Source organism: Arachis hypogaea, chromosome 12 (assembly GCF_003086295.3).
Source record: "Arachis hypogaea cultivar Tifrunner chromosome 12, arahy.Tifrunner.gnm2.J5K5, whole genome shotgun sequence".
In the NCBI taxonomy this organism is placed as follows: Eukaryota; Viridiplantae; Streptophyta; class Magnoliopsida; order Fabales; family Fabaceae; genus Arachis; species Arachis hypogaea.
Genome location: NC_092047.1, coordinates 32925214 through 32997302, shown reverse-complemented (window position 1 = coordinate 32997302; position 72089 = coordinate 32925214). Strand labels below are relative to the sequence as shown.

Sequence of the window (72089 nt, the reverse complement as noted above, 5' to 3'; positions counted from 1 at the left end):
GTATGAAAACTGGAAGTCCTATCCTGGTTATCCTTATCAATTGTAATGAGAATTAGATTTTTCTCCCACTTTGTTAACCTCTAACTATGAAGGTAAGTTAAGTGGATGAATTAATTCTGATTCCTCAAGTCCTAGTCTTTCCTTGGGAAAAGTTAGAGTTAGTGGAACTCGAATGACTCAAGAGTTAGTGGAACTCCAATTTTCAATTAACAATGAGTTTGATAACTCAAGAGTCTCCAATGACTCAACCAAAGCCAAAAGAGAAAAATCCAAATTATTTATATAATAAATAAAAGAAAGCAATCATAATTCTGAAATACCTCAATTAGCACTAATAAAGATATCAAATGTAACATGGAAGAGTTCATAAATTAAATTAGGAAAATAAATAAAAAGAACATTGAACCTGTGATGAAAAAGAAACAATCATAAATCCTAAAACTAAATCCTAAGAGAGAGAGAGGTTTAAAAACTACATCTACTCCTAAAATTGTGAATATGAAACCTTGATTTTGAATGGATGTAATCCCTCTACTTTATAGCCTCTAATCTATATTTTCTGGGCCGAGAACTGGGTCAGAAACAGCCCAGAATTCGCTGGTTGCGAATTCAAACACGCTGAATTTCGTTACTGCGACGCGGTCGCATAGAACACGTGGTCGCGTTGCCTAGCGTCAAGGCAACTAGGGTATGTTATATATCAAATCGAAGCCCCGGACGTTAGCTTTCCAACGCAACTAAAACCACGTCGTTTGGACCTTTGTAGCTAAAGTTATAGCCGTTTGAGTGGGAAGAGGTCAAGCTGGACAGCTTAGCAATTTCTCCAACTTCTTGTATTCCTTCCACTTTTGCATGCTTCCTTTCCATCCTCTGAGCCATTCCTGCCCTATAATCTTTGAAATCACTTAACACACATATCAAGGCATCTAATGGTAATAAGAGAGGATTAAACATAGGGAACTTAATGCCAAAGAAGCATGTTTTTAATCAAAGCACATAATTAGGAAGGCAAATGTAAAACCATGCAAATAGTATGAATAAGTGGGTAAAGAGTAGATAAAAACCACTCAATTGAGTACAAGATAAACCATAAAATAGTGGTTTATCAATATGATAAAAAGATATGATTAGAAATTAAATTAAATGAAGAAAGATTTAAAAAAAATTGAAAAAGATTTGAAAAAGATTGTGGAGAGAGATGGTATTCATAAAGAAAAGATATGAAAGATAGGAGAAAGATTTGAAAGTGAATTGAATTTTGATTTTAAAAGATGAGATTGGGATTTGAGTTGTGGAAAAAGATATGGTTTAATTTAAAAAGATAGTGAATTGAAGAGAAGATTGTTGAAAAGATATGGTTTTGAAAAAGATATGGTTTGACCATGTCAACCCCTCCTTTCCTACCTTGGAATTCGAATGGATGGCTTGCACCCTTGCAGGCATTGAATGCCCAGGGAACCCCCTTGGTGGCGTTCAAGGCCAGCTCCTTGCACCTCATTGGGCGTTGAACACCCAGGGTACCCCCTTGGTGGCGTTCAATGCCAGGACTTTACTTCTCATTAGGCATTGAACGCCCAAGGTACTCCCTGGTGGCGTTCAACGCCAGGTCTTCACCCCTCATTGGGAGTTGAACGCCCAAGCAACCCCCTTGTGGCATTTAATGCCATCCCAACTATCCTTCATGGGCGTTGAACGCCCATTCTTCTCCTTGTCTGGCGTTCAATGCCAATAAGGAATCTTCTCTGGGGTGTTCTAAATTCAATTCTGAATGTTCCTGTTTTTAATCTCAGTGTTGCACATGATCACAAGTATTAAACAGCAAGGGAAGATGATTAAAGGTAATAAAGAAAGAACTGGAATTGAATAAAATTAAGACTTAAGTAAAAGAACTAAAAACAGTAATATGCTACGTATGGTTGGGTTGCTTCCCAACAAGCGCTTCTTTACCGTTATTAGCTTGACGTTCCTGCTGCTATGTTAGCATTAGAGTGGAGTTCTCTCGCTCTAAAGTATCCCCTAGATAATGCTTGACCCTCTGTCCATTTACTATGAATCTTTTTGCGGAGAGTCTGTGTTAGAGCTCTATATGACCGTAGGGTGAGACGTTAGTGACCAGAAAAGGTCTTGTCCACCTGAACTTAAGCTTCCCAAGGAAAAGCTTGAGTCTAGAGTTGAAGAGTTAGACCTTCTGTCCCGGCTCAAAGACTCTAGAAGAGATCTTTTGATCATGCCATATTTTAGCTCTTTCGTTGTAAATTTTTGCATTGTCAAATGCAGCTTGCTGGAATTCATCCAACTCATTTAATTGGAGCAGTCTTTTATCTCCTGCAGCCTTGGAATCAAAATTGAGGAATCTGGTTGCCCAGTAGGCTTTGTGTTCCAGTTCCACTGGTAAATGACATGCCTTCCCATAGACCAGTTGGTAGGGGGACATACCAATAGGGGTCTTGAAAGCTGTTCTATATGCCCACAGGGCATTATCCAGCTTTCGTACCCAATCCTTTCTGGAGGTGCTCACTGTTCTTTCCAGAATTCTTTTGACTTCTCTGTTGGAGACCTCGACTCGCCCATTTGTCTATGGATGGTATGGAGTTGCCACGTTGTGGCGAATATCATGCAGGATTGAGTCAAGTTGTCTGTTACAGAAATTAGTGCCTTCATCACTAATCAGTGTCTTTGAGACACCAAATCTACTGAAAATGTATTTTTGGAGGAATTTTATCACCACTTTGGTGTCATTGGTGGGTGAAGCAATTGCTTCAACCCATTTGGAGACATAGTCTACTGCCACAAGGATGTACATGTTCGAATATGAGGATGGAAAAGGACCCATAAAGTCTATTTCCCATACATTGAATAGCTCAATTTCTAAAATTCCTTGCTGAGGCATCTCAAATCTCATGGTTATAAGGGAGATTGCCAGCCTGTTGACAACTATCACAGTTGCAGACAAACTCTCTAGAGTCCTTGAAGAGTGTTGGCTAGTAAAAACCGCTCCGAAGGACCTTGGTGGCTGTGCACTCACCTCCAAAGTGGCCTCCATAGTCTGAGTCATGGCAGTGCCATAGGATTTGCTGCGTCTCTTCTTCAGAGACGCAACAACGGATTATGCCATCCGAGCACGTTTTAAAAAGGTATGGTTCATTCCACAAGTAATACTTAGCATCATGGATGAGCTTTTTAACTTGCTGTCTATTGTATCCCTCCGGGAAGAACCTTATTGCCTTGTAATTTACAATGTCAGCAAACCAAGGTGCTTTGCATATTGCAAAGAGTTGTCCATCAGGGAAGGTCTCAACTATCTCCGTAATGGGAGGAGACGTCCCTGCTACAGGTTCAATCCTGGACAGGTGGTCAGCCACCTAATTCTCGGACCCCTTTTTTATCCCTGATTTCTATGTCAAATTCTTACAAGAGAAAGACCCATCTTATCAATCTGGGTTTAGAGTCCTACTTGGTCAGAAGATACTTGAGAGCAGCATGGTCTGTATAGATGATGACCTTAGATTCTATCAAATAGGATCTGAACTTGTCAATGGCGTAAACTACTGCAAGTAGCTCATTCTCTGTGGTGGTGTAATTTTTTTGTGCGTCATTTAAAACACGACTGGCATAATAAATGGCGTGTAGGAGCTTATCATGTCTCTGCCTCAGAACAAAACCAATTGCATGATCACTGGCATCACACATCAATTCGAATGGAAGGTTCCAGTCTGGTGCAAATATGACAGGTGCAGAGATAAGCTTTGTTTTCAGAGTTTCGAAGGTATCCCTGCACTCTTTATTAAAAATAAAAAGGAGTGTCAGTGGATAAGATATTGCACAGGGGTTTTGCAATTTTGGAGAAATCTTTGATAAACCTCCTGTAAAATCTCGCATGTCTTAAGAAGCTTCTGATTGCCTTGACATTAATATGTAGTGGTAATCACTCAATTATTTCCACCTTGGCCTGATCGACCTCTATCCCTTTGTTGGAGATTCTGTGTCCAAGAACTATGCCTTCAGTCACCATGAAATGACATTTCTCCTAATTTAAAACTAGGTTAGTCTCTTGGCATCGTTTCTGAAATAAGGCCAGATGGTCAAGGTAGGAATTAAAAGAATCCCCAAAGACAGAGAAATTATCCATGAATACTTCAAGAAATTTCTCTACCATGTCTAAAAAGATGGAAAGCATACACCTTTGAAAGGTGGCAGGTACGTTACAGAGGCCAAATGGCATCCTCCTGTACGCAAACACCCCATATGGGCATGTAAAGGCTATCTTTTCTTGATCTTGGGGATCTATTGCAATTTGATTATAGCCTGAATATCCATCCAGGAAGCAGTAAAAAGCATGTCCAGCTAGTCTCTCTAGCATCTGGTCTATGAACGGTAAAGGGAAATGGTCCTTCCGTGTGGCGTTATTGAGTCTTCTATAATCAATGCACATGCGCCACCCTGTCACTGTCCTTGTGGGGATCAGTTTATTCTTTTCATTATGGATCACTGTCATCCCTCCCTTCTTGGGTACAGCCTAAATAGGGCTAACCCAAGGGCTATCTGAGATGGGATAGATAATCCCGGCCTCCCAGAGCTTAGTGAGTTCTTTCTGTACTACCTCCTTCATGGCGGAGTTTAGCCGCCTCTGTGGTTGTACCACAGGTCTGGCATCATCCTCGAGCCTTATCTTGTGCTGCAGTGAGTTGGGCTAATCCCCTTTAAGTCACTGATGGTCCAGCCTAAAGCTGTTTTGTGTGTTTTCAGCACCTGAATCAGTGCTTCTTCCTCTTGTGGCTTCAGGGAAGAACTTATGATTACAGGATAAGTGTCACCATCTCTTAGAAACATGTATTTTAAGGATGATGGCAGCAGCTTGAGCTTGAGTTCATTCTCTACTTTAGGGGCTTTTGAAGCCTTATCTTACTCCTTTGATGCTTCCTTGTCAAAACTAACATCCTCAAGGATGTCTTGAAGCTCCTCCTCCAGGCTCTCAACTAAATGTGTCTCATGCATTCCTCGGATACATCAGTGTAATGCATTACTTTGGTGGCATTCAGGACGAACTCATCCTCATTGACTCTCAAGTCACTTTCCCTTTTTCCACGTCAATGAGGGTCCTTCCCGTGGTCAGGAAAGGTCTCCCTAGGATGATGGACACGTTCTTGTGTTCCTCTATCTCCAAGACTACAAAGTCTGTAGGAAATATAAAGGGTCCAACCCTTACTATCATGTCCTCAATTACTCCTGATGGAATCTTAGCTGAGCCGTCAGCTAATTGAAGGCATATGCGGGTGGGCTTGATTTCTTGGTGTAGCCCGAGTTTCTTTATCAGTGAGGCATGTATTAAGTTGATACTTGCCCCCATATCACACAGAGCCCTTCTTGTGCTGGCATCTCCAAGGTTGCATGGTATCACAAGGCTTCCAGGGTCTTGTAGTTTTTCTGGAAGGTTCCTTTGGATGACTGTACTATACTCTTCGGTGAAGAGGACTATTTCTACTTCCCTCCAGTCCTTCTTATGACTTAGGATGTCTTTCATGAATTTTGCATAGGAAGGTATTTGTTCAAGGGATTCTACAAATGGGATCTTGATCTCCATAGTCCTGAGGTAATTTGAAAACTTAGCAAATTGCTTATCTTTCTCTACTTGACGGAGATTCTGAGGATATGGCATCCTGGTCTTATACTCAGATATGTTGAGAGGTGCAGAGAGGTTATCTATGTTACCAGAAGAGGGACCATCAGCTAGCTTAGGAGTGTTTTTTTCTTGGGTTTGCACCTGTTTGACCTCTCCCTTCTGGACGTTCAACGCCTAGGCTGGTCCCTTCCTGGCGTTGAATGCCATGCTTGCCCCCTTCTGGGCGTTGGACACCCCTCTCTGGTCCCTTTTGGGCATTGGACGCCCTCTCTACCTCTTTTTTGGGCGTTGAACACCCAACGGTATACTCTGGGTTGTTGTGTTTTTGCCTTTTGACACTTCCTCTCTTCTGTGCCTCTCTCTGTTATGAGAGTGGCTGTTTAGTGTCCTGCCACTCCTCAATTGGATATCTTGGCACTCTTCTCTTATCTATTTAGATAAGTGTTGTTCAGCCTGATTCAGTTGCGCCTCTATATTCTTGTCAGAGGCACGAGTTTCTTGCAACATCTCTTGCAGGCTTAACAATTATTGTGTGAGGAAGTGTAGCTACTGAGTTAGCAATTCACTCTGTTTGGGAGGGTCTGAGTCAGTGTACACTGCTCTGACCTCTCTGTGCATTGCAGTCTCACCAGATGAGTATAGGTGCTGGTTGATAGCGACTGTCTCAATAAGCTCTTGAGCTTCCTTAGTAGTCTTTCTCATGTGGATTGAACCACCTGCAAAATGATCTAAGGACATCTTAGCTATATCTGTGAGTTTGTAATAGAAGATGTCTAGCTTGACCCATTCGAAAAACATTTCTGAAGGAAACTTCCGTAGCATCGTTCTGTACCTTTCATAAGCATCATAAAGAGACTCATTCTCTTCTTGCTTGAAACCTTGGATGTCTAGTCTTAGCTGGGTTAACTTCTTTGGGGAAAATTATTGGCTTAGAAATTTATCCACCAGCTTATTCCAGGTGTTCAAGCTTGATATGGGTTGAGTATCCAACCACCTTCTAGCTTGACCCTGTATAGCAAACGGGAAGAGTAGCAACCGGTAGACATCCTGGTCCACTCCTTCAGAATGCACAGTATCAGAAATCCGTAGGAAGTCTACAAGGATTATGTAGGCTCCTCTAATGGGAGTCCCTAGAACTGGCAGTTCTGCTGCACTAAAGTGATGAGCTGTGGATTGAGCTCAAAGTTTGCTGCTCTAATAGGGGGTATACAGATGCTTCTTTCATAGAAGTAAGGAGTGGGGTTGTATATGACCCTAGAGTTTTTCTTGGTTATGCTCTCTCAAATGGATGCATAATTAAATTTTTCAGTGAGATACTCCACAGAATTGTGCAATAAATTAAAGTAGTAATAATAAGGATGGGAAATTTATTAAAATAGAAATACAAGAGTTGATCCAAGAAATTCGAGAAAAAAAAGGAAAACACTGATTGGACAGCAAACTTAAAATTTTTGAAATCAAATAATCTAATTTTCGAAAATTTTAGAAGACTAATACTAAAAGACACTAAACTTAAAGATTTGAAGATCAAACACAGAAAATAACACAAAAAAAATTTCGAATACAAAGGAAGAAAAAAACAAGAATAATTTTGGAACTCAAGAAAAGAAACGAAAACTAAAGGGACACCAAACTTAAGACTTGACACAAGACTCAAACAAAACAAGAAGATGACTAAAGATAAGTTTTTGAAAAAGAAATTTTCGAAGAGATACAAAGAAAATTTAAAAACTTTTAACAAGAAACACAAACAAAAGAAAAGCAGTAAAAAGTACTTGATCTAAGGAGCAACAAAACCGGTAGTTTGTCAATCATGAAATATCCCCGGCAACGGCGCCAAAAACTTGGTGCGCGAAATTTAAACTCGCACAACTAAACTGGCAAGTACACCGGGTCGTCTAAGTAATACCTCAGGTGAGTGAGGGTTGAATCCCATGAGGATTGCCGGATTGAACAATCTGTAGTTATCCTGCAGATCTTAGTCAAGAAAATAGAAAGATAGTAGTTGTTTGTTGTAGGTGCATAAGCAACAATAACAAAAATGGTAAATGGATACGGTAGGCTCAGTGATGAGACGGTAGTTAAGGCTTCAGAGGTGTTTCTTCTTTTGAATTAACACATCGTACTCTCTGCTTCAACAACAAATGATTTCTTCAATGCCAAGGATGTAAGTGATTAAGCCATGGGTCGTGGTCATTAATCTCCTCAGGTCCAGACCGAACATCCGAACGGACTAGATCAATCTGGGAGAGGGTGAAGTGCGCGCCAGTCAATCTCTCTACTAATCCTACTCAAAACGCCACAGACAAGGTCGGGTCTTCCGGATAAGAGATTGTTGCTCTTATGGTTCTAGCCCTTAGAGCCACAGGAACTTCAATTGCCATCGATTAACGGGGTTATATGTCACATACCTAATTAATCCAGATAATTCTGTTGGAACCCGTGATGCATCCTCAAGTTGTAGCTCAATACTAACCGGGTCAGGTCTCGTAAGAACTCATGTAGAATCGAGATTTATAAGGATGAAGAATGACAATGTATCATAGAATAGAATCACACATTGATTTAAATAGAAAAGTACTTGTATTAATTCATAGGAATCAATAGAGCTCCTAACCTTAACCTAGGAGGTTTAGTTGCTCATACTCTACAGAGAAATAGATGAAATATTCAAAAGTGGTAAAAGAGAGATCCTAAACAATGGTGATCTCCTTTCCTTTTATACTAACCTAAACCTAAAGAGACATTAATAGAAATTAGTGAAATTGGAATGAACTAAGCTGAAGGTGCGAAAATCCACTTCTGGGCCCACTTGGTGAGTATTTGAGTAGAGCTTGGTGTCCCACTTGAATAAGTGGGCATTGAACGCCCACTAGGGGGTAAGATTGCTGCTTCCTTGCTCCCTTTATGGCGTTGAACACCAGGTTTGGGCGTTCAACGCCAGCCTTGGTCCTCTTGGGGCATTGAATACCCCATAGGGGGTAGTTTGGGCGTTCAATGCCCATTTTGGGCTGTCCAATCTGAAGAAACGTATAAACTATTATATATTTCTGGAAAGCCCTAGAAGTTAGCTTTCCAACACCGTTGAGAACACATCATTTGGACCTTTGTAGCTCCATAAATACTTGTTTGAATACATGGAGGTCAGAATCTGACAGCATCTGCTCTACTTTCCCTACCTCTGAATCAGACTTTGCCAGAACTTCACCAAATTTACCCAAAATTCACCTAAAATCATAGAAATACATAAAAGCTCAAAATAATATCTAAAGAAGTAAATTTTACATTAAAACCTACTAAAACTCAACAAAATATACTGAAAACACTAAGAAATTGATGCTAAAAAGCATATAAAATATCCATTCATTAGTAAGACCCAGAAAAAATTTAACGAGTTAATTATACAATTAAGATTGAGTTAACAGTGTTTAAACTGCTCGGTCTATTTTAAAAATTTAAATTTCATAATTTAAAAATTTACAGAGAAAATTTGAACTCAGAAAATTATTTGGAGTGCGAAAATATAAGTATTTATGAAAAAATACATACCGACGTTATAATTAATTGTACATACTTAGGTCTTCCTGGTTCTACGTATGAGAAAAATAAAGTGTAAAAATGAGCATAAAAATATTTAGAATACAAACCGGAACACTTATCTTTAAAATTTTGGCCCTAGGTGAGTGACGATGACCAAAAGCATGGGTTTGGATTTTTGCACTAAAAATAGGATTGACGTTGCAAGTATAGTCCAAACCCAACCATTGATCATCAATCAAATTATAATCCTAAAGATGTCACAATTCAAAGCAAATATAAATCGAGAGTATTTAAACTTCCGGGTCGTTCTTCCTAGGAACTAGTGCCAAAGAGTGCACACAATTTTGGTTGTGGGAAACAAGGGGTGTTTTCAATGGTTGAAAGCAAACAAAATAAAGAGATAAAAAAACAGTTCAAAATTGCAATTAATAAACTAATAAAGGCATAAAAGAACTATGTATGTAATATAAACAAGTAATGCTATAAAGTGATAGAAAAGTAGTTCAAAACATAAATGAAACCTTGACTTGGAATGAGTTATGGAATCCCTTCCTTGTCGTAACCACAACTATGATAATTATCATGAGTTATCTCGCCTAGTTAACCCCAATCATCGAGGAGTAAGTCAAGCAAGAATAATTGACCTTAATCCATAAGTTCTAACCAACTTATCAAACTAGTTGATAAAAGGCTAACTTTAATGGAAACAAGAATCAACTAACTTCCCAAGAATTATCACTAAATGTTGGACATTATGGTTCTAGTAATCCATAGACTCATTTTTCCCAAGCCAAGGGGTGGAAATTTACCCCATAGCTAGGGTTGACATTTCATCAAACACCTAGTATGCATATTCACAAAACATGGCAAAATTGGTAAATTAATGAAAGCTGTGAACCATAAATGATCAAAATTAATAAAGACAACTTGAGCAAACATATAAAAGCCATCAACATCAATTTAAACAACTAGAACATCAAAATTGTAAAACCAAGCATATATTGATAAAGGGAAGTAAAAATAGAAATAAGTGTAGAACAAATATGGTAATTGAAAGAGACAATTAAAGAAATACTTACAAAGTAAATGGCAAGAATCCAAAATCCAACTTGAAGTATAAAATACTAGCTACAAACCCTAATTAAACCTAAGAGAGAATTTCCTAATCTACACTACTCCTACTCCTACTATATGTTTCTACTATTCTAAGATGGCTCCCTTCATATGTCTTGCATTGCCCTTAATATAGCCTCTCAAACCAGCCTTCATCACTTCAGAAATGGGCCTAGAGACCCCCAAAACCACGCAGCACGTGACTTTTTAATGGAGGCATGCGCTGGGACCTGTGCAGACGCACAGATGTGTGCGTCCGCACACTTCGCGAAAATCCCTTCCTGTGCATACGCACAAGCAGCTGTGCGCACGCACACCAGGCGATGCTTGTCTGGACGCACGACGCTGCTCATGCGTACGCGTGGCTCTAATTCGATGGCTGTGCGTACGCACGCATGTCTGTGTGCACGCACGCATGTCTGTGTTCTTCTCCTTTGTTTTCTTCATGCTTTCTCTCTTTTTACATGCTTTCTTCCACTTCTACCAAACCATTCTTACCTCTAGGACCTGAAATCACTCAACAAACATGTCACGGCATCGAATGGAATAAAATTGGGATTAAATTTCTCAATTTAAGCACAAAAAAACATGTTTTCACATTTAGATTCAATTTAGGGATTAAACACAAAAGTATGCTATTTGAGTGCTTAAGTGTGAGTTCATGTGCTAGAATCCATCCAATTTGAGTCAAAATATATCATCAAATATGGATTCATCAGTGAGCCAATGAACAAAAGGACAAAAATGCCCTTCGCTTAAGGGAGTCTAAACGTGACCCCTCATTCCATTTTGATTCATTTTTTCCCTAAAAGAGAGAGAAGGGCACGAGAGTGAGAGAGAAGAAAAGAGAAGAAACACTATTCACTTTCACTTTCACTTTAAATTTACTTTTCTCACAAACCGGAACTCCGATCGACGACCCATTTGCGGCTATGCATCACTCTCAACTTCCTCTACATTTGTATACCACTTTTGTGGTGAGTAATTGCAAGAACTCTATCCTATTCTTTATTTTTTTTACTGATTTCGCATTTTGGGTGGTGTGGTTGTTGAAGTTAGTGATTTTGATGCTTAGGGAAAGCTCAAGCTCAATTTCTAGTAGGATTTTGACCCATGTTCACATGGAATAAAGTAAGAAAACTATTTCCTTCTATTTCTCCCTAATTTGTGTAAAAATTCTAGTATGAACAATGTGAAATTTGAATGAAATTAGATTGAATAGAGTTGGTTGAAGCTTGGATTGGTGAGGAATTGATTGAGGCTTGGAGTAGGCGGAGAAAAAGGTTCAAAAGGTCAGAACTGCCGTCGACTAAGGTACAAATTTTAGTTTCGAATAATCACTATATAATATTATGTGAAAACCTAGGCTAGTTGACCTTAAGATATTGTTGAATTGTTGTTGTTGATGATGATGGTTTAGTATTAATGCATGAGTTTGTATGATATTGGATGTTGAATAAAATAGCCAGAGGTCTTGAATGATTGAATTCCTCTTGTTTGGTATGTGTTGGTGTTATGTTCAATTTATTGAAAATTGGAGTGCTTTATGATGAGTATATGAAATTGAATTTGGGAAGATTGATTGTTGTTTGTTTGGAGAATTGTATGAAGATAGGAGTTAAAAGTGAGATGAAGTTGGGTGTTTGATGTGTTGTGGTATAATTGTTGGAATTGGAGTTTTATGAGGAATATATATATGATTGAATTTGGGGTGAATATTTTTGTTTGTTTGGAAAATTTTCGTGAGGAATAAGATTAACAGGTGAGTGAGATTAAGATTTTAAAACCCAAAAAATATTACGAGTTAATTATATAATTAAGATTGAGTTAAGAGGGTTTAAACCGTCTGCTCTAGGTTAAAACTTTAAATTTCATAATTTAGAAATTTACAGATAAAATTTGAACTCAGAAAATTATTTGGAGTGTGAAATATAATTATTTATGAAAAATACATACCGACATTATAATTAATTATACACGCTTAGGTCTGTCCGGTATTGCATATGACAAAAATAAAAATGTAGAAATAACCATAAAAATATTTAGAATACAAATCGGAATACTTATCTTTAAAATTTTGGCCCTACTGGGTGAAGGACAAAAATGCCCTTCGCTTATAAGAGTCACCAACGTGACTCACATTTCCATTTTTACCCATTTGCCCTAAAGGAGAGATAGAGAGCTCGAGAAAAGAGAGTTGAGAAGAGAAGAGAGTTGTCATTATTTACCTCTTTCTTCAAATCCACTTTTCTCACAAATTAGAGCTCCGATCGATGACCCATTTGCAGCCACGCGTTCCTCTCAACTCCCTCGTTTCTATACCACTTTTGCGGTGAGTAATTCACGAGAACTCTACCCCATTCCTCCATTATTTACTAATTTCACATTTTGGGTAATGTGGTTGTTAAAATTGGTGATTTTGATACCTTAGGAGAAGCTCAAACTCATTTTCTAGCGGGATTTTGACCCATGTTCATATGAAATAAGGTAAGGGAACTCTTTTCCTCTATTTTTTTCTAATTTGTGTGAAAACCCTTGTATGAACAATGTGAATTTGAATGAAATTAGATTGAATAAAGTTGGTTGAAGTTTGGATTGGTGAGGAATTGATTAAGGCTTGGAGTGGTCGGAGAAAAAGGTTCAAGAGCTTGAGACCACTGTCAACTAAGGTACGAATTTTAGTTTCGGATAATCACTATATAATGCTATGTGAAAACTAGGCTATTTGACCTTAAAATATTGTTGAATCGATGTTGTTGATGGTAATGGTTTAATATGAATGCATGATTTTGTATGATATTGGATGTTGGATGAAAATGGCCGGAGGCCTTGAATGATTGAGTTCCTCTTGTTTGATATGTATTGATGTATTGTGGTGTATTTGTTGAGGTTAAAATCCTTGTAGATAGTATGTGAAATTGGATTTGGGATGATTAATTGTTGATTTTGGGAAAATTATGTAAGTTTGGTTAATGAAAGGTTAAATGATAATTTAGATGAAAATTCAATGTTGGTGAGTTATTGAAGGGTGAAACATGGATTGGTTAGGCTTGGACAATCAATTGGCCGGAGGCCTTGATTGAGTGAGTTTCTAATGCTTGATATATATATTGATGAGTTGTAGTATGATTGTTGGAATTGGAGGTTTTTATGAGGAATACATACAATTGAATTTGGGGTGGATATTATTGTTTGTTAGGAAATTTTTTATGAGAAATATGATTAAGGGTGAGTGAGATTAAGAATTCGAAAGTGTCAAATTGGGTGATTTTAAGTGGATGAAAGTTGTATGATGGTTAAGGTGAGAATTGGGTATTGGTTGCAAAAGAAAAGGGTTTTGAGAAGGATTGTTTTGGATGTTGCAAAAAAAATGTGTAATTTGATAATTTTGGTCAACTTTAGATGGTCATAACTTGGCGCTCGAAACTTGAAAATTGATGAAATTTGATTTGAATTAAAATTGAGATTATCTATTTTAAGACCATTAAATAATGGAGGAAAAACAATTTTTGGAAAAAAAGTTATGGGCATTTGAAAATTGGTAGTTAATCCCGCGTACGCACGATTGTGCTTATTTTCCAAACATGATGTTTTTGAACTATTAAGCCTTTTTGACGAGTTTGTAATCCCTTGCAACCTTCGTATGAATTCTGAAAACTATATTATAATCTTTGAATATGCTGGGGTTGGATATAATGGATTGAATGGAGTAATTCCTTGATAAAAACTTGTAAAATGAAATGTTTTAAATGTTGTGGGATGGTGGTTTGTCCCGCTCATGAATTGATGAGGTTGGTTACTTTAATGAATGAGGTTAATATGAATTAAACCTTACAAGATTGGTTAAGATTATGATTATGATAATGATTGCATTGATTTTGATTAGAGGCTTATGTCAAAAAGTGAGAATTTATATGAGACTTATGATGAAAACTATTATTGAGATATATGCTAGCAATTATAGTTAATCATGAGTTTGATTATGATAATAGGTTTGGTTGATAGTGATTATTGATTGGCAAGGATGTGGGTTTTGTCCCGCTTGCATGATTATGAGATGTGATTATTGATTGGTAAGGAAGTGGATTTCGTCCCGCTTGCATTATTGATGAGGCACCTGCAGCGGACAAGGATGGTGGTTTTTCCTACTTGCTCATAGTTGTGGTGTGATATGGGGATGGTGATTTTGTCCCGCTAGTGCGGAATTCAAATTCCACAAACAAATCAGCGAGTGCACCGAGTCGTACCAAGTAATACCTTAGATGAGTGAGGGTCGATCCCACGAGGATTGATGGACCAAGCAACAATGGTTGAATGATTCACTTAGTCAAACAAGTAGAAAATAGTATTTGAGGGTTGTAAATCGCATTAAACAGTAAATTCAGGAAAACTAAGAAAGCAAGCAGTAAACAGATTGTGAAGATTACATGAGAGAACAGTTAAGGTTTCAGAGTTATTTACTTTCCGGATTTCTATTTCTTACCAACCATTTTAAGCATGCAAGATTCAATTCATGGTAAACTGTAATTGACTAAACCCTAATTCCTTAGTAATTTAGTCTCCTCTAACCTAGTTAACTGCCAATTCCTTGGTAACTTAATTTCGATTAGAGGTTCAAGTCCAATATTAGTTTATTAACCACAAAACCCTAATTACTCAAATATAAGAGGATTATATGTCACGTATCCCGTTAAGTCCAAGCAATTAGTGTTTAGGAGGAATTACTTTCAAGCTTTTGTCCAAGTAAATTACTTTTCCAAGATTTAACAAGAACTCAAGTAGAACAAAGGTTATCTTCCAATATACCCAAATTCCTAAGATGAAGAACGAAAGCAAATCCTTGAAATTAAAATCAATACATTAATTAAAATGAAATGGCAATAGTATTAATCCATAGAATAAATAGAGCTCCTAACCTTAACCAAAGAGGTTTAGTTGCTCATGACTCAGAGAAAAACTAGGGTTCCCCAAAATCTGTGAAAACTAGAATGAGGTCCAGAAAGAAGGTCTAGTTTGAAGGGCTAAATCTTTTTTCCTTTTATATCTAACCTAATTTGATTTGAAAATAAAATAGAATAATAAATTCTAAACCTAAAAGATTGTGTTTTGAAATAATAATAATGATAAGAAAGTAAAATAAAATAATTATTAACTAAATCTTCAGCCATGAAGCCCTTCTTTATGATCTAGATCTGCGCTACTGGCGCTAAACGCCAGTTTCAGCATTTAGTGCCCCTGAGGCAGGGAAGTTTCTATCTTCCTGGTGCTAAACGCCAGGCTTGGCATTTAGCGCTGACAGCTTCTGATTCTGGGCATGCATTACGACGTCTCCCACGCTAAATGCCAATAGAGAGCTTGCACGCGGTATGAGGCATCTGGTGCTAAATGCCCAGTAATGGCGTTTAGCGCCAGCTTGGTAGCAACAAAATTCTTCCTTTTTCTTCTGCACGAACTTTGCCAAACTTGTCCGGATTTTTTCTGAAATAAATAAAACCACAATGCGCCTCAAAGTAGCATCCAAATAGACTTCAAACACTAAAAGCTCAACAAAACTCAACAAATTCATAGCTAAAATAACAAGAAAATAAAGAAAAGATGCTCACACATCACCTGTCCACAGTAAGGACAGTGGCTTTTTTCCGCTCACGGATAGATAAGTTAGAGTTGAGGATTCCCTCTCTTTTGTTACAGTGGACAAGTAGAGTTAAGGATTCCCTCTTTTGTTACATCGGGGGGTTGGATAGAAGGTTGAGGATTCCCTTCAATTTAGTTTCTGGTTGTGGTTTGAATGAGTTAGGTTAAGGATTTTCTATTGTTGCACCACAGTCTCTCTCTGATTATGAAGTGTGGCGGACATTATATTCCAAGAGTGTGGCAAACACTGTATCCCAGATAGCACAGCCTCTAGTGAGAAGGTAATAAGGTACTTTTCCTTTGAGACAAGCTTATAATAAGCTTGGGATGTTCCTCTTTAGGATACACAACAGAGAGAGGATATCCGAGTTAGCTACAGGATGTGTCAAGTCTGGCAGTTTAACCAACACGTGAGCTCATAGCCAGTAGAATAGGCATGCATCATATGCATTTATTTGTAATTGCTTGGGTGTGTATAATTGTTTTGGTTTGCCTGTTTGATAATCCTGCTTAACTGCTAATTGTATTACTTGTCCTAAATATTCTTATTTGTGATTGTTTGGTATGATTGCTTGTGTGTGTTTACATTCTATTAAAAGAATAGAGATTGAAATTAATGATGATGAGGACCAATGGGAATGGATGAGTTATTGAAATTAATGATGATGTTTGTTGGGAATGGATGAGATTGGTGGCGGTTTAAATACTCTTGTCTTAGCAACTTTACCCTGTATGTATTAGTTAAGATCTTAGGCTTGGATTCCTACAAAGTTGGAGATGAGGATTTCTTAGAGTGTTCATATTTCCTTATGTAGTCTTTATTCGAAACTATTATTCTATTGGGAATCTTTGGGTTCTCACCCGTTATTGTTATTCTGTTTTTCAGATATAGGATGCAACGCACCTCGCTGAGAGTGCGAAAGTTTCAGGTGACGAAGCGAAGACGATTCTTTTGAGATATTTTGTTTTGACACTAGAGTTTTCTTCACTTTTGAAACTTTTTTGTATATAACTGTATATTCTTCTTAGAGGCTTTTATTTTTAATAATAGGCTTTCTATTTTGTATATTCCCTAGTGTTATAATATTCTAGCCAATCTTTCTTCACGAGTCGAGACTAGTAACTTTCATGTATACATCTTATTATGTATCATATTTTCAAAACTTATGATATTTCCCGCTTTTGGATGCGACATTTAAATTATGGTAAAGCATTCGTGTATATTTCAACGGTTTTTCGATGTTTGAATTTTCTTCACGGGCTCTGTTCATACCCTAGGTCGAACTGTCCGACCCGGGATGTTTAAACGACAAGTCGACCGACCTCTTCAGGTCAGGACTATCCGATCTCTTCTCAAAGAGCTCGGTCAAATCACCAGGAAAGCCCAATAAGGGTCCAAACAGAGGAACACGACCCAAATCCAAAGGCAGCCCAAGCCTATAGAGATAAGGGCGGTTCCCTTGAAGATAAGATGACTTCACTCAAAGATAAGATAAGACAATTATCTTATCTCCAAAGAAGTCATTCCTCACCATTATAAATACACTGGAATACCCAGGTATAACTCATACTCTGATTCTACTAAAAAAAAACTTCTTAATACCCTTGCTAACTTAAGCATCGGAGTCCCTTGCAGGTACCACCACCCTCTGGTGACAAAGGATCAGCAGCATCGCCGGTTCAACAAGTCGGCCATGACCGCTCCAGCCACCACCCACAAGCCGGACACGTCGTCTCCGACCATCACAGAAAATCTCATCCGAGATCAACCTACAGTTTCAGGTAACCCACGGAACATTGGCGCCATTGCCGAGGAACCTGGAAGTCATCCCATCACCATGGTGGACAACCTTGACAACGATCACAATTCTGATTTGAAGAACAAAACACCACATAAGAACGCAGAGGTCACAATAGACGATACTTCTCAACCTAACAAAGACAAGAATTCACCAAACACGGGAGCCATTGAGGCACTTCAAGATCGCCTAAAACAACTCAAAAAAGAGGTTGAGTATCAACGGGAAGCCGAAAGAGACCTACGAAGGGAAGCTAGGCGACACCGCGAATTAGAGGACAAACTTCTAAAGCTCGAAGCCGATTTCAAAGCTAAAACTACTCGATCCAGCCACAAAAATAGCTCCCGCAAGGACCAAGACCCATTCACCAAAGAGATCATCAAGGCCAAAATCCCAAAAGACTTCAAACCCCCCGACATGACTCTGTACGATGGCACATCAGATCCCAGCCATCATCTCAGTAATTTCAGAAGTAGAATGTATCTCACCGATGCCCCAGATGCAGTCTGCTGCGAAGCCTTTCCGACTACCTTAACAAAGACAGTAATTAAATGGTTCGACAATCTGCCCCCTAGGTCCATCTCAAGCTTTGACGACTTAGCTAAGAAGTTTTTGGCCAGATTCTCCATCCAGAAAGACAAAACTAAACACGCCCCAAGTCTATTAGGGATCAAGCAAGAAGATCGAGAAAGTCTCTGCAGCTACATGGAAAGATTCAACAAAGCATGTCTGGACATACAAAGTCTGCCAATAGAAGCAGCCATTATAGGTCTCATCAATGGCTTACGAGAAAGACCTTTTAGTCACTCAATATCGAAAAAACATCCCATATCCCTAAATAAAGTACAAGAACGAGCAGAGAAATACATCAACATGGAGGAAAACTCTCGACTGGGAGAGACCTCAAAATCTGGATTCTCATATCCCTCCCGGTATAAGGACAAAAAGTCCAAGAAAAAGAAGATCAGCATGGAGAAAAGATCAAGAAATACCACAATTACACCCCTCTTTGGGTGTCTCTTGTAGATGTCTATCGAGAAGTATGCCATACTGAAAAGATACCCCCAGCTCGCCCACTCAAAAGCAAGAAAGGAGGAGGAAATCAGACTTAATACTGTGAATATCATCGAATCTATGGACATTCTACCAATGAATGCTTCGACTTGAAAAATGTCATAGAAAAACTGGTGAGAGATGGAAAACTAGATCGGTACTTAGCCAGCAGAACTGACGAACCAAGAAAAAGAAGAAGAGATGAAGATGTCGGACGAACTGAACGACCACCTCGTACACCGGAGAGACATGTCCACATGATACACAGAGGATTTGCGGGAGGAGGAATCTCCAAATCATCTCGCAAAAGACATCTTAAAGAAGTATATCATGTTGAGAGAGGAGAAGGAGCACCCGACATCCCCACTATCACTTTTACTAAAGAGGACACAGCTGGCATCATCTCGGGACATGACGATCTCATGGTCATCACTATCATATTGGCCAACGCTAATCTCCACAGCACACTGGTAGACCAGGGAAGCTCGGCCAACATCTTATTCAAAACCGCCTTTGAAAAACTCGACCTGGAAGAAAAAGAACTCAGAGCATATCTGAACAGCCTATTCGAACTGGGAGACACTCCAATCCAACCACTTGGATACATCTCACTACACACAACCTTTGGAAAAGGAAACCGGTCAAGGACACTCAACATAGATTACATCGTGGTCAATGTGAGTTCAGCCTACAATGCCCTAATAGGTCGGACAACATTAAATCAGCTCGGCGCAGTAGTCTCGACTCCATATCTGTGCATGAAGTTTTCAACCACAGAAGGAATAGCTACGATAAAAGCAGACCAGAAGACGGTGCGCTGCTGTTACAACGAAAGTCTAAACCTTAGAGGCAGAAGAGAAGAATTCCACACCATCGAACTCGGGGGAGTTCGAAGGCGGGAAGAACTTCGTCCACAACCCGAAGGTGAAATAGAAAAAATCCAGATCGAAGATGTCCCAGACAAAACAACAAATATCGGCACAATCCTAAAAGGAGACATAAAGGACTCACTCATACAGTTCTTAAGAAATAATATCGACCTCTTTGCATGGAAGGCTGCAGACATGCCGGGCATAGACCCCAAGTTAATGTGCCACAAGTTGGCAGTTTACCCAGGATCTCGGCCAGTACAGCAGAGACGTAGAAAGCTCGGACTAGAACGATCCCAAGCTGTAGAAGAGCAGGTACAAGCTCTACTGGAGGTAGGATTCATAAGAGAAGTCAAGTACCCACTATGGCTAGCTAACGTCGTCTTGGTGAAAAAATCAAACGGGAAGTGGCGGATGTGCACCGACTACACTGATCTCAACAAAGCCTGCCCAAAAGATCCTTATCCACTCCCAAATATTGACGCTCTGGTGGATGCCTCCTCCGGATACAAATACCTCTCGTTTATGGATGCCTATTCAGGATACAATCAAATCCCGATGTACCCACCTGATCAAGAAAAAACCTCATTCTTAACCCCGAAAGCAAACTACTGCTACATCGTCATGCCGTTCGGACTCAAAAACGCAGGAGCCACTTATCAAAGATTAATGAATAGGGTCTTCACAGACCACATCGGGAAAGTCATGGAAGTTTACGTGGACGACATGTTAATAAAGACACAAAGTGAAGAGTCGTTACTGTCCGACCTCACCTAAGTATTCGACACTATAAGAAGGCATGGCATGCGACTTAACCCTGCAAAATGCACCTTCGCAGTAGAAGCTGGAAAATTCTTGGGTTTTATGCTCAAACAAAAAGGAATTGAAGCAAATCCGGATAAATGCCAGGCTATACTCGACATGAAGAGTCTGACCAGCGTTAAAGAGGTACAACAACTCAATGGAAGATTGGCAGCCTTGTCCAGATTTCTAGCTGGATCAGCAATAAAATCTCTCTCCTTCTACGCCACTCTAAGGAAGGGAAAGAGGTTTGAATGGACAACAGAGTGCGAGCAGGCCTTCCAGGATTTCAAAAGGTTCCTGGGACGACCACCTATTCTAACTCGGCCTCGAGAAGGAGAACCACTTGTATTGTACCTCGCAGTGGAAAATTGGGCAATAGCCTCAGCACTGGTCCGAGAAGACGACAGTGGACAACAACCTATATACTTCATCAGCAAAGCATTACAAGGGTCCTAACTGAACTATCAAAAGATAGAAAAATTTGCTTATGCTCTCATACTAACATCTCGACGACTTCGCCTATATTTCCAAGCCCATATCATCAGGGTTCGGACCAACCACCCCATAAAAGGCATTTTACAGAAAACAGATTTAGCAGGAAGAATCTTGCAATGGGCAGTTGAGTTGTCCGAATTTGACCTTCAATATGAAGCTCGGACAGCCATCAAATCATAGTATTTAGCCGACTTCATTACAGAGTTTACGGACACCCCAGAAATCCCTACAGAGTGAAATCTCTACGTAGACGGTTCCTCAAACAAAAGTGGATGTGGCGTAGATGTGATAATCGAAAGTGATAAGGGAACCCAAATCGAACTTTTCCTCAAATTCAGGTTCCCTGCTTCAAATAACCAGGCCGAGTATGAGGCACTACTAGCTGGTTTGAAGCTGGCTAAGGAGGTTGGAGCTCAAAAGCTTATCATCTTCAGCGACTCACAAGTAGTCACCTCACAAATAGCAGGGAGCTACCAAGCCAAGGATCCCACCATGAAAAAGTACTTGGACAAAACCATGGAACAGCTCGGACAGCTCAGGGAATATGAGGTCCGTCACATACCTCAGGAACAGAATGCTCGAGCTGATGCACTCTAAAAACTAGCCAGCACCAAACTAGGGGGCAACAATAGAAGCCTCATCCAAGAGATACTACAGAACCCGTCAATCTCGGAAGAAGAAAAGGTCCTAGCCATAACAGGTCTGGATCAAGGATGGATGACTCCCATAATTAACTACCTCAAAATAGAAACACTCCCTACAGATAAGAAGGAGGCAAAGAGGTTAAAACGGGAAGCACAATACTACACCATCATAAACAACACTCTATACAAGAGAGGGATTTCAACACCACTGTTAAAATGCGTGCCAACTTCCAACACAAAGGAAGTTTTAGAAGAAGTACACAGTGGCATCTGTGGCAACCATCTCGGAGCACAAGCCCTCACCAAAAAAGTACTCCGGGTCGGATTCTATTGGCCAACTTTGCAAAAAGAAGCAATAGAATTCGTAAAGACATGTCCACCATGTCAGAAGCATGCTAATTTTCACATCGCCCCACCAGAGGAGCTCATCAGCGTAACCTCGCCCTGGCCATTTGCAAAATGGGGACTCAACCTCCTTGGGCTATTCCCTCAAGGATCAAGACATGTTAAGTTCCTCATTGTCGGGGTAGACTATTTTACAAAATAGATTGAGGCAGAACCCCTAGCCAACGCCACTGCTCAAAGAAGTCAAAAATTCCTATATAGAAATATTGTCACAAGGTTTAGGGTCCCATACTCCATCACCACAGATAATGGCACTCAATTCACAGACGCAGGCTTCAGAAAATTAGTGGCCGACTTGAAAATAAAGCACCAATTCACATCCGTAGAACATCCCCAGGTCAATGGACAGGCAGAAGTGCCAATAAAGTTATATTAGCCAGGCTAAAACGAAGATTACAGGATGCAAAGGGAGCCTGGGCCGAAGAGCTCCCACAAGTCCTATGGGCATATCGGACAAATCCACACTCCACCACAAAGGAATCACCTTTCCGATTAGCTTACAGAATGAAGGCAATGATCCCAGTGGAGGTCGAAGAAGGATTGCCCAGAGTGATCCACTACAGCAAACTGGCCAACTTCCAACTTCAAAAGGAAGAACTCAACCTACTTCTAGAAATCCGAGAAAGAGCTCGGATCAAGGAAGAGGCGTTAAAACGTCGAATGGCCTCAAGATACTACCGAAAAGTAGTACATCGAGGTTTTGTCGAGAACGACCTCGTCTTAATCCGAAATGATATCGGAACAAGTCGACCTGAAGAAGGAAAGCTGGCAGCAAACTGGAAAGGATCCTACTAAGTCGTAGAAGTACTCAAAAAGGGCTACTACAAGCTGACCGAACTCGAAGGGCGAGAGCTTCCAAGGTCATGGCACGCCTGCAACTTAAGAAGGTACTACAGTTAGGAGGTAATAAAGATCTTAGGATGAGGTGCACTCTTTTTCCTGAAAAAGGTTTTTTAACGACGCACCAAGCCAAGATCCATGAACTTCCTGACTTAGAGGGATGAAACGCCCACATGTATATATTTGCATTTTCTTTATTTTGAATAAAGTTTTTTATATTTTCTACAAATCCTCTTATCAAGACGCATTAATCTGAAACGCAAAAAATTCATCGCCCGATTATAAAGCTACAGATCGGCAGAAAGTGAAAATCAAATTCACTGCTCGATCACGATAAAGACCAACAAAGATGAAAACCAAATTCATCAAAAGGTTGACCAAATGGGGATCAAACTCAATTTCTACAAAATCAGCAAAGATGAAAAGGTGACAAAAATAGAATAATGCAAGAAGTTATCGAAAGTGATCCATAGAAAAGGACCTAACGAGGTCTTAATAAAAATGGGTTGCTAAAAATAACTTAAAAATGGACCGACATAAAAAAGTCGGACCAGTCGACCACAATAACCCAAGTTATAAAAAGTAAATCCCTAGAAAGAGGCCTGACCAGCCCTAAAAAAGAGGATTACTAGAAATAACTTAGAAGGGACCGACATGATAAAGTCGGCCCAACAAAATCACAAAGTTATAAACGTAATCCATAAAAGAGACCTGACAAAAGTCCAAATGAAATGGATTACTAGAAATAACTTAGAAGGGACCGACATGATGAAGTCGTCCCAACAAAATCACAAAGTTATAAAAGTAATCCATAAAAGAGACCTGACAAAGGTCCAAATGAAATGGATTACTAAAAATAACTTAGAAGGAACCGACATGATGAAGTCGGCCCAAAAAAATCATAAAATTAATCCATAAAAGAGACCTAACAAAGGTCCAAATGAAATGAATTACTAGAAATAACTTCAGACAAACTAAGATGAAGAAGTCGGACCAAAATTGCAGAATTATAAAAAAGTAAATGATTCACAAAGACATCTATTGACAGAAGGTATGCGTCATAAGGGACCCCAAATCGGACCCAGAAAACCATAACCTCAATCTACAAGTATTAAAGTACAAAAGAATCAGAAGAAGTTGGAAGACAAGATTCCAACACCTCGAAGATTCCTGGAAAGTGCTAAGGCAAGCAACCGACAAGCATATCGCGAGGAAACAAGGTTCTTATAATAAACAGACTCAAGAGGCCACCTGAAGTCGACCCCAAGAGGCTTGAAAAACTACCTTTAGTTTTTCAAAATAAGGTTGCTAAAAAAGCAACTAAAGTATCCAGAAGTCAAAACCATAAACTACAAAATAAAAGAGTTCAAAGCCCACAGGCCGGGCTATACACAATACATCAGAAATAATCATAGAGAATCCAAAGACTTCCCAGTAGCAGCATCCCGAGGTGAAGGAGGACGAGTCTGAAGGGGTACCTGAAAGAACTGGAAATTGATGGTTTAGAAGTTATGGTAAATACTCGTTGCAAGTATAGTTACTAAACCAAGCAATCAACCTTTCTTACAAATGTTTGGTTGTCACAAATAAATTGATAACCGTAGTATTCAAACCTCGGGTCATCTTCTCAAGGAACTGTAGGGAAGTATGTTCTTACTATTGGTTATGGAGATTGTAAATTGGGGTTTTGAGAATGAGGGGCGAATGGTTTAATTAGCAAATAAAGTAAATGAAGAACAAGCAATTTAAATGGCAAGTAAAATAAATAAATGACTATAAATAAACTTTTGGTAAGGTATGAGAAATTGGAGGTCCTATCCTAGTTATCCTTATCAATGATGATGAGAATTGAATCTTAATTCCACTTTGTTAACCTTTACTAAGGTAAAGGAAGGTCAAGGGATTAATTGGGTTGATCTTCGAGTCCTATTTATTTCCTAAGAAAAGATTGGGATTATTGAAGTTCAATTTAATTAACAAAGATAACAATTATCAATCATGTTTGAGTTTGATAACTCCTGAGTTACTAATTTCTTAACCAAGACCAAAAGGAGAAAAGTAAATCTAATGGAACAAAAATGTCTTCAGATGGGAACAACAATAATGTAAATGAAAGAAAGCAATATTAAACTGAAATACCTCAAATAACATTAATTCAAAAGAGTAATATGTAACATGGAAGAATTCATAAATTAAATTGCAAAAGTGAATAAAAAGGAATATTGAACCTGATAAAGAGATAATCCTGAAAGTGAATAAAATCCTAATTCTAAATCCTAATCCTAAAGAGAGAAGAGAGAGGAGAGAACCTCTCTCTAAACTAAATCTAAATCATGAAAACTAACTAAAGTGGAGCCTCCTCTCGAATGGATGCATTCCCCCAACCTCTGGTCTATGTCTTCTGGACTTGGATTTGGGCCAAAAAGGGCTTCAGAATTCACTATGAGCATTTTCTGCAATTTCTGGTGCGTGGCCTCTGTCACGCGTCCGCGTGGGTCACGCGGTCGCGTCAGTCATGCGACCGCGTCATATGTGTTTCGCTCGAGGCACGCGATGGCGTCAGTCACGCGTTCGCGTCGCGCTCTCTTCGCACTGGCATGCGGCTGCGTCGTCCATGCGATCGCGTGGCTGCCAGTTTCTTCACAAACTCCGTTTTATGCCTTCCTTCCATTTTTGTATGTTTCCTTTCCATCCTTTGAGTCATTCCTGCCTTAGAAGATCTGAAACTACTCAACACACTAATCACGGCATCGAATGGAAATAAAGGTAATTAAAATAATTAATTTTAAAGCATAGGAAACATGTTTTTCACATACATCACATAATAAGAAAGAGAAAGTAAAACCATGCAATTAATATGAATAAGTGGGTGAAGAATTGAATAAATCACTCAGATTAAGCACAAAATATATCATAAAATATGGGTTTATCAGTACCGCATCTACCGTCCCATCATCCCGGTTCAGGATCCGGACGTCAGGATCAGACTCAGGCTGACCGACTTCAGCTGCCAGAGTTGAGGAAGGCGGGGCAACAGAGACTTTGCTAGAAGATACAGGAGGAGGGTCGACATCATCATCATCATCAGGGTCATCAGGGACAATCTTACCATCTTTTACAACTTTGTACAAGCTAAACAGAGTGAGGTCAAGCTCGCACGCAAGAACTCAAACTTGATCCTTCAAATTCTCATAAGCAGCATTTACACTGCCTACAAGATAACCCTGAAGCTCGGCATAGTTATCTTGGGCAGACTCCAAACTATCCCTAAGACCCATCATCTCCCTATAAGTTGTGACATAGCTCTCCTTATGCCTCAACGCCATATCCTCAGACAACTTTGCGGAAGCCGCCAAGGCAATAGCCCAAGTCTTCTCACCCTCCAACTCTTTTTCCAAGTTGGCCACTTTCACCTCGAGCTCCTCCTTCAAACCCTTGATCTGGTTGAACTTCGACTTGGCTTCCTTCATAAAAGCCTTTGTTGCATGAATAGGAAGATCCTGGGCAGTTCGGTATAGAGCCACCCCCATATGTGCCATCTTGATACTGCTCCGAGTAATAAACTCCAAATGGCGAAGAAGAGAAACATTGTCAGTAGCAATGACACCATAGGGACCGATTTGCTGATCAACAAACCCGACAGCATCGAAGTTGGGGGCATCCAGGTTGAAGGTCTCAGCTATCCTCTGTCTTTTTGGAGGAGGAGCAACAGTAGGAGAAGAGGTAGCAGCAGAAGTCTGGGGAGGATCGATCACATGAAACCGAGGGGTAGGAATCATCCTCCTCGGTCCAGGAGAGCTCGGTACTGGTTGTTTCAGCAGAACATGAGAGGATCCTTCCCCAGCCGCCTTGGCCGAGATATTCTGGGCAGCTATAGCCTTCCTCGCCTTTTTAAAAGCTTTCATGGAATCATTATTCTTAGCCATCTTTGAAAAAACAAAATCAACTAAAGAAGCAAGTTACGAACTGGAAAGAAAGGAAGCAAAGTAAAATAGAGCAAAATTAAGTCGGTCAATACCCAACACAGTTCGGACTAAGGAGGGGTCCCCAAAAATCTCTTGGTATCAAGATGGGAAGGTTCCCCCCCAAATATCTTCCAAAACATTTACAAAAGCCTGGTCGACCTCGTCAAGCATCTCCCACGAGTATCGAGATACCACAACATTCTTTTGCCAACACAAGGGGAAGGCAGGTTCATTATTCGATTCCAAGAAAAATGGTCGAGCTCCATCAACAGCTCGGACCTTAAAGAAGTAATTCTTAAAGTCCCTAAAGGACTCGTCATACATAGCAAACACTTTATGTCCCTGGGCAGATCGAAAGGAAATCCAAGAGGCTTTCTTTTTTGAGGAAATCCCAGGCTTAGTCAAAACAAAAAGATAAAGAAAGAGAGTCTGAGAATGTGTGACGTCCAACTCTTGGCAAAGCAACTGAAAGATCTTGCTAAAACCCCAGGAGTTCGGATGGAGCTGGGATGGAGCTACGTTACACGACCACAACAAGTTGGTTTCAAAAGAAGTGAAAGGAAAAGTAATGTTCAGCTGGCTTAAAAAATAGTCATAAGCATAAAAGAAGGGATGTTCCCCCCGGGTCAGAGCAGGAAAGCAAACCCGTTCATCAGAATCAGGCGCTACCAATTCATAGTTCTTTTCCTGATATCTATTTTTACAGATTCGGTGATGTTTTCTAAGCTCCGCACAGAACTCAGCATTTACCACGGAGACACACATCAACACAAGGGAGCCAATCAGTCGGACATCCCCTCAGGAAACTTAGAAGACGTCTCAACAATATTTTTGCGAGAAGACATGGCCAACAAATCTTACAGCAAGAAAAAGAAAATGGATTACTGATGAGCGGATAATTTATACGCTTTTTGGCATTGTTTTTACATAGTTTTTAGTATGATTTAGTTAGTTTTTAGTATATTTTTATTAGTTTTTAAATAAAAATCATATTTTTGGACTTTACTATGAGTTTGTGTGTTTTTCTATGATTTCAAGTATTTTCTGGCTGAAATTGAGGGACTTCAGCAAAAATCTGATTCAGAGGCTGAAGAAGGACTGCAGATGCTGTTGGAAAGTAGACATCCAGGGCTTTCCAGCAATATATAATAGTCCATACTTTGCCCGAGTTTTGACGACACAAACTGGCGTTCAAACGCCAACTTCCTGCACTATTCTGGAGTTAAACGCCAGAAACAGGTTGGAAACTAGAGTTAAACGCCACAAACAGGCTACAACCTGGCGTTTAACTCCAAAAAGAGTCTCTACACATGAAAACTCAATGCTCAGCCCAAGCACATACCAAGTGGGCCCGGAAGTGGATTTCTACATCATTTACTTATCTTATGTAACCCTAGCTACTAGTTTAGTATAAAAACTACTTTTAGTGATTTATTTTATATCTCTGGTTAGTCTTTGAATAAATTTATGTTGAGAGATCACGTTTAGGGGGCTGGCCATTCGGCCATGCCTGGACCTCCATCACTTATGTATTTTCAACGGTAGAGTTTCTACACACTATAGATTAAGGTGTGGAGCTCTGCTGTTCCTCATGAATTAATGCAAAGTACTATTGTTTTCTTATTCAATTCAAGCTTATTCCTATTCTAAGATATTCACTTGCACTTCAACCATGATGAATATGATGATCCGTGACACTCATCACTATTCTCAACCTATGAACGCGTGCTTGACAACCACTTCCGTTCTACCTTGGATTGAGCGTTTATCTCTTAGCCTCCATTCCGAAAGATTGGAGTCTTCGTGGTATAAGCTAGAATTATTGGCGGCCATTCTTGAGATCCGGAAAGTCTAAACCTTGTCTGTGGTATTCCGAGTAGGATCTGGGAAGGGATGACTGTGACGAGCTTCAAACTCGCGAGTGTTGGGCATAGTGACAGACGCAAAAGGATCACTGGATCCTATTCCAACATGATCGAGAACCGACAGATGATTAGCCGTGCGGTCACAGCGCATTTGGACCATTTTCACTGAGAGGATGGGAAGTAGCCATTGACAACGGTGATGCCCAACATACAGCTTGCCATGGAAATGAGTATGAATGATTGGATGAAGGCAGTAGGAAAGCAGAGATTCAGAAGGAACAAAGCATCTCCATACGCTTATCTGAAATTCTTACTAATGAATTGCATAAGTATCTCTATCCTATTTTATATTTTATTTATATTTTAATTATTAAAATCTCCACAACCATTTGAATCCGCCTGACTAAGATTTACAAGATGACCATAGCTTGCTTCAAGCTGACAATCTCCGTGGGATCGACCCTTACTCACGTAAGGTTTATTACTTGGACGACCCAGTGCACTTGCTGGTTAGTTGTACGAAGTTGTGAAGAAGAATTGAGATTATGATAGTGCGTATCAAGTTTTTGGCGCCATTGAGATCACAATTTCGTGCACCAAGTTTTTGGCGCCGTTGCCGGGGATTGTTCGAGTTTGGACAACTGACGGTTCATCTTGTTGCTCAGATTAGGTAATTTTATTTTATTTCTAAGCTTTTTATTTCTTATTTTCGAAAAAAATACAAAAAAATTAATAAAATCATAAAAACCAAAAATATTTTGTGTTTCTTGTTTGAGTCTAGTGTCAAATTTTAAGTTTGGTGTCAATTGCATATTTTTAAGTTTTCTAAAAATTTTCGAAAACTCATGCATGGTGTTCTTCATGATCTTCAAGTTGTTCTCGATGATTGTCTTTATTTGGTCTTTGCATTTTCTTGTTTTGTGTCTTTTCTTGTTTTTCATATGCATTTTCAATTTGTTAGTGTCTAAACATTGAAAATTTCTAAGTTTGGTGTCTTTCATGTTCTTCTTTTCTTAAAAATTTTCAAAAATAAGTCTTGATGTTCATCTTGATCTTCAAAGTGTTCTTGGTGTTCATCTTGACATTCAAAGTGTTCTTGCATGCATTGTGTGTTTTGATTCATAACTTTCATGTTTTGAGTCTTTTTGTTGTTTTTCTCTTTCTTCATTAAAAATTTAAAAAATCAAAAAAATATCTTTCCCTTATTCTCTCATAAATTTTCGAAAATTTGAGTTGACTTTTTCAAAACTTTTTAAAATTTAGTTGTTTCTTATGAGTCAAGTCAAATTTTCAATTTAAAAATCCTATCTTTTCAAAATTTTTTTTTAAAAATCAAATCTTTTTCATTTTTCTTTTATGATTTTCGAAAATTTTAAAAATAATTTTCAAAATCTTTTTCTTAATTTCATTTCATAATTTAAAAATCTTTACTAACAATTAATGTGATTTATTCAAAAATTTTAAGTTTGTTACTTGCCTATTAAGAAAGGTTCAATCTTTAATTTTAGAATCATATCTTTTAGTTTCTTGTTAGTGAAGTAATCAACTTTAATTTTCAAAATCAAATCTTTTTAAATTTCTTTTTCAAATCTTCTTCAAAATAAATTTCAATCATATCTTTTTCAAAACTTAATTTCAAAATCTTTTCTAACTCCTTCTCTTTTCAAAATTTGATTTTCAAATCTTTTTCAATTAACTACTTGACTTTTTGTTTGATTTTAAAAGTTTTCTATTTCAATCATATCTTTTTCAAAACCACCTAACTACTTTTCTCTCTCCAATTTTTGAAAATCACTAACAACTTTTTCAAAAATCTCTTTTTATTTAATTAAGTCATTCAGTTTTCAAATTTTATTTTATCTCTTCTCTTAAATTTCGAATACTAACCAATAATTAAAATAAAAACAAAAATATTTTCCTTTTATTTTAAATAAAATTCGAATTTCTTCTCTCTCATCTCCTTCTAATTATTTATTTATCTACTAACACCCCTCCTCTACTAAAAAATTCGAACCCACTCTTCTCCTCTGTGTTCGAATTCTTATCTTCTCCTTCTTCTATTCTTCTCTTCTTATACTCACATAAGGATTCTCTATACTGTGACATAGAGGATTTCATATTTTCTTTTCTGTTCTCTTCTTTTTCATATGAGCAGGAACAAGGATAAGAACATTCTTGTTGAAGCTGACCCTGAATCCGAAAGGACTCTGAAGAGGAAGTTAAGGGAAGCCAAGGCACAACTCTCTGGAGAGGACCTGACAGAAATTTTCGAAAAAGAAGGAGACATGGCCGAACCTAATAACAATGGTGGAGATGCAAGGAAGATGCTTGGTGACTTTATTGCACCCTCTTCTAACTTCTATGGAAGAAGCATCTCAATTCCTGCAATTGGAGCAAACAACTTTGAGCTTAAGCCTCAATTAGTTTCTCTAATGCAGTAGAATTGCAAGTTTTATGGACTTCCAATGGAAGATCCTCATAAGTTTTTAGCTGAATTCTTGTAAATATGTGACACTGTCAAGACCAATGGAGTTGATCCCGAGGTCTACAGGCTTATGCTTTTTCCTTTTGCTGTAAGAGACAGAGCTAGAACATGGTTGGATTCACAACCTAAGGAAAGCCTGAACTCTTGGGATAAGCTGGTCAGTGCTTTCCTGGCCAAATTCTTTCCACCTCAAAAGATGAGCAAGCTTAGAGTGGAAATCCAAACCTTCAGACAGAAGGAAGGTGAGTCCCTCTATGAAGCTTGGAAAAGATATAAGCAACTGATCAAAAGGTGTCCTACTGACATGCTTCCAGAATGGAGCATCATAAGTATATTCTATGATGGTCTGTCTGAGTTGTCAAAAATATCATTGGACCATTCTGCAGGAGGATCTCTTCATCTGAAAACCCCTACAGAGGCTCAGGAACTCATTGAAATGGTTGCAAATAACCAGTTCATGTACACCTCTGAGAGGAATCCTATGAACAATGGGATGCCTCAGAAGAAAGGAGTTCTTGAAATTGATACTCTGAATGCCATATTGGCTTAGAACAAAATATTGACTCAGCAAGTCAATATGATTTCTCAGAGTTTGAATGGATTGCAAGCTGCATCCAACAGTACTAAGGAAGCATCTTCTGAAGAAGAAGCTTATGATCCTGAGAACCCTGCACTGGCAGAGGTGAATTACATGGGAGAACCCTATGGAAACACCTATAATCCTTCATGGAGAAATCATCCAAATTTCTCATGGAAGGACCAACAGAAGCCTCAACAAGGCTTCAATAATAATGGTGGAAGAAATAGGTTTAGCAATAGCAAGCCTTTTCCATCATCTTCTCAGCAACAGACAGAGAATTCTGAACAGAGCCATTCTGGCCTGGCAACCATAGTCTCTGATCTATCCAAAACTACACTAAGTTTCATGAATGAAACAAGGTCCTCTATTAGAAATTTAGAGGCACAGGTGGGTCAGCTGAGTAAGAAGATTACTGAAACTCCTCCCAATACTCTCCCAAGAAATATAGAAGAAAACCCCAAGAGAGAATGCAAGGCCATAACAATGACCAATATGGCCGAACCTGGAGAGAGTGAGGAGGACGTGAATCCCAGTGAGAAAAGCCTCATGGGACGTCCCCTGGACAGAAAGGAGTTCCCTTTTGATGAACCAAAGGAATCTGAGGCTCATACAGAGACCCTAGAGATTCCATTGAACCTCCTTCTACCATTCATGAGCTCTGATGACTATTCTTCCTCTGAAGAGGATGAAAATGTCACTGAAGAGCAAGTTGCTAAGTATCTAGGAGCAATCATGAAGTTGAATGCCAGTTTATTTGGTAATGAGACTTGGGAGGATGAACCCCCCTTGTTCACCAATGAACTGAGTGCATTAATGTGGCAGACATTACCTCAGAAGAAATCGGATCCTGGAAAATTCTTCATACCTTGTACCATAGGCACCATGACCTTTGAGAAGGCTCTGTGTGACTTGGGGTCAGGGATAAATCTCATGCCACTCTCTGTAATGGAGAAATTGGGAATCTTTGAGGTACAAGCTGCAAGAATCTCACTAGAGATGGCAGACAAATCAATGAAACATGCTTATGGACTAGTAGAGGACGTGCTAGTGAAGGTTGATGGCCTTTACATCCCTGCTGATTTCATAATCCTAGACACTGGAAAGGACAATGATGAATCCATCATCCTGGGCAGACCCTTCCTAGCCACAGCAAAAGTAGTGATTGATGTTGACAGAGGAGAGTTAGCCCTTCAGTTGAATGAGGACTACCTTGTATTCAGAACTCAAGGTTCTCCTTCTGTAACCATGGAGAGAAAGCATGAAAAGCTTCTCTCAATACAGAGTCAAACAAAACCCCCATATTCAAACTCTAAGTTTGGTGTTGGGAGGCCACAACCAAACTTTAAGTTTGGTGTTGAGAGGCCACAACCCTGCTCTGATTATCTGTGAGGCTCCATGAGAGCTCACTGTCAAGCTATTGACATTAAAGAAGCACTTATTGGGAGGCAACCCAATGTTATTTAATTATATCTATTTATTTTCCATTGCTATTTTATGTTTCTTTAGGTTGATGATCATGTGAAGTCACAAAAACAACTGAAAAATAAAAAAAACAGAATGAAAAACAGAATGAAAAATAGCTCACCCTGGAGGAAGAGTTTACTGGCATTTAAACGCCAGTAAGAAGCAGCAGACTGGTGTTTAACGCCAGAAAGAAGCATCAAGCTAGCGTTAAACGCCAGAAACAAGCACCAAACTGGCGTTTAACGCTAGAACAAAGCATCTACTTGGCGTTTAATGCCAGAAATGGTAGAAAAGCTGGCGTTAAATGCCAGAAACAAGCAGCAACCTGATGTTTAACGGCAGAAGTGCATTCCAAGGGTGTTTTGCACGCCTAAATAGAGCAGGGATGTTAAGTCCTTGACCCCTCAGGATCTGTGGACCCCACAGAATCCCCACCTACCCCACCTCTTCTTCTCTCCTCTTCACACCTTTCATAACACTCTTCTCCAAATACCCTTCACCAATCACTTCCATATCTCTTCCCCAAATACCCTTCACCACTCACATCCATCTACTCTTCCCCAAAAACCCCACCTACCTCTAAATTCAAAATTCATTTCCCTCCCAAATCCAACCCTAATACACGAAACCTAACCCTTCCCCCACCCCTATATAAACCCCTCAACACTACCTCATTTTCACACATTACAAACACTTCTTCCCCCCTTGGCCAAATACACTCTTCCCCTCCATCTCCTCTATTTTTTCTTCTTCTATTATTTTTTTTCCTCTTTTGCTCAAGGACGAGCAAACATTTTAAGTTTGGTGTGGTAAAAGCGTTGCTTTTTGTTTTTTCATAACCATTAATGGCACCTAAGGCCAGAGAAACCTCAAGAAAGAGGAAAGGAAAGGCAATTGCTTCCACCTCTGAGTCATGAGAGATGGAGAGATTCATCTCATTTGTCATCTGTGCAATTCAGCTGGAGTTGTCATAGAGGAAGACACCCTCATTGAAGAGGACAAGCCCATCACTAAGAAAATGATGGAGCAAACAAGAGAGCCCACTCATGGACCTCAACAAGAGCTATGAGGGAGGAGCAACAAAGGCAAGGAAGAGACATAGAGGAGCTCAAGAACACCATTGGTTCTTCAAGAGGAAGAAGACGCCACCCTCACTAAGGTAGACCCGTTCCTTAATCTCCTTGTTCTTATTTTTCTGTTTTTTGATTTTTGAGCCTTATGTTTTATTTATATTTGTGTCTTTATTACATGATCATTAGTGTTTAAGTGTCTATGTCTTAAAGCTATGAATGTCCTATGAATCCATCACCTTTCTTAAATGAAAAATATTCTAAAAACAAAAGAACAAGAAGTACATGATTTCGAATTCATCATTGAAATTAGTTTAATTATGTTGATGTGGTGACAATACTTTTTGTTTTCTAAATGAATGCTTGAACAGTGCATATTTTTGAATTTGTTGTTTATGAATGTTAAAATTGTTGGCTCTTGAAAGAATGATGAAAAAGGAGAAATGTTATTGATAATCTGAAAAATTATAAAATTGATTCTTGAAGCAAGAAAAAGCAGTGAATAGAAAAGCTTGCAGAAAAAAATTTGGCGAAAAAAAAAAGAAGAGAGAAAGAAAAAAGAAAAAGCAAGCAGAAAAAGCCAAGAGCTCTTTAAACCAAAAGACAAGAGCAAAAAGCCAATAACCCTTTAAACCAAAAGGTAAGGGTAAAATAAAAAGGATCCAAGGCTTTGAGCATCAGTAGATAGGAGGGCCTAAAGGTATCAAAATCATGGCCTAAGCGGCTAAACCAAGCTGTCCCTAACCATGTGCTTGTGGCGTGAAGGTGTCAAGTAAAAAGCTTGAGACTGAGCGGTTAAAGTCGTGATCCAAAGCAAAAAGAGTGTGCTTAAGAACTCTGGACACCTATAATTGGGGACTCTAGCAAAGCTGAGTCACAATCTGAAAAGATTTACCCAGTTATGTGTCTGTGGCATTTATGTATCTGGTGGTAATACTGGAAAACAAAGTGCTTAGGGCCACGGCCAAGACTCATAAAGTAGGTGTGTTCAAGAATCAACATACTGAACTAGGAGAATCAATAGCACTATCTGAATTCTAAGTTCCTACAGATGCCAATCATTCTGAACTTCAAAGGATAAAGTGAGATGCCAAAACTGTTCAGAGACAAAAAGCTACTAGTCCCGCTCATTTAATTGGAGCTAAGTTTCATGGATACTTTGGAATTTATAGTATATTCTCTTCTTTTTATCCTATTTGATTTTTAGTTGCATGGAGACAAGCAACAATTTAAGTTTGGTGTTGTGATGAGCAGATAATTTATACGCTTTTTGGCATTGTTTTTACATAGTTTTTAGTATGATTTAGTTAGTTTTTAGTATATTTTTATTAGTTTTTAAATAAAAATCATATTTCTGGACTTTACTATGAGTTTGTGTGTTTTTCTGTGACTTTAAGTATTTTCTGGCTGAAATTGAGGGACTTGAGCAAAAATCTGATTCAGAGGCTGAAGAAGGACTGCTGATGCTGTTGGATTCTGACCTCCCTGCACTCGAAATGGATTTTCTGGAGCTACAGAAACCCAATTGGTGCGCTCTCAATTGCGTTGGAAAGTAAACATCCAGGGCTTTCCAGCAATATATAATAGTCCATACTTTGCCCGAGTTTTGACGATGCAAACTGGCGTTCAAACACCAACTTCCTGCCCTATTCTGGAGTTAAACGCCAGAAACAGGTTGGAAACCAGAGTTAAATGCCAAAAACAGGCTACAACCTGGCGTTTAACTCCAAAAAGAGTCTCTACACATGAAAGCTCAATGCTCAGCCCAAGCACACACCAAGTGGGCCCGGAAGTGGATTTCTACATCATTTACTTATCTTATGTAACCCAAGCTACTAGTTTAGTATAAAAACTACTTTTAGTGATTTATTTTATATCTCTGGTTAGTCTTTGAATAAATTTATGTTGAGAGATCACGTTTAGGGGGCTGGCCATTCGGCCATGCCTGGACCTCCATCACTTATGTATTTTCAACGGTAGAGTTTCTACACACTATAGATTAAGGTGTGGAGCTCTGCTGTTCCTCATGAATTAATGCAAAGTACTATTATTTTCTTATTCAATTCAAGCTTATTCCTATTCTAAGATATTCGCTTGCACTTCAACCATGAAGAATATGATAATCCGTGACATTCATCACTATTCTCAACCTATGAACGCGTGCCTGACAACTACTTCCGTTCTACCTTGGATTGAGTGTTTATCTCTTAGCCTCCATTCCAAAAGATCGGAGTCTTCGTGGTATAAGCTAGAATTATTGGCGGCCATTCTTGAGATCCGGAAAGTCTAAACCTTGTCTGTGGTATTCTGAGTAGGATCTGAAAAGGGATGACTGTGACGAGCTTCAAACTCGCGAGTGTTGGGCATAGTGACAGACGCAAAAGGATCACTGGATCCTATTCCAACATGATCGAGAACCGACAGATGATTTGTCGTGCGGTGACGGCGCATTTGGATCATTTTTACTGAGAGGATGGGAAGTAGCCATTGACAACGGTGATGCCCAATATATAGCTTGCCATGGAAAGGAGTATGAATGATTGGATGAAGGCAGTAGGAAAGCAGAGATTCAGAAGGAACAAAGCATCTCCATACGCTTATCTAAAATTCTTACCAATGAATTGCATAAGTATCTCTATCCTATTTTATATTTTATTTATATTTTAATTATTAAAATCTCCACAACCATTTGAATCCACCTGACTGAGATTTACAAGATGACCATAGCTTGCTTCAAGCCGACAATCTCCGTGGGATCGACCCTTACTCACGTAAGGTTTATTACTTGGACGACCCAGTGCACTTGCTGGTTAGTTGTGAAAAGTTGTGAAGAAGAATTGAGATTATGATAGTGCGTACCAAGTTTTTGGCGCCATTGAGATCACAATTTCGTGCACCAAGTTTTTGGCGCCGTTACCGGGGATTGTTTGAGTTTGGACAACTGACGGTTCATCTTGTTGCTCAGATTAGGTAATTTTATTTTATTTCTAAGCTTTTTATTTCTTATTTTCGAAAAAAATACAAAAAAATTAATAAAATCATAAAAACCAAAAATATTTTGTGTTTCTTGTTTGAGTCTAGTGTCAAATTTTAAGTTTGGTGTCAATTGCATATTTTTAATTTTTCTAAAAATTTTGGAAAACTCATGCATGGTGTTCTTCATGATCTTCAAGTTGTTCTTGATGATTGTCTTTATTTGATCTTTGCATTTTCTTGTTTTGTGTCTTTTCTTATTTTTCATATGGATTTTCAATTTGTTAGTGTCTAAACATTGAAAATTTCTAAGTTTGGTGTCTTTCATGTTCTTTTCTTAAAAATTTTCAAAAATAAGTCTTGATGTTCATCTTGATCTTCAAAGTGTTCTTGGTGTTCATCTTGACATTCAAAGTGTTCTTGCATGCATTGTGTGTTTTGATTCATAATTTTCATGTTTTGAGTCTTTTTGTTGTTTTTCTCTTTCTTCATTAAAAATTCAAAAAATCAAAAAAATATCTTTCCCTTATTTTCTCATAAATTTTCGAAAATTTGAGTTGACTTTTTCAAAACTTTTTAAAATTTAGTTGTTTCTTATGAGTCAAGTCAAATTTTCAATTTAAAAATCCTATCTTTTCAAATTTTTTTTTTAAAAATCAAATCTTTTTCATTTTTCTTTTATGATTTACGAAAATTTTAAAAATAATTTTCAAAATCTCCGTGGGATCGACCCTTACTCACGTAAGGTTTATTACTTGGACGACCCAGTGCACTTGCTGGTTAGTTGTGCGAAGTTGTGAAGAAGAATTGAGATTATGATAGTGCGTACCAAGTTTTTGGCGCCATTGAGATCACAATTTCGTGCACGAATTACTAACCAAAGCAGCTTGGGTGAAATCAAAGAAAACAGCTCTGACAAACATGACTCAGAGCAATACAAGCAGTAAAAGGAAAACCCCAAGACACACACCAAGGTCCAGAGGCATCCTTTGGAGGCTGGGATAGAGTAAGGACTCAAAAAAGTGTCTACAAAAGCTACACCCCAATAAAACTCTCAGCAAAATAATCCCCTTCCAAACAAGCATCGACACGAATCAAAACAAGACAAACCAGAAAATCATCATCTTCTACAAGTTTATCAAAAAAGAAAACTACCAACATGGCGAAAGTCATCAAAGGAGTAATCTTTCTTAAAAAGCAAACAGTAGTTCATAAACCCTCAAAATCAAAAGTACGATCAGAAAGGCAGCGACAACATGCAAAGCCTTAAAAGTGTCAAACTACCAGGGAATCCACCCAAGAGCATACATAAGGTCAAAAGAAAACCAGAAAACATACATCATAGTGACAACCAAGCATGGTAATACGAGAAGGTTCAAGCTTTCCAACATAAATTCAAGCAAGATCAAAACTTCACCAAGAATAGAACAATGCAAGCACAAAAGAAGAACCAACCTGAAAGAGGAAGAAGCGCCGAAAAAGTTGAAGGCGAAGAGGCAAAAATCCGGAAATGCCTTTCGAAGCAAAGGAAGCTCCAGTAATCACCAATGACGCCACAAAGGGAAGCGTGAAAAAAAGGCTCAGGCAAAGAAAGAAGAACGAAGGAAAAAGGGTGAAGTTACAGTGAGCAAAAGAGAAGAAGAAACGGAAGCCAAATCTTTGAGAAAACTAAATTCAAAATGAAGAAAGGGGGAAAAACAGCAAAGAGAAGAATTAATGGGTTATTAAACCCTCGCACGTTCCCAAGCAGGGGCACTGTTCATACCCTGGGTCGAACTGTCCGACCCAGGATGTTTAAACGACAAGTCGACCGACCTCTTCAGGTCAGGACTATCCAACCTCTTCTCAAAGAGCTTGGCCAAATCACCAGAAAAGCCCAATAAGGGCCCAAACAGAGGAACACGACCCAAATTCAAAGGCAGCCCAAGCCTATAGAGATAAGGGCGGTTCCCTTGAAGATAAGATGACTTCACTCAAAGATAAGATAAGATAATTATCTTATCTCCAAAGAAGTCATTCCTCACCATTATAAATACACTGGAGCACCCAGGTATAACTCATACAACCTGCTTAATACCCTTGCTAACTTAAGCATCGGAGTCCCTTGCAGGTACCACCACCCTTCAGTGACAAAGGATCAGCAGCATCGCCGGTTCAACAAGTCGGCCACGACCGCTCCGGTCACCACCCACAAGCCGGACACGTCGTCTCTGACCATCACAGAAGATCTCGTCTGAGATCGACCTACAGTTTCAGGTAACCCACGGAACAGGCTCCTAGTTATAATATTAACCTTCTATACTACTATATATGTATTTTCTTTTCTAAGTGTCTAATACCTTGACACCGTTGATTTATGACTTAAGCGTAAAGCTTTGTGTGGTAGGGTGCTACATAGATTTTGGAAGTGTCAAATTGTGTGATTTTAGTGGATGAAAGTTGTATGATGGTTAAGGTGAGAATTGGATATTGGTTGCAAAAGAAAAAGGTTTTAAAAATGGTTCTTTTGGGTGTTGCAGAAAAATGTGCTTTTGGTAAATTTTGGTCAATTTTGGAGGGCCATAACTTGATGCTCGAAACTTGGAAATTGATGAACCTTGATTTGAATTAAAATTGGGAATGTCTATCTAAGACCGTCGAAGAACGGGAAAAAAACTATTTTTGGAGAAAAAGTTATGGGTGTTTGAAAATCGGTGGTTAAAATTGAATTATGCAGAATTCTGCAGAGCTAGTGGTTGAACCAGGTTCCCCACGCATCATTCCACTTTTGTGCATATACACGAAGTCCGCATACATACGATTGTGCTGATTTTTCAAAAATGCTGTTTTTGAATTGTTAAGCCTTTCCGGTGAGCTCGTAAACCTCTACAACCTCCGTATGAACTTTGAAAATCATATTTTTGACCTTGATTATATTAGGGATGGGATTAATGAATTTAAATTGGGTTATTTTCCTATAAAACTTGTAAAATGAAATGTTTTAAATGTTGTGGGGATGGTGGTTCATCATGCCCACGGTGAGGTCAGGCATAGTCCCACTCACAAATTCAAGAAGTTGATTACTTTAATAAAAGACCGGGTTTATGATGGGTTATATCCTCCGAAATTGGTTGAAATTGTGAATTTGCTGTAAATGTGATATTGATGATTACTTGCTTGGCAAAGATGGTAGTGTCGTCCCGCTTGTTCAGTGCATTATTATTATGTGGGGATGGTGGTTTGTTCCACCCACGGTAAGAACGGTGGCTTGTACTGCTCACGGATTGACGAGGTCAATTGCTTTAATAACAAATGGGGTTATGCAGAATTATAAATAATAAATGGGTTAAGATTATTATGATTGATTTGATTTGATTAGAGGGTTAGGTCAAAAAGTGAGGATTCATATGAGGCTTACGATGAAAACTATGATTGAGATATATACTAGTGACTATGATTAATGATAAATTTGATGATGATAATGAGTTTAGTTGATAATGATTATCAATTGGCAAGGACGTGGGTTTTGTCCCGTTTGCGTTATTGATGTTGTGGGGATGGTGGTTTGTCTCGCCTACAGTGAGGATGGTGGTTTGGTCCCACTCACGAATAGGCAAGTTGAGGATGAAAGATTCCCTCTTTTGCTGCAATAGACAAGTTGAGGATGAAGGATTCTCTCTCTTGTTACATCGGAAAATTGGATAGAAGGTTGAGAATTCTCTTCGATTCAATTTCTGATTGTAAAGTGCGGCAAACACTATATCCCAAAGGTGTGGTGGGCACTATATCCCAGATGGCGGTGGTGTGAATGAGTTAGGTTGAGGATTCCCTATTGTTGCACAAAAATTTCTCTCTGATTGTGAAGTGTGGCGGGCACTATATCCCAAGAGTGTGGCGGGCACTATATCCCAGATAGCGCTGCCTCCAGTGAGATGGTGGAAAGTTAAGGATTTCCTTCTTTATGTTCCTCCTAGGAAAGAAGGACAGAGAGACGATATCCAAGTTAGCTACTAGATGTGCCGAGCCTGGCAGTTTAACCGATACGTGAGCTCATGGCCAGTAGGACAGGCATGCATCATACTACATTTATTTGAAATTGATTCGGTCTACATAATTATTTTGGTTTACCTATTTGATATTCTGTTAACTGTTAATTGTGCTATATATTGTAATTGCTCTCTAACTGTGTTTGCTTTGTATTGATTATTGTTTGTATTTGATTTCATTAATGAGTCTTAGGACTGAGATTTAAGATGATGATTATTGGCAATGGATGGGATTTGTGGTGGTTCAGAGTATGTTTAACTTAGCAAGTTAACCCTATATAGATTAGTTAAGACCCTAGGCTTGGATTCTTATGAAGTTGGAGATCAAGATTTCCTAGTGGGTTCATATTTTCTTATGTAGTTTTTATTTGGAACTGTTACCCTACTGGGAACCTTTCGATTCTCATCCGTTGTAGATTTGTTATTTTTTATATACAAGATGCAAAGCACCTAATTGAGGATGCAGGATTCTATATGATGAAGCGAAGAAGATCCTTTGAAATTTATTTTGGCTCTAGAGTTTTCTCCCATTTTTAAAATATATTGTTGTATAACTTAAATTCCTCTTAGAGGATTTTGTTGGAGAGATAGGTTGTCTACTTTTGTATATTCTCGAATATTGTAATATTCTAGCTGGCCTTTCTTCGTATGTCGAGAGTAGTTATTATTATCTATCCTTATATATATATATATATTCCACTTTTGTATTCGACGTTATTCGCTTTAACATGCCCATTGAGGGTTTAACAGTTTTCGATGTTTATTTTTTTATGGGTTCCTAGTTATGATATTATTCTTCTATATTATGTATGTATATCTCTTCTAAGTATCGTAATGCCTCACCACCATTGATTTACGACTATAGCATAAAGCTCTGTATGGTAGTACGTTACATTTATGGTATCAGAGCAGTTCGTCCCTGTAGAGCCTAAAAGATGGACTGATTATGCTTTTGGGCATACTCTGAGTTGTATTTTTATGCTATTTAAGATATCTGCATGATAAATATAGCATAACTGTTCATGATCATACGTTTGAGAATTTGAAGTACTAGACTTGAGATATTGAGACTGATCACCTTAATATCAATTGTTTGGTGTGGACAAGACCCAAATGGCGTCTCGTGAACATAGACAAGGTCAAGGACGAGGACGGAGAGGTAATGAGGGAACCATTTTATTAGATAATTTGACTGATTTCATGGCTGCTGTCATTAATGCTACTACTGCTACTACCAACCGAACAGTGGATAGGATGGGACAACAAGCTGGGAACAGCAATGGACATGGTGGTGGAGATGATCATGAAAATGGAAGTATGATGACTTTGGCTACGTTCTTGAATGTGGATACGCCAACCTTCAAGGGTACAACCAAACCCATTAAAGCTGATAATTGGTTCCAGGCTATGGAAAGAGCATTGCAGGCTCAGCATGTGCCGGAAGATCAGTATATAGAGTTTGCTACCTATCGGTTGGAAGGAGAGGCTCAGTTTTGGTGGCAATGAGCATGCCGTTTGTTGTAGCAGGGTGATGCTACATTACTTGGAAAGTTTTCAAGACTGACTTCTATAAAAAATATTTTATGAGTTCGGTGAGGGTAGCAAAGGAATTGGACCTTGCGGAATGTGCTGTTGAAAATCTACTCATTTGAAAAAGGGATTTGTGATTCTCGAAAATGATAATTTTAAAGCGTTAACTTGGTACCTAAGTATAGTGAATATTTGACTAGATAGAAAGAAAATATCCATATTCCGTAGTTTTCATAATTCAAAAAGGATATCTAGAATGTTTTGTATAGAAAAAGAGGAATAGGATGAGAAAGGAAGGAGAAAAAGAGGAATAGGATGAGAAAGGAAGGACTCAAATAGCTCTTAGGTATGTACAGATTGTGTTAGGAGAATCTAACTCGCGTTTAGGTGAAATTTCCAATCTGAATCGTCACTTTGCAAGCCCTATAAAATTTTTTATGTTTGGAATTTGGAAATATCTAATTTAGATGTAAATTTATAGAGGATTAATTTATCTTTAAAACAGATCTTAAATGAAGTCAATCAGATAACCATAGCTTGAGATATTCCCAAAATATTGTTAGTATATCAGGCTGCCTAATAAGAATGCAATTTTCTACTGTAAACTTGTAACAGATTTATCTACCTAATTTAATTTGAATTTGATTTGGTACTGAACTTAAAGAGGAAAGCTAGTTTTCTTATCTTTTTATGTAACTAAGAATCATTCAAATCCAATAAGTATGAAATTAGTTGTGACTATATCTTAAAAGATGGTTTATTGTCGGTTAGAAATTCGCTATAACTAGTATTTTCATATATTTAAATTTTAAATTAGATATGTTAGTTTTTCAAGTGCATTATTTCTAATTCTTTATTTTGAATTCAAATCTTAAATTATTATAATTTTAATTAATTAATTAATAATTGAATAATAAACATGATTCAAAAAGTTAGGATGTTGCATCCTCATCCTCTTAAAAAATGAATTTTATCCTCAAAATTCGTGTCTTCTAGGGAGATACTAATTCAACCTCATCTTACCCTAGTAGGTTTTATCTACATTTTTCTTTCTATAAAGAAATATGATAGTCCTAACATAAGTACGTTTAATCAATCCATACATTCAAGCAAAATAAGTAAAGCTACAAAACAGTTCTATTCTCATCATGAGCTAAGTGCACTAAATGTGACTTAGACATTCAAGTCTAATATAATTATATAAGATAGATTCACATGACAGATAGTATCATTCATCTCTTTTGTCTTGAGTTATTAGTCTTCGTGTATTAGATATAAATCACACAACATAACATAATAATTCAAACAAGTAGTAAAACATAACAAGACACTTAAAAAAAATATCTTGTAGCCAGTCATATTAAAGCCTTTACTTCTCAATGCCCCACAGATATCAAATTCCAATATCAGCTTAATCTTATCCAAATATCTTTTTTTAGGTCTTGCCTTTTATGTCTAGGAACAACTTTTTAGTTCACATTCCAACCCAACTTTCTAAATCTGTCACTACACAATTTGGATATTCTGAATTCTATCTCTTAGTAACCTCAAATTTGTGCAAACTTTGTAACCAGATGGCTACTATCTCAAAATGAGATTTCTTATTATTTGTAAATCATAGTTTTTCTAAGTATATCTACTTCAAGAAATAAAGGAAAATCATAGATAAATCAAAGAGAATGATTCTTTGAATAAAATAAGGATCATAAACATAATCATAAATCAAACAGAAAGAATCTTTGAATAAAAGAAGGATCTTTGAATGAAATAATAAACATAATCATAAAATCAAACAAAAAGGATTAAAGAAGAAAAAGCATAATCACTCTTTTCATTGTACTTTTCGTTACTTTTTCTCGTAACTTTTATGGAAGGTATTGAGCTTAAACCGGTATAAAAAGTGAAAGTCCCCTTCCCTTACCAAAAGTTCTGATTCCAAACATTTTAGCGATCACCTTCCCTTATCGAAGGATCATCTCAATCGATCACCTTCCCTTACTAAAGGATCACATCGATATCTTGTCTTTGGGGGTCACCTTCCCTTACCGAAGGATCATTATCTCAATTCAATTTACAATCAAAGTTATTTAAACATACACAAGAAGGGAGTTATGTCAATAAAGAGATATTATTATATAAAATTGATGGGAGTACCCTTTCCTTACCGAAGGTTCTTATCCCAAAGTATGTCGATCACCTTCCCTTACCGAAGGATTATCTCGATTCAATCACCTTCCTTTACCAAAGGATCATTTCGATTATCTTGTCTTTGGGGGTCACCTTTTCTTACCGAAGGATCATACCCTCAGTTCTTTAATGCACATAAGATGGTTATTATAATGCATAATGTGTATGAAATAAAGAGACGTTATATCATGATATATAACACTAACATCTATATATATAAAAATAAAACATTTAAGATATCACATATAAAAGAGTAGTATAAAACCCCTACCTCGAGTAAAGTTTGTAGAAATCCTATATATACTCCAACGCAAATAGATATGATTCATTAGCGAAGAGAGACTTGATCCATGGCTAGACTTTGCATATGTTTTCATGTAGCTATGAATCTTTGACTGGATAGAAAGGAAATCTCCATATTTCGTAGTTTACATAATTCAAAAAGAATATCTAGAATGTTTTGTATAGAAAAAGGGGAATAGGATGAGAAAGGAAAGACTCAAATAGCTCTTAGGCATGTACAGATTGTGTTAGGAGAATCTAACTCGCGTTTAGGTGAAATCTCTAATCTGAATTGTCAATTTTGCAAACCCTATAAAGCTTTCTACATTTGGAATTTGGAAATATATATTAGATGCAAATTTATAGAGGATTGAGTATCTTTAAAATGAATCTCAAACAAAGTCAATTGGATAACCACAACTTGAGATATTCCTGAAATACTGTTAGTATATCAGGCTGGCTGATAAGAGCGCGATTTTCTATTATAAACTTGTAACAGATTTATCTACCTAATTTAATTTGAATTTGATTTTGTAGTGAACTTAAAGAATAAATCTAGTTTTCTTATCTTTTCATGTAACTAAGGATCATTCAAATCCAATAAGTGTGAAATTAGTTACGACTATATCTTGAAAGATGGTTTATTGTCGATTAGGAATTCACTATAGCTAGTGTTTTCATATATTTAAATTTTAAATTAGATATGCTAGTTTTTCAAATGCATTATTTTCTAATTCTTTATTTTGAATTTATATCTTAATTATTAAATAATGAACATGATTCAAAAAATTGGGATGTTACAATTAAGTTGATAGAAAAAAATTTATGAAAAAGATATATTTTTATAGTTTTTAGTATGTTTGATAAACTTCTAGTAATAAAAGTAATAGAAATAAAAAAATAAAAAATATCATTTTCGGAAAGATACAATTTACATCTTTTTTAAAAGATTTTTTTCTTAAAAAAGATATTTTTCATATAATAAATAAATAAATAATATTTTTATATTGTTATACCCAAACATGATTAATACAAAAAAATCTTTTCACATAAGATATCCAAACATAAAATTATTTTTACTTTTTTATAAAATCTTTTAAAAAAATAACTCAAAAAAATTTATTAGAAGTTCACCAAACAAATCCTTAGTTATATAAATGCTTGCTTAAATTAAATAATTAAAGGTTCTTAATTTGTGAGTATCATGAATGTGAAAAGATTTAACAAATTGAATAACTAATAAAATATTAAAAATAACAAATATCAACGATTTATTTAAACAAATAAATAGTACAAGTGATCAAATTGAAATCTTCACAACTTGATTTATTTTCACAACAAAATAAATAGAATCACCCCAAAGAATTATTAAATTCATAAAAAGGAACCTTCTTCTAGAACTAGGATTCCTATTCTCTTATTGTTTTTCTGATATACTTTAAATTAGCACACATTTTCTCTCTATGAGAAAAGTTTTCTTTGATGATTGGAAAATTCTTAAAATTATTAAACCATGAATGCAAACGAGGGAATTTCTCAACTTCTAGAACCTTCAATTCATTCAAATATTCTGTAGTTACAAGAAATTTGATCATTGATCCAAAAGCTATGTCCACCATATTAACAGTGTCATCACCACCAAAGAATAGTTTCTCATCAACCAATAATAAGCATTGATCTTCAACATCTCTTGGAAGTTTTTGGACCTTCTCTGCAGCCTTTTCCATCTCTTCATCATCAGCAATGTCGACGAAAATCAATTGTACAACTGTAGGAAACTTTATGCATTACCCCAAACATATATATTAATTCACACATCTAGTCCATGTACTATAAAGTTACTAAATGCTTGGACATATAATAAATTAGAAAAATATAATACACATTATTGTAAATTAATCATCTTAGTAGGTAATCTTGCAAGAAAATATATTAGTAGACTATTTTGTTTGATATTAAACATAAAAATATGGCTTAATTAATAAGCAAGATTTTGAAGACCATGATTACGAGAAAATTAGGTCGAACTGGTCAATTTGATACAGTTAATTAGAAATCGACTACTAGATCAGTCCAATTTAAGATAAAAATTGTCTGTTTGGTAATGAACTGATAAAAAATTATTATTAGTTGAATCAATATATTTTTTAGCGATTAACTAATTTAAAATATTAAATTACAAAAAATTAAACTATATAATTTATACATAAATATATTATTTTATTGAAAATGTTATTTGTACACTACTTTTCAGCCATCAATTCAGCCACTCTCACTAAAATACACTAAAAAATACGGTTACATATAAGAATCAGAGCTAATACACTACCTTCATCGTGTCAAAAATCTCGTCTCTGCACAATCGCAATTTCTTTTCCTCTCTGCCGAGAGGGTTCCATTGCTTGCACCTCACTTTTCTTCTCTTCGATCGCGCCAACCTCACTCCTCGCTTTCTTCTCTTCTCCACGCTTCCCTCTGCTTTGCTTCGATCCCGCAGTTCACAAAAGCTCTTCTCAGCGCCGTTTTTTGGTTCTTATTATCTTAGGGTTTTGATTATAACTTTTGATTCAATGGAATCCATAAGCTCGAATGATGAGGTTCGTGTTTAATTTACTTCATATGTTAATTTTTTATTCTTGATTTGATTTTAATTTTTTGATTATCCATGTTTTATTCCTGATTTGATTTTAATTTTGTTGATTATCTAGTTATGCAAATGCTACTAATTTGGCTTATACTTCTGATATGTGGCTTCATTATATCATTTAAGTCATTTTACATCATGTACGTTATGTGATTACATCTTGAAAAATTTATGTTATAAATTTGTGTAATGAGAAAAATGTTTAGCTTCTGGAGTGGAGTCAAATTGGTAGTTTACATGTTTAAAATTTCTACATTTGCTTAGATCAGATGATGATGCTGATTCTATGAATGTGTGAGGGTTTAGTTCTATATTTGACTATTGAGTTTGATTATCTTGTTTACTGAATTTGATTATATTCAGGTTCAGTACTATATTTGACTACTGAGTTTGATTCCATTAATCTCTAACTACTAATTTGTCTTGTAGAGTGTTTTTATACCTGATTTGATTTTAAATTTCTGATTATCTATGTTTTAGGTTGTTCCAAGCATAGGAATGACATTCCCCTCTGTGAAAGATTATGAAACTTTTTATACCAATTATGCAAAGAGGGTTGGTTTTTCATGGAATATAAGAACTACTAAGTGGAATCAAAATAGACAGATTACATATCAAATCTTAGTATGTTCTAAAGCTGGTTATCAAAGATCAAAAATTGATCCACTAAAGAAGACAAATCTAACTTCCGAGCAAAATTGTAAAGTTAGGATTATTGTGAAAAAGGACAAGAAGCTGGAATATGTGTTAACCTTTGTGAATAACCAGCACAATCATGTTATTAGTCCTAGCATGGCAAACACTCTGAGAAAGAATAGGGAACTAAGCTTGCATGCCAAATGGATAGCTGAGATCAATGATCAAGCTGGTGTTACAATGAGAAACAGATATCAGAGTTTAGCAACTACTGCTGGTGGCTATGATAAATTGACTTTTAATGAGAAAGATCTTCGGAATCATGTAGCAAAAAGTGTTAGAGTCATACAAGATGAGGGGGATGCGCAATCATTAATGCAGTATTTTCATAGGATGCAACAACAAAACCGCAACTTCTTTATGAAGTTAAATTGGACGAGCAACATCTCATAGAGCATGCTTTATGGGCTGATGCTAGAAGTCGTGCTGCTTATGAGCACTTTGGCGACGTTGTGAGCTTTGATATGACGTACCTAACAAATAGGTACTACACCACAATTATATATTTCAAGTTAATTATATGTACTCTGGTTTTTGTATTTGATGTATAGGGATAGGTAGAATAGAATGAATTTGCTGTTGTTGTGCATGATATATTGAGTTTGATTATGTACTCTTGTTTTTGCATATGTTTGATGTATAGGGATAGGTAGAATAGAATGAATTTGTTGCTGCTGCTGTGCATGATATACTAAGTTTGATTGTTTGATTATGTACTCTTATTTTTGCATATGTTTGATGTATAGAGATAGGTAGAATAGAATGAATTTGTTGCTGCTGCTGTGCATGATATACTAAGTTTGACTGTTTGATTTAGTCAGTTTGATTATGTACTCTTGATTTTATTATAGGTATGATATGCCTTTTGCCTCATTTGTTGGGGTTAACCACCATGGCCAATCATTGCTACTTGGCTGCGTTATTCTTTCATGCGAAGAAGAGAGTTCCTTTGTTTGGTTATTTGATTGTTGGATACGATGTATGGGTGGCAAGCCGCCTATTGGCATATTAACGGATCAATGCAAAGCTATGCAAAATGCCATTGAAAAATCATTGCCAATGACACAATATCGATGGTGTATTTGGCATATCTTGAAGAAAATTTCAGAAAAATTAGGAGCATGCAAGCAATTTAACGAGATTAGTGCTGATATGACACATATTGTGTGGGAGTATAGGTCTAAGGAAGCATTTGAGAGCTCTTGGACTGATTTTATCAATATATTCAGTTTACATAATAATTGGTTAGCAGGTATTTATGAGTTTGATTATCTTATATCTACTGTTTGATTATTCATCATTTATTAATCAAAATACCTTACAAGTTTGATTATGCCCATTTTATGGTTTCAGGTTTGTACGAAGAACGTGACAAGTGGGTCCTAATTTTTCTTAGTAATAGTTTTTGGGTAGGCATGAGTAGCACTCAAAGGAGTGAAAGCATGCATTCATTTATGAAGGGCTACCTAACCTCAAAGAGCAACTTGCAACAATTTGTAACACAACATGACAACTGTCTTGTAAATAAAGCTCAAAAAGAATATGAATTGGATGCTGCCAGCTTCAATACTATTATCCCTTGTGCTACTGCCTCTGCTATTGAAAAACTATTTCAAAAGGAATATTCTCATGCAAAGTTTAATGAGCTTCAAAAGGAGTTTAGAGCAAAGGCTAATTGCTTTTCAACAAAAGAGCATGAACAGGGATATATTGTTACTTACAAGGTTATAGAAGAGATTGAGAATGGTGATAAGATGTTTGATTCTATGTATGAGGTGTTGTTTGATTCTTCAACTTCAGATGTTTCTTGCCAATGCCATCTTTTTGAGTCAAAGGGAATCTTATGCTGCCATACTCTTTCAGTCCTTGGTCTTGTAAGAGTGAAGAAATTGCCAAATAAGTACATTCTTGATCGGTGGAAGAAAACTTTAAAGCACAAGCACATAGCATCAAGTGTAGCCATGATCCAAGCCGTTTAGATCCCGTAAAGAAACGTTGTGATGAGATGTGCAAGTAATTTTATAATATTACTGAAGTAGCCGCTGCATCCAAGGAGCTCACCGAGACCGTACATCGTATACTAGACTCAGTTTGGGTTTTGTTGGTGGAACCAAAGGTTTCTTCAATGGATAATGTAGATAATCAAAATTTGAATGAGGTAGATAAAAATGTAAATGATTTAGAGATTCACAACCCCCAACAAGTATCACGAAAAGGTCGTAGGCGTAAGAAAAAGGCTTCAATCTACTGTAGAAAAAATTGTTGAACAAGGTAGGAAAAAGCATACAAAGAATGTGAAAGAGAGATTACAGGCAAGTTCAGTGTTTGATTAGTTTTATTATTATTGCTAAGATGCTTTATTATCACTTTATTGATTGCTATTTTTTTTTTTGTTTTTTAGCCACTTGTGGAGTTACCTTCAGAGTTGAGCATTACCTCTAACTAACCATATGGCTTTGTATCCTTGTTGAACTCAATGCAACAAAATCACCATTTGAAAGAATAATAGTTTTATTTCTTTTTGTAATAGATTTATTACATGTTGCAATGGAACTCTTGCATTTTTTTCCTTTGTAATAGATTTTTGTAACCAAAATTAGTTTATTGCTAGCTTCTTATGTTACGTAACAGGAAGTATGATTTTGCCTAAGCTTAAGTTTTCAATGTTCTCTGATGGTGCAAGATCTCCTACCTATTAAGAAGCTTACTTTTTTTAAGAAAAGTTTTCAGTAAACGTGTATAATCAAACTCAGTAGTCGAATATAGCACCGAACTTGACTATAATCAAACTCAATAAACATATATAATCAAACTCAGTAGTCAAGCACTGAACCTGAGTATAATCAAACTCAATAAACATGTATAATCAAACTCAGTAGTCAAATATAGCATTGAACCTGAATATAATTAAACTCGGTAAACATGATAATCAAATTTAGTAGTAAAAAAATTGCTAACATGATAGTCAAATTCAGTAGTAAAAATTCAGTAGAAAATTTATATAATCAATTCTTTTCCCCTCGATGTGTCCTAAATTTTCTCGGACTTTTTTTCTTTCATCTCCAATTATTCTTTCTAAGGTTCCCGTCCCAACATTTGCATATGGACTAACTTGGGAGGCTCCTAGTTTTCTTTGTCTTGGTGCTTTTGCCTCTTTCGGGGTATCCAAAGCTTTCTTTTTTTTTTTCTTTCTTTCCTTTTTATTGGCAATCTTTGGGAATTGATAACCCTTTGCTAGCTCCAAAATATTAGTTCGGCAATCATTTTGTGGGCATAGAAGTATTTGCATGATGATATTCTTCCTTAATCTATGGCAATCATCCTGTTATTCAAATCAAACTATACACACCAAACAAATTCAACAACCAAATTCAGCAAGCAAAATCCAATGAAATTTACCAAATAATGCACATGTTTTAGAAAGAAACTTACATTAGTCCATTGTGACATGGCTTTGGATGGTTCCCAAAATTCCATCCATTTCATTACAAACAAACCACAATCATGCAAATTTGGTTGTTTGGGTACGTCCATATATTCAATTGTTGGAGTTGAGGGGGTTTGAACATATGCAGGATCCACAATTGCTAACATGTTGTCAAGATAACTTGCCTATTAAAAAATGTCATAAAATTGTCAAAGTTATATGATAATCAAATATCAAGACCTAAATAAAAGTTGTTATAACAAAATAAACTTACAACATATTGATCTATTTCATCCTGTTCAACAGTTTCAGATGTGAACAACGGGTCGAGGACGTAAAAATTGTTATTACAAACATCTAATGCATATAACCACCAATGACGGTTATAGTAAAAGGGTAAGAAAATAAGTTTTCTTCCTCGCATCTTAATTTTATCAAAATTAGGGATCCTAGATATGTCAGCTGATGTATAACTCTTCCCACCCTGCACATCTTTATAAAAAATCAACAGCTGCAATTAGAATCAAATTGGTCATAAATTAGAATAGAACAAAATCTGTCAAATAAAAAAAAAGAAGAGATACATAATAAAATTTCTTACCGCTGGGGTCTGAATTCATGCAATATATATCATTCTTGAATCTTGTTTGTGGTGACTCATTAAGCATGCATGAATAATAGTTGACCACCTTAATACAAGCAAAGCAAACAATTAATAACCAAATAATCAAATTCAAGAATAAAATAAATACTTTATACTAAATAAAATATTTCGTGTTACTAATCCAATTATCTATTTCATTTCGTGGCTTCATTGTTTGTGCATTAGTCCTTTTAAGGAAGACATTGTGCTGGTCACTAAATATTGCCACAATCTCCTCTTCATCTTTCCTTTCGTACATCACCTACTCGTATAATTTTTCACTCATATTAGCATCTAACATTAATTCCTCAACAATTGGTTTTGACACTTCTATTGGCACATCTATTGTTTGATTTAGGGATGGTGTCTTTGAACCCAACACTTGTTGGGTTGGAACATCAATTGAATCCAAGGTCATAGGTATTGGAGGTATTGGAGGTGTTGGATGGTGCACGAAATTGTGATTCGCACTTTTCACAACTCCGCACAACTAACCAGCAAGTGCACTGGGTCGTCCAAGTAATACCTTACGTGAGTAAGGGTCGATCCCACGGAGATTGTTGGCTTGAAGCAATCTATGGTTATCTTGTAAATCTCAGTCAGGAGATTAATTATGATTATCAGTTCAAATTGCGAAAAATAAAAGAGCATGAAATAAATACTTGTTATGCAGTAATTGAGAATATGTTAGAGTTTTGGAGATGCTTTGTCTTCTGAATCTCTGGTTTCCCCCTGTCTTCCTCTTCACGCACGCAAGGTTCCTCCTATGGAAAGTTGTGTGTTGGTGGATCACCATTGTCAATGGCTACCATCCGTCCTCTCAGTGAAAATGGTCCAGGTGTGCTGTCACCGCACGACTAATCATCTGTTGGTTCTCACTCATGCTGGAATAGGATCCATTGATCCTTTTGCGTCTGTCACTACGCCCAACCCTTGTGAGTTTGAAACTCGTCACAGTCATTCAATCCCTGAATCCTACTCAGAATACCACAGACAAGGTTTAGACTTTTCGGATTCTCACGAATGCTGCCAATGGATTCTAGCTTATACCACGAAGATTCTGATTAAGGAACCCAAGAGATATTCATTCAATCGAAGGTAGAATGAAAGTGGTTGTCAGGCATGCGTTCATAGATTGAGAATGGTGATGAGTGTCACGGATCATCACATTCTTCATATTGAAGTGCGAATGAACATCTTAGATAGAAACAAGCGTGTTTGAATAGAAAACAGAAATAATTGCATTAATTCATCAAGACACAGCAGAGCTCCTCACCCCCAACAATGGAGTTTAGAGACTCATTCCGTAGAGATACAATGTCAAAATGTGAAAAATGTCATGCAGTCCAAAATAAATCTCTAAAAGTTGTTTAAATACTCTACTAGTAACCTAGGTTTACAGAAAATGAATAAGCTATGATAGATAGTGCAGAAATCTACTTCTGGGGCCCACTTGGTGTGTGATGGGGCTGAGACTTGAGCTTTACACGTGCCTAGGTTGTTTTTAGAGTTAAACACCAGGTTGTAACCTATTTTGGGCGTTTAACTCCAACTTGTAACCTGTTTCTGGCGTTTAACGCCAGAATGCAACATGGAACTGGCGTTGAACGCCAGTTTACGTCATTTATCCTTGAGCAAAGCATAGACTATTTATATATTGCTGGAAAGCCCTGGATGTCTACTTTACAACGCAATTGAGAGCGCGCCATTTGGACTCCTGTATCTCCAAAAAATCCATTCCGAGTGCAGGAAGGTCAGAATCCAACAGCATCAGCAGTCCTTTTTCAGCCTGAATCAGATTTTTGCTCAACTCCCTCAATTTCAGCCAGAAAATACCTGAAATTACAGAAAAATACACAAACTCATAGTAAAGTCCAAAAATATGAATTTTGCCTAGAAACTAATAAAAATATACTAAAAACTAATTAAAACATACTAAAAACTACATGAAATTACCCTCAAAAAGCGTATAAAATATCCGCTAATCATTGGAGGAAATTCAACTCCAAGGTCGAAGCTAGGCATTGATGGCGAGTGTGTTTTCTTTTCATTCCGGCTGTGGATAATGCATGGAAAAGCAAGGATGTAATTGATAAACCACTATTTTATGGTTTATCTTGTGCTCAATTGAGTGGTTTTTCTCAAGTCCTTGCACACTTATTCATATCATTTGCATGATTTTACAATCCCTTCCCAATCTTGTTCTATGATTGAAAACTTGCTTCCTAAGCCTTTAAATTGTTTATTTTAATTCCTCTATATACCATTCGATGCCGTGATCTGTGTGTTAAGTGTTTTCAGGCTATATAGGGCAGGAATGGCTCAGAGGATGGAAAGGAAGCTTGCAAAAATGGAAGGAGCACAAGAAATGAAGGAGACAACCAGCGAGAAGCGATGTGCACGCATGGCTTACGTGTGTGCGTGAATTGGATATTTGCACAGCGACGCGTGCGCGTACCTGACGCGTACGCGTGACTGACGCGTACGCGTGACATGTGCCACGTGCAGAAAATGCAGAAACCACTGGGGGCGATTTTGGGCTGAGTTTGGACCCAGTTTTTGGCCCAGAAACACAGACTAGAGCCAGGGGACAAGCAGAGACTCAACACACATCGACACATTCTCATTCGTATAGTTTTTAGTTTTAGTTTTGAATCTTAGAGAGAAATTACTTCTTTCTCTAGGTTTCCTTCACATTCATAGTTTTAGAGTTTTATGCTTTTACTTTGGATATTGAGAAGAGTTACTACCTCCGTTGAAGTTTCCATTATTCTAGTTTGTTTCCTTATTCCTTTACTCTTTTTAATCGCCCATTAACCCTATTTAGATACGTATGTTTATGATTTTGGAATTATTTAATGCAAAGAACTATTTTTATTTTTAATTAATTTCCTGTTATTATTTTATTTGAATTTTCATGTCTTCTTTTCTTCCCCAATTATCATTTATGAAAATGGCAATCATGTCAATGGAGTAGACTCCCAACTTGACTTGGGAGTTGATTAAAAGGAGACACTTGAGTTGGAATACTCAAGTGTTGATTTTAATTGGAAATTGTTGGCCAATTCTCTAGTCACTAACGCTAATCCTTTCATAAGGAGATGATTAGGACTTGTGAATAAGATTTAGCTCAATTACTTGATTTTCCTTTATTCGGTAAGGGTTAACTAAGTGATAAGCGGATAATTTATACGCTTTTTGGCATTGTTTTTAGTATGTTTTTAGTAGAATCTAGTTACTTTTAGGGATGTTTTCATTAGTTTTTATGTTAAATTCACATTTCTGGACTTTACTATGAGTTTGTATGTTTTTCTGTGATTTCAGGTATTTTCTGGCTGAAATTGAGGGACTTGAGCAAAAATCAGATTCAGAGGTTGAAGAAGGACTGTTGATGCTGTTGGATTCTGACCTCCCTGCACTCAAAATGGATTTTCTGGAGCTAAAGAACTCAAAATGGCGCGCTTCCAATTGCGTTGAAAAGTAGACATCCAGGGCTTTCCAGAAATATATAATAGTCCATACTTTGCCCAAGTTTAGACGACGCAAACTGGCGTTCAACGCCAGCTCTCTGCCCAATTCAGGCGTCCAGCGCCAGAAACAAGTTGCAAAGTGGAGTTCAACGTCCAAAATGGCACAAAAGCTGGCGTTCAACTCCAAGAATGACCTCTCCACGTGTAGACTTCAAGCTCAGCCCAAGCACACAACAAGTGGGCCCCGGAAGTGGATTTATGCATCAATTACTTACTTCTGTAAACCCTAATAGCTAGTTTATTATAAATAGGACCTTTTACTATTGTATTAGATATCTTTGATCAGTTGTATGCTATCTTAGATCACGTTTTGGGGGCTGGCCATTCGGCCATGCCTGGACCTTTCACTTATGTATTTTCAACGGTAGAGTTTCTACACTCCATAGATTAAGGTGTGGAGCTCTGCTGTTCCTCAAAGATTAATGCAAAGTACTACTGTTTTCTATTCAATTCAACTTATTCCGCTTCTAAGATATTCATTCGCACTTCAACCTGAATGTGATGAACGTGACAATCATCATCATTCCCTATGAACGCGTGCCTGACAACCACTTCCGTTCTACCTTAGATTGAATGAGTATCTCTTAGATCTCTTAATCAGAATCTTCGTGGTATAAGCTAGATTGATGGCGGCATTCATGAGAGTCCGGAAAGTCTAAACCTTGTCTGTGGTATTCCGAGTAGGACTCTGGGATTGAATGACTGTGACGAGCTTCAAACTCGCGATTGCTGGGCGTAGTGACAGACGCAAAAGGAGGGTGAATCCTATTCCAGCATGATCGGGAACCTCAGATGATTAGCCGTGCCGTGACAGGGCATCTTGGACCATTTTCACAAGAGGAGGGGATGTAGCCACTGACAACGGTGATGCCCTTGCATAAAGCCAGCCATGGAAAGGAGTAAGACTGATTGGATGAAGGCAGCAGGAAAGCAGAGGTTCAGAGGAACGAAAGCATCTCTATACGCTTATCCGAAATTCTCACCAATGAATTACATAAGTATTTCTATCCTTAGTTTATTATTTATTTTCGAAAACTCCATAACTATTTTATATCTGCCTGACTGAGATTTACAAGGTGACCATAGCTTGCTTCATACCAACAATCTCCGTGGGATCGACCCTTACTCACGTAAGGTTTATTACTTGGACGACCCAGTGCACTTGCTGGTTAGTTGTATCGAAGTTGTGACAAGTTATGAATTGAGATTAGAGCACCAAGCCTTTGGAGCCATTACCAGAGATCACAATTTCGTGCACCAAGTTTTTGGCGCCGTTGCCGGGGATTGTTCGAGTTTGGACAACTGACGGTTCATCCTGTTGCTCAGATTAGGTAATTTTCTTTTTGTTTTGTTTTCAAAAATGTTTTCAAAAAATTTTTTCAAAAATTTCTCCTTTGTTTTCGAAAAAAAATCTTAAAATAAAAATGTTTTCAAAAATATATTTTTCTTCAGAATTTTTAAGAATGAATTCTAGTGTTTCATAAAGCATGTTGAAGCCTGGTTGGCTGTAAAGCCATGACTGTAGGGCATGTTAGGCGTGTCATGTCTGAGTTACATACTAAAGCTTGGCTGGCTATTAAGCTATGCCTGACCCTTTGATTGGAGCTTTAGACTAAGAATGCTAGATTCCTGGAATTCATATTAAAAATTTTGGAATCCTTATTTTTATTTTTCATAATAATTTGCAAAAAAAAAATACAAAAAAATTATAAAATCATAAAAATCAAAAATATTTTTGTGTTTCTTGTTTGAGTCTTGAGTCATGTTATAAGTTTGGTGTCAATTGCATACTCATCTTGCATTTTTCAAAAATTTTCATGCATTCATAGTGTTCTTCATGATCTTCAAGTTGTTCTTGGTAAGTCTTCTTGTTTGATCTTTGCATTTGCAAGTTTGGTGTCTTTTCTTGTTTTTCATATGCATTCTCGAATTCTTAGTGTCTAAGCATTAAAGAATTCTAAGTTTGGTGTCTTGCATGTTTTCTTTGCATTAAAAATTTTTCAAAAATATGTTCTTGATGTTCATCATGATCTTCATAGTGTTCTTGGTGTTCATCTTGACATTCATAGCATTCTTGCATGCATCACATGTTTTGATCTAAAATTCTCATGCATTGCATAATTTTCATGTTTTTCTCTCTCATCATTAAAAATTCAAAAATCAAATCTTTTTTTCAATTTTTTTTAGTTATTTTCGAAAATTTCAAAAATATTTTCAAAAATCTTTTTCTTAATTTTACATCATATTTTCGAAAATAACATCATCGATTAATGTTTTGATTCAAAAATTTCAAGTTTGTTACTTACTTGTTAAGAAAGATTCAAACTTTAAGTTCTAGAATCATATCTTGTGATTTCTTGTGAATCAAGTCATTAATTGAGATTTTAAAAATCAAATCTTTTTCAAAAACTAATTTCTATCATATCTTTTTAAAAATATCTTCTTATGTTATCTTTTTCAAAATTTGATTTTAAAATATCTTTTCTAACTTCCTATCTTCTTATCTTTTCAAAATTGATTTTCAAATTTGTTTCAACTAACTAACTAACTTTTTGTTTGTTTCTTATCTTTTTCAAAACTACGTAACTAACTCTCTCTCTCTCTAATTTTCGAAAATATCTTCCCCCTTTTTCAAAATTTCTTTTTAATTAACTAATTATTTTAATTTTTTATTTTTGTTTTCGAAAATTTCTAACCTTTTTCAAAAACTATTTTCAAAAATCACTAACTCTTTTTCAAAAATTATTTTCGAAAATCCTCTCCCTCTCTCATCTTATTCTATTTATTTATTCATCTACTAACATCTCTTCCTCACATCACTCACCAAATTCGAACCCCCTCTTCTATCTGTGTTCGAATTTTTTCTTCTTTTCTTCTTCTACTAACAATAAGGAACCTCTTTACTATGACATAGAGGATTCCTCTTCTTTTCTTTTTCTCTTCTCTTTCTTATGAGCAGGGACAAAGAAAAAGGCATTCTTGTTGAAGCTGATCCAGAACCTGAAAGGACTCTGAAGAGAAAACTAAGAGAAACTAAATTACAACAATCCAGAGACAACCTTATTGAAAATTTCGAACAAGTAAAGGAGATGGCAGCCGAACCCAACAACAATAATGCAAGGAGAATGCTTGGTGACTTTACTGCACCTAATTCCAATTTACATGGAAGAAGCATCTCCATTTCTGCCATTGGAGCAAACAACTTTGAGCTGAAACCTCAGCTAGTTTCTCTGATGCAGCAGAACTGCAAGTTTCATGGACTTCCATCTGAAGATCCTTTTCAGTTCTTAACTGAATTCTTGCAGATCTGTGATACTGTTAAGACTAATGGAGTAGATCCTGAAGTCTACAGGCTCGTCATGCTTTTCCCTTTTGTTGTAAGAGACAGAGCTAGAGTGTGGTTGGACTCTCAACCCAGAGATAGCCTGAACTCTTGGGATAAGCTGGTCACGGCTTTCTTAGCCAAGTTCTTTCCTCCTCAAAAGCTGAGCAAGCTTAGAGTGGATGTTCAAACCTTCAGACAAAAAGAAGGTGAATCCCTCTATGAAGCTTGGGAAAGATACAAACAGCTGACTAAAAAGTGTCCTTCTGACATGCTTTCAGAATGGACCATCCTGGATATATTCTATGATGGTTTATCTGAGCTATGAAAGATGTCATTGGATACTTCTGCAGGTGGATCCATTCACCTAAAGAAAACGCCTGCAGAAGCTCAAGAACTCATTGACATGGTTGCTAATAACCAGTTCATGTACACTTCTGAGAGGAATCCTGTGAGTAATGGGACGCCTATGAAGAAGGAAGTTCTTGAAATTGATACTCTGAATGCCATACTGGCTCAGAACAAAATATTGACTCAGCAAGTCAATATGATTTCTCAGAGTCTGAATGGAATGCAAGCTGCATCCAACAGTACTCAAGAGGCATCTTCTGAAGAAGAAGCTTATGATCCTGAGAACCCTGCAAGAGAAGAGGTAAATTATATGGGTGAACCTTATGGAAACACATATAATCCATCATGGAGAAATCACCCAAATCTCTCATGGAAGGATCAAAAGCCTCAACAAGGCTTTAATAATGGTGGAAGAAACAGGTTTAGCAATAGCAAGCCTTTTCCATCATCCACTCAGCAACAGACAGAGAATTCTGAGCAGAATCCATCTAGCTTAGCAAATTTAGTCTCTGATCTATCTAAGGCCACTGTGAGTTTCATGAATAAAACAAGGTCTTCCATTAGAAATTTGGAAACACAAGTGGGCCAGCTGAGTAAAAGGATCACTGAAATCCCTCCTAGTACTCTCCCAAGTAATACAGAAGAGAATCCAAAAGGAGAGTGCAAGGCCATTGAATTAATTACCATGGCCGAACCCACAAGAGAGGAGAAGGACATGAATCCCAAGGAAGAAGACCTCCTGGGACGTCCAGTGATCAATAAGGAGCTTCCCTCTGAGGAAGCTAAGGAATCTGAGACTCATCTAGAGACCATAGAGATTCCATTGAACCTCCTTATGCCCTTCATGAGCTCTAATGAGTACTCCTCTTCTGAAGAGAATGAGGATGTTACTGAAGAGCAAGCTGCCAAGTTCCTTGGTGCAATCATGAAGCTAAATGCCAAATTATTTGGTATTGAGACTTGGGAAGATGAACCTCCCTTGTTCACCAATGAACTAAGTGATCTGGATCAACTAACATTGCCTCAGAAGAGACAGGATCCTGGAAAGTTCATAATACCTTGTACCATAGGCACCATGATCTTTAAGGCTCTGTGTGACCTTGGTTCAGGGATAAACCTCATGCCCCTCTCTGTAATAGAGAAACTGGGAATCTATGGGGTGCAAGCTGCTAAAATCTCATTAGAGATGGCAGACAATTCAAGAAAACAGGCTTATGGACAAGTAGAGGACGTGTTAGTGAAGGTTGAAGGCCTTCACATCCCTACTGACTTCATAGTCTTGGATACTGGAAAGGAAGAGGATGAATCCATCATCCTAGAAAGACCTTTCCTAGCCACAGCAAGAGTTGTGATTGATGTGGACAGAGGAGAATTGATCCTTCAATTAAATAAGGACAACCTTGTGTTTACAACTCAAGGATCTCTCTCTGCATCCATGGAGAGGAAGCAGAAAAAGCTTCTCTCAAAGCAGAGTCAACCAAAGCCCCCACAGTCAAACTCTAAGTTTGGTGTTGGGAGGCCACAACTAAACTCTAAGTTTGGTGTTGAACTCCCATATCCAAACTCTAAGTTTGGTGTTGGAGAGTCTCAACAAAGCTCTGCACATCTGTGAGTCTCCATGAGAGCCCACTATCAAGCTATTGACATTAAAGAAGTGCTTGTTGGGAGGCAACCCAATGTTTATTTATCTAATTTTCATTGTTTTTCATGTTTTATTAGGTTCATTATCATGTGGAGTCACAAAATAAATATAAAAATTGAAAACGGAATAAAAAACAGCAGAAGAAAAATCACACCCTGGAGGAAGACCTTACTGGCGTTTAAACGCCAGTAAGAAGCATGTTTTGGGCGTTCAACGCCAGAACAGAGCATGGTTCTAGCGCTGAACGCCAGAAATGGGCAGCATCTGGGCGTTTGAACGCCAGAAATGCACCCTGGAGAAGAGCTGGCGCTGAACGCCCAGAACAAGCATGGTTCTGGCGTTCAACGCTAGAAATGGGCAACAAATGGGCGTTCAACGCCCAGAACAAGCACCAATCTGGCACTGAACGCCCAGAGTTGTGTGCAAGGGCATTTTACATGCCTAAAATGGTGCAAGGTTGTAAATCCTTGAACACCTCAGGATCTGTGGACCCCACAGGATCATCTCAGGATCTGTGGACCCCACAGGATCCCCACCTACCTCCACTCACTCTCTTCTCAATCATCTTCTCTTCCCAATAAACACTCTTCCCCAAAACCCTTCACCAATCACCTCAATCTCTCTTCCCTATCACCACTTCACCACTCACATCCATCCACTCTTCCCCATAAACCTACCTCATAAACTCCACCTACCTTCAAAATTCAAAATCAATTTCCCACCCAAACCCACCCTAAATGGCCGAACCTACCCCCCTCCCTTCCCTATATAAAGCCTTCCATTCTTCTTCATTTTCACACAATACAACCCTCTCTTTCCCTTCTTGGCCAAAACACACCTCCCCTCCCCCTCTTCTCCATATTTTCTTCTTCTTCTTCATCTAATTCTTTCTTTTCTTGCTCGAGGGCGAGCAATATTCTAAGTTTGGTGTGGTAAAAGCATAATATTTTTGTTTTTCCATTACCATTGATGGCACCTAAGACCGGAGAATCCTCTAGAAAAGGAAAAGGGAAGACAAAAGCTTCCACCTCCGAGTCATGGGAGATGGAAAGGTTCATCTCCAAAGCCCATCAAGACCACTTCTATGATGTTGTGGCCAAGAAGAAGGTGATCTCCAAGGTCCCTTTCAAGCTCGAGAGAAATGAGTATCCGGAGATCCGACATGAAATCCAAAGAAGAGGTTGGGAAGTTCTAACAAACCCCATCCAACAAGTCGGCATCCTAATGGTTCAAGAGTTCTATGCCAATGCATGGATCACTAGGAACCATGATCAAAGTAAGAACCCGAACCCAAAGAATTATCTCACCATGGTTCGGGGGAAATACTTAGATTTTAGTCCGGAAAATGTGAGGTTGGCGTTCAACTTGCCAAACATGGAAGAGAACGCACGCCCCCTACACAAGGAGAGTCAACTTTGATCAAAGGTTGGACCAAGTCCTCATGGACATATGTATAGAAGGAGCTCAATGGAAGATTGACTCAAAAGGCAAACTGGTTCAACTAAGAAGACTGGACCTTAAGCCTGTAGCTAGAGGATGGTTGGAGTTCATTCAATGCTCAATCATTCCCACTAGCAACCGGTCTGAAGTTACTATAGACCGGGCCATCATGATCCATAGCATCATGATTGGAGAAGAGGTGGAAGTTCATGAGATTATACCTCAAGAACTCTACAAGGTGGCTGACAAGTCCTCCACTATGGCAAGGTTAGCCTTTCCTCACCTCATTTTCCACCTATGCAATTCGGCTGGGATTGACATAGAGGGAGATATCCTCATTGAAGAGGACAAGCCCATCACTAAGAAAAAGATGGAGCAATCAAGAGAGCATAGAGAAGCTCATCATCAAGAAATCCCTGAGATTCCTCAAGGGATGCACTTCCCTCCACAGAACTATTGGGAGCAAATCAACACTTCCATAGGAGAATTAAGTTCCAACATGGGACAATTAAGGGTGGAACATCAAGAGCACTCCACCATCCTTCATGAAATAAGAGAAGATCAAAAAGCAATGAGGGAGGAGCAACAAAGACAAGGAAGAGACATAGAAGAGCTCAAGGACATCATTGGTTCCTCAAGAAGGAAATGCCACCATCACTAAGGTGGATTCATTCCTTGTTCTTACTTTCTCTGTTTTTCGTTTTCTATGTTATGTGCTTATCTATGTTTGTGTCTTCATTACATGATCATTAGTAGTTAGTAACTATGTCTTAAAGTTATGAATGTCCTATGAATCCATCACCTCTCTTAAATGAAAAATGTTTTAATTCAAAAGAACAAGAAGTACATGAGTTTTGAATTTATCCTTGAACTTAGTTTAATTATATTGATGTGGTGACAATGCTTCTTGTTTTCTGAATGTATGCTTGAACAGTGCATATGTCTTTTGAAGTTGTTGTTTAAGAATGTTAAATATGTTGGCTCTTGAAAGAATGATGACTAGGAAACATGTTATTTGATAATCTGAAAAATCATAAAAATGATTCTTGAAGCAAGAAAAAGCAGCAAAGAACAAAGCTTGCAGAAAAAAAAAAAGAATAGGCAAAAAAAAATAGAAAGAAAAAGAAAAAGCAAGCAGAAAAAGCCAAAAGCTCTTAAAACCAAGAGGCAAGAGCAAAAAGCCAATAACCCTTAAAACCAAAAGGCAAGGGTAAATAAAGAGGATCCCAAGGCTTTGAGCATCAGTAGATAGGAGGGCCTAAAGGAATAAAATCCTAGCCTAAGCGGCTAAACCAAGCTGTCCCTAACCATGTGCTTGTGGCGTGAAGGTGTCAAGTGAAAACTTGAGACTGAGAGGTTAAAGTCAAGGTCCAAAGCAAAAAAAGGGAGTGTGCTTAAGAACCCTGGACACCTCTAATTGGGGACTTTAGCAAAGCTGAGTCACAATCTGAAAAGGTTCACCCAGTTATGTGTCTGTGGCATTTATGTATCCGATGGTAATACTGGAAAACAAAGTGCTTAGGGCCACGGCCAAGACTCATAAAATAGCTGTGTTCAAGAATCATCATACTGAACTAGGAGAATCAATAACACTATCTGAACTCTGAGTTCCTATAGATGCCAATCATTCTGAACCTCAATGGATAAAGTGAGATGCCAAAACTATTCAAGAGACAAAAAGCTACAAGTCCCGCTCATTTAATTGGAGCTATGTTTCATTGATAGTTTGGAATTTATAGTATATTCTCTTCTTTTTATCCTATTTGATTTTCAGTTGCTTGGGGACAAGCAACAATTTAAGTTTGGTGTTGTGATGAGCGGATAATTTATACGCTTTTTGGCATTATTTTTAGTATGTTTTTAGTAGAATCTAGTTACTTTTAGGGATGTTTTCATTAGTTTTTATGTTAAATTCACATTTCTGGACTTTACTATGAGTTTGTGTTTTTTTCTGTGATTTCAGGTATTTTCTGGCTGAAATTGAGGGACTTGAGCAAAAATCAGATTCAGAGGTTGAAGAAGGACTGCTGATGCTGTTGGATTCTGACCTCCCTGCACTCAAAATGGATTTTCTGGAGCTACAGAACTCAAAATAGTGCGCTTCCAATTGCGTTGGAAAGTAGATATCCAGGGCTTTCCAGAAATATATAATAGTCCATACTTTTCCCAAGTTTAGACAACGCAAACTGGCGTTCAACGCCAGCTCTCTGCCCAATTCAGGCGTCCAGCGCCAGAAACAAGTTGCAAAGTGGAGTTCAACGTCCAAAATGGCACAAAAGCTGGCGTTCAACTCCAAGAATGACCTCTCCACGTGTAGACTTCAAGCTCAGCCCAAGCACACACCAAGTGGGCCCCGGAAGTGGATTTATGCATCAATTACTTACTTCTGTAAACCCGAATAGCTAGTTTATTATAAATAGGACCTTTAACTATTGTATTAGATATCTTTGATCAGTTGTATGCTATCTTAGATCATGTTTTGGGGGCTGGCCATTCGGCCATGCCTGGACCTTTCACTTATGTATTTTCAACGGTAGAGTTTCTACACTCCATAGATTAAGGTGTGGAGCTCTGCTGTTCCTCAAAGATTAATGCAAAGTACTACTGTTTTCTATTCAATTCAACTTATTTCGCTTCTAAGATATTCATCCGCACTTCAACCTGAATGTGATGAACGTGACAATCATCATCATTCCCTATGAACGTGTGCCTGACAACCACTTCCGTTCTACCTTAGATTGAATGAGTATCTCTTAGATCTCTTAATCAGAATTTTCGTGGTATAAGCTAGATTGATGGCGGCATTCATGAGAGTCCAAAAAGTCTAAACCTTGTCTGTGGTATTCCGAGTAGGACTCTGGGATTGAATGAATGTGACGAGCTTCAAACTCGCGATTGCTGGGCGTAGTGACAGACGCAAAAGGAGGGTGAATCCTATTCCAGCATGATCGGGAACCTCAGATGATTAGCCGTGCCGTGACAGGGCATCTTGGACCATTTTCACAAGAGGAGGGGATGTAGCCACTGACAACGGTGATGTCCTTGCATAAAGCCAGCCATGGAAAGGAGTAAGACTGATTGGATGAACGCAGCAGGAAAGCAGAGGTTCAGAGGAACGAAAGCATCTCTATACGCTTATCCGAAATTCTCACCAATGAATTACATAAGTATTTCTATCCTTAGTTTATTATTTATTTTCGAAAACTCCATAACTATTTTATATCCGCCTGACTGAGATTTACAAGGTGACCATAGCTTGCTTCATACCAACAATCTCCGTGGGATCGACCCTTACTCACGTAAGGTTTATTACTTGGACGACCCAGTGCACTTGCTGGTTAGTTGTATCGAAGTTGTGACAAGTTATGAATTGAGATTAGAGCACCAAGCCTTTGGAGCCATTACCAGAGATCACAATTTCGTGCACCACTAAGTAAAAACAACAACCTCTTACTATCATACTTGAGAAAATCCAACAAGGATAGAACTTCCGATTAATCTTCTCCCGGTCAAGACTTTTATTTTAATTATATAAATTCTCTCGTCAATTTTCATTGCTTTAATTAATTATTATTTTAATTTCCCATTCTCCAACTCTAAAAATTCTCAGAAAATTCCTGACTAATAAAATAGCACTCTTTCGTCAACTCGTTGGGAGACGACCTGGGAATTCTACTCCTAGTATTTTTATTCTAATTTTGTGACAATCCTTTATAAATTGATAAGCGGAGTTTTCGTCGGTTAAGAACTGTACTTGCAACGCTGTTTTCTCTATAAATTCTTAATCGGCAATTTTTTGCCCGTCAGTAATCGAACTAAAAACATATTTGTGATTTACATTTCACGAAAATTTAGATTGTACTATCGAAAGGATAATCAAACTCATTAGCCATAAATAATCAAACTCAGTAAACACATATAATCAAATTCAGTAGTCAAATATAGCACTGAACCTGAATATAAATTCAGAGTATAATCAAACTCAGAGTATAATCTAACTCAGTAAACATGTAGAATCAAACTCGGTAGTCAAATATAGCACTAAACCTGAGTATAATCAAACTTTGTAAATATGTATAATCAAACTCAGAGTAAAATCAAACTTTGTAAACAAATTACTATTATTTGCTACTTCAAATACAAAGGATGTCAATAAAACAAAGCATGTATTATTAGCAAACTAACTTACTTTTCATTCGAACTTGTGTTTGCTCCTCCTTCTTGCTTCTTTTCTCTCTTTGATTTTTTAGAGTCTTCTTGCCTTAATTCTTTTTTGTCCTTGTTAGACTGTCTATCACTTTTCTCTTTTCACTTTGCTGTTTTGTCACTTTCGTTGATTTTGTAGAATTTTCTTGTCTCAATTCTTTTTTGTCCTTCTTAGGACTGTCTACCACTTTTCTCTTTTCACTTTGCTGTTTTTCTGCTTTGGTTGATTTTGTAGAATCTTCTTGCCTCAATTCTATTTTGTCCTTCTTAGGACTGTCTACCACTTTTCTCTTTTCATTTTGTTATTTTTCCACTTTAGCAGCCTCTTTCACAACCTTTTTTTTTAGTCGGACTGGCTGTTTAGGCACAAGTTTCTCTTCCTTTAACTTAACCAGCCCCTATAACACATGCATAATTAGTGAAAATTCATTCATTATGGATAGAAAATGAAATTTTAGAGAGCGAAAAATGTAAGTACCGATGGACTTTTTCTTTCTAATGCTAATTGGGCAAAAATGAGTTCCTTTGTCCAATGCGGAAGCCAAGGTGGTTGTGGTTCTTTCTCAAAAGTAAAAGGTCCATATTTTTGCTTATGGAAGTATAAAATCTGAATTCAATAAATTAAAGTTATATTATAATCAAACATGCTTTAGATGATAGTCCAACAAAAAATTAGTTTAAATGAAAAATACCTGAAGCACATATATGCACCAATTCAAAATTGACACCACTCCTTGTTTAAAGTTGTTAACTCCATCAGCAAGGCCATCAACAATGTATCTAATTCAATTGTACTTCGTTGGATTATCAACATCAATTATAAATGAAAAAATTTTATCCCGGGTCATTGTTGTATTTATTGGCAACAAGAATGTTATCAATGAATACAATAAGAATGCTCTCCTAAATCTGGGACCCCCTCTTGGATTTTTCAACATGATTTGCCTAAAAGAATTTGGACTTTTTTCTTGAACTCTAAAAGCATGGACTCATGCTTTTTAGTTACCTCCTTGAATAGGTCACCTATTTTAAAGAAAATAATGAGAGAAAGATGATTATAATAAAACTCAGCATGGCACGATATTTTTAAGATCAATAGCTTCAATATGTAAAAAGTTCAGCAAGCAAGTCATCAGTAATGCAAGATTCAGATTTTAATATATAATTATACTCCTATACCAATCAAGTGATATTAAAAATCAAATTTAATAACAACATAATGAAGGATTGTAAATATGTTATACAGCATGTTTGATTTTATACAGTCAATCCTAATTAATAAAATCAAAGGATCTTAAAAAAATTTTAATTATTACCGTATGCACGTAATCCCAAGATAACTGCAACTGAATCCCAAGTAATATCTACTTTTCCTATTGGAGTGAGAAGATGAAATTTGGAGAGATTAAAGGCGTTTACAAGGGCCAAAATTAAATCATGGTTTAAATTCCCCTTGGGATACCCAAGAGGGATCCAAAACCCGTTGCTCTGACCTCGTTGCATTGCACATCATTCAAATAGTCAGAAGAAAGTGTCGCTAACAAGTTTGGTGCACATCTCGTGTCAACATAGCATTACATTAATGAAAATACTAATCATATTCGAATCAAATCATAGATATAAAGTAGTAGCGTGCTCAGTTTCAATTCAGATTACCAACTTACAATCAGTTAAAATAATAAATATTTCAGTCTCTTAATCGAAAGTCTCAAATTTAAGTTCTATGATCAAATCTAAGTTTTAAGAATAAGGCAATAATGTAACATCTACATGACTAACATTGTAATCAAACTATGTATTTGCTATATACTAAATACCCCTTTTCCCCTTCTTATTAATTACCATTACTGCATTGACAGGGGAAAAAGGATCAGATCAGAGTTCCTATTAGTGGCACATTTCCTAGGAAAAACAAAAGAATCAAAACCATTGTATGTAATCCATGGCAACGAAGGCATTTACAAACCACATGCAACTCACACTTCTCTTTACTGCACACACACAGTAGCCATGTATCATCCTTTGGATTCGTCACTTATAGCATGTGTTAGTTAAAGTGGCAAAATAAAAGATTTAAACTCAACACTGCCTTTAGTGGCTATTATCTCTGAAATTTAGAGATAATAATCAAACACTAAAATACAACATGTGTAGCTAATGTGGCATTCGTTTTACTATGTAAACTAATATTTAGTAATGCACTCTACATAATAAAATAAGAGCATGCAAAGACCTTATCAGATGAAAAAAAAATCTAGCATAAAAGATAAAAAAATAAAGACAAAATACCTTTCTCCACTCTATCTCCTTCGAAGTTTCTTTGGATACATTTTTTTTTTCTTTGGAGTCCCTGTTTTCTGGTTCTCTTTCTACTCGTTTTGGTGTAGTCTTCTTTTGCATTTTTCAAAACTAGCAAATTAAACAACCAAAATCCAATCAAATTCAAAAAGGAAAAAAAATTTAAAACTCAATAATCAAATATCAAGTATGCTATAATCAAACATATTGTAATATCATGTTTTAAAAGCTGAGCATAATCAAATAAACTCTAAATCATATCATAAAAATTCAGTTATAATCAAACATGTTGTAGATATCAATTGTGCTATAATATAATATTTAAAAATTGAGCATAATCAAACTCATTCAGTATAATAATCAAACATACTCCAACTCATATCACAAAAATCCAGTTATAATCAATTATTAGTCTACTAATAATCAATTGCTAAAATTAGCATACTGAGACTTCAATTCAAAATCCTAACTTAAATATTTTAGTACAAACTATGCACAACACAAATTGATTTATAGAAGCTCAAAATACAGAAGGAAAATGCAGTCGAAGAAACTAATAGAAGCTCAAAACAAATAACAATAATGCCGTCAGAAGATGATAGATTAAAACAAGAAAAATGCAAGAAAAATGCAGAATCAAACAAGGAATAGAAATTTACCTTGCAGAATAAAACAAGGAAAATGTAGTCGATGAAATTTGCGCCTTAGACACAGAGCACTGCACCCGAGACAGAGGAAGGAGAATCACAACCGCGAAAGAGAATTGTGTCACCAGAGAGAGAGAGGAAAGGAGAATCGTGCCGTCGGAGAAAGAGGGAAGGAGAGTCGTGCCACCGGAGAGAGAGGGAATGAGAATCACCGTTGAGAATGAGAATGAAAAAGGAGTTGCGTCGGAGAGTGAGGGTGAGAGTGAGAGAAGGAGAAAGAAGAACGTTTGTTTCAGTGCGTGTAAAAAGTGAGAGTAAGGTTGAGAGTGAGATTTTGATTTTTAATATTTGAATTTTGTATTATATTACGTATATAAATACGGTGGCTGAAAATAGTGGCTGAAAATGGTGTGCATGTAGCACAACTGAAATAAAATAATATGCCATCCAAAACAACAAAATTAAGCAGTAGATTAGCCTATCAATCTGTTTATCATATGCCTGCAAATAAGGGAATATAATCATAATCATATAATATAGAAGAAAGAGTGGACCATTATAGATACCATTAAGGTTTTAAAAAGCCACTAACCATCGCCGTTGTCGCTTTCCTCATGGTCGCCGTGGCTTTCCTCATCACAATTGTAGTCTTTCTCATAGCCTCCGTCGCTTTTCCCATTGACGTCGCTGTTGTCGCTGTCTCCGCCAATGTCTCTATTGACGGCTTCGCTGTCGGTATCAATGCCGACTCATCGTCCTCAATGTTGGTGTAACAGCCCAGACCACCCGCTAGCACGATATTGTCTGCTTTGGAATACAAGGCCTCACGGTTTTGCCTTTGACGATAGGGATGCTAGCCGAAGCCCCCCACACTCACTCGTCAAAACGCGTCATGCTAGGGAAAGGTATCCACATCCTTATAAGGCATGCTTCGTTCCCCTCTCCAACCGATGTGGGACCTTACAATCCACCCCCTAAGGGAGCCCAGCGCACTCGTTGGCACATCGATCCGGGTTCTGGCTCTGATACCATCTGTAACAGCCCAGACCACCCGCTAGCATGATATTGTCTGCTTTGGCACACAAGGCTTCCGCTTTGGCACACAAGGCCTCACGGTTTTGCTTTTGACGATAGGGATGCTAGCCGAAGCCCCCCACACTCACTCGTCAAAACGCGTCATACTAGGGAGAGGTATCCACACCCTTATAAGGCATGCTTCGTTCCCCTCCCCAACCGATGTGGGTCTTACAATCCACCCCCCTAAGGGAGTCCAGCGCCCTCGCTGGCACATCGATCCGGGTTCTGGCTCTGATACCATCTGTAACAGCCCAGACCACCCGCTAGCACGATATTGTCCGCTTTGGCACACAAGGCCTCACGGTTTTGCCTTTGACGATAGGGATGATGGCCAAAGCCCCCCACACTCACTCGTCAAAACGCGTCATGCTAGGGAAAGATATCCACATCCTTATAAGGCATGCTTCGTTCCCCTCTCCAACCGATGTGGGACCTTACAATCTGTAACAGCCCAGACCACCCGCTAGCACAATATTGTCCGCTTTGGCACACAAGGCCTCACGGTTTTGCCTTTGACGATAGGGATGCTAGCCGAAGCCCCCCACACTCACTCGTCAAAATGCGTCATACTAGGGAGAGGTATCCACACCCTTATAAGGCATGCTTCGTTTCCCTCTCCAACCGATGTGGGCCTTACAATCCACCCCCCTAAGGGAGCCCAGCGCCCTCGCTGGCACATCGATCCGGGTTCTGGCTCTGATACCATCTGTAACAGCCCAGACCACCCGCTAGCACGATATTGTCCGCTTTGGCACACAAGGCCTCACGGTTTTACTTTTGACGATAGGGATGCTAGCCGAAGCCCCCCACACTCACTCGTCAAAACGCGTCATACTAGGGAGAGGTATCCACACCCTTATAAGGCATGCTTCGTTCCCCTCCCCAACCGATGTGGGCCTTACAGTTGGCCTGCTGCAGTCGCTG

The 72089-nt window shown here is 37.6% G+C and overlaps 2 protein-coding genes across 2 annotated transcripts; one reads left to right on the top strand and one right to left on the bottom strand.

Moving 5' to 3' along the window:
- Nucleotides 1-46651: 46651 nt before the first annotated feature.
- Nucleotides 46652-47577, bottom strand: LOC112729948 (glutathione S-transferase U8-like). Its single transcript, XM_025780075.1, has 2 exons — nucleotides 47572-47577; nucleotides 46652-47020 (listed from the first exon to the last, which is right to left on the bottom strand). The coding sequence occupies exons 1-2, from the start codon at nucleotides 47575-47577 to the stop codon at nucleotides 46652-46654; spliced, it is 375 nt and encodes a 124-aa protein (XP_025635860.1).
- Nucleotides 47578-47812: 235 nt separating this feature from the next.
- On the top strand, nucleotides 47813-50561 carry LOC112729946 (protein FAR1-RELATED SEQUENCE 5-like). Its single transcript, XM_025780074.1, has 9 exons — nucleotides 47813-47839; nucleotides 48367-48858; nucleotides 48915-49051; nucleotides 49134-49139; nucleotides 49226-49231; nucleotides 49329-49334; nucleotides 49434-49658; nucleotides 49761-49834; nucleotides 49936-50561. Exons 1-9 carry the CDS (start codon nucleotides 47813-47815, stop codon nucleotides 50559-50561), a joined length of 1599 nt encoding a protein of 532 aa, XP_025635859.1.
- The last annotated feature ends 21528 nt before the right edge of the window (nucleotides 50562-72089 follow it).

Bases quoted from the DNA above. Each gene is read 5' to 3' on its own strand.
- LOC112729946 (XM_025780074.1), top strand. From the start codon at position 47,813: ATGGAATCCATAAGCTCGAATGATGAG. The intron at 47,840-48,366 runs GTTCGTGTTTAA...TCTATGTTTTAG, and splicing joins CCATAAGCTCGAATGATGAG to GTTGTTCCAAGCATAGGAAT. The intron at 49,659-49,760 runs GTGTATTTGGCA...GTGGGAGTATAG, and splicing joins CCAATGACACAATATCGATG to GTCTAAGGAAGCATTTGAGA.